The following is a 71,057-nucleotide window of genomic DNA, read 5'->3' as shown; positions in this document are numbered from 1 at the left end:
AATGATTGCCCAAACCTTTAATTTGTCTTCTATAAAATAGCTTAATGTAAAGGTGCTGACCTGACTAGGTGGCTGATTTTTGTGTGTGAAGGCTAAACTAAACAGTTTCACTTACCCTTTCCAGGTGTTATAGGACAGCTGGGCTACCAGTGTTGCAATGGACTGTTTTAAAATTCTGCTTGCAAACTTTATTTTAACAAAGAATTGTCAGCATCTTTAAAACATGCAATGTCAGGACTCCTGCAAACTGGCCTTTGAGACAAACCTGATCCATTTGTGCCTCTTCTTGAGGTGCTGAATGTCTTCAGCGCAGGTTTGTGCTGATAACCCTGTTTAAAATGCCAGACTGATCCCTTGGCAGCACTGTGCTTGGCTCCACACTGGCTGTGTTGTCCTATGGCTGCTGGCAGAGTCTCTAAAATGCAAGCTGCAGACTGCTCCTTATCTCCCAGGAATTAAAATGCCAAGGAGACCGAGGGCAATTATGTCACAGACCTCTCATCTTGTGGGGGATTAAATGCCAAGTTCTACACTGGCAGGAGCAGTACCTGTCTGGGAAACATGGAGGGATGTGGCTTTCACCTTCAGCCTCCCCTGAGCCAGCATGCTACAGCAGCTCAAATGCTGTGCCTTGGGTGCTATCATATCTCTAGTTTAACCTGGTTTGATCTTTCAGTTTATACCCATAACCCCAACAGGCATAGGAACACCCAAAGGATGACACTGTGAGGTTATTTCCCTAAACCTACTTAGCAGGTGACCATTCAGGAGTTAGCATCAATTACCATGTAACACAAGTGAGATGCAGGCCTGGCATTGTCTTCTGAAATTCCCATGTTCTGTTTAAAAATATTTCTTTCTCTTAGATCTTATCACTATGAAGGCTGTGAGAACTCTTGTAATTACCACCCTGCAAGTCCTGCATGAGCCGGGAGGAGGGAAGGAAGTATCCAATCTCCTTTGCCTGGTTTTATACCTTACTGGCACTGTAGGCAAGCCTGTCAATACTTTCCTACATTAACCTGGCCTGTTGCTCTTCACTGTTTAACCTGGGACTCTGGCCCAAACCAAACTCAAATGCTTTGCCACTGAGGCTTACTGGAACTGCCTGGTTGGATGAGCAACACTCAATCACCCTAGAACTGTATTTTATAATGTTGGACAGCAGCAGATGTTTCAAAAGATAGTATGTGTGAGTTGTACTGAGCAAGTTTTAACAACATTCCTTTTGGGGAATTTTGTTCTTGCCCATTTAAATTAATTACTTGCATTACTATTATCATCATTAAAAATGGAAGTACAAATACTTGGTCCTCTAGGTGTTGTACAAACACTGTGCACTATCCTTTTTTCTTTTTTTTTTTCCCTAAAGTATAAGAGTTTATATCTCTAACTTTAATGTAACCAGCCTTCATCTTCCATATAAATGTTTAAATTTCTTGGTTTTAGTCCAACTAAGCTCTCAATCTCAGTATTTTCTGGCAATGAAAACCATTATAATTTTATTCTCCATAGCACATGATTTCTTTTTATGGTTCCTGAATTAATTGCCTTTTGTTTTCATTGAGTACCATCTGTCCTTGCGTTCTCAGCCACGAGAGGAAATAAGGGGCCTGGCTTTATATTCTCTGTTATGCATTATTCTAGAGATAGTTCCTTTTCTAAGACTGTGGCTTCTCTGTCTCTCTTCAACCCAGACTGTCTAGGTGTCTGATAACATGCTGACTATCTCTGTGTCTTCTCCTTCTGATGGATCTTTAAACTTTCGTAAACAACTGAATGCAATATGCCAGGGGAGGCTGTATCCCCTGCTGATTATTTGACTACAATTTTCTATAGCAGGGAATTCTGTAAGTGATTTCAGTGCTGTACACTGGAGCTAGTTTTAAACTTGCTAGTGTGGTCCTGGTGGCAGCCTTGCTACAGGGGGATGAAAACCCACTGAGGTTAGTTCCCCCTGTGTCTCAGGTAGGTGCACCAGTCCCACTGAGCTCACAGCAATTGCTGTAGGTCTGTCTGGGGAGCTCTGGGCAGGAAGCACCTGGAGAGCCGTGTAGAGCTCTGCCTGTGCTGACACATGTGAAGGGCTGAGACAATCCACCTTCACAGCATTAGTTCATTGGATAAGGCTAATGCATGTACACTGCTTCCAGGAGCTGAGAGCTCAGCTCGGTGGCTGCACTGTGCCAGGTAGATGCTCTGAGAGAACTTTCCATAGCAGAGTGGCACGTCATGGTTGTGTGAGAAAGGGAACATCCCTACGACTGGCTAGGAGCATTCACAGCAGTAGAGACATGGCTATGGTAAGCATCTAAGGAGCAGCTCTTAGTGCTGCAGGTATCCCTCTTTGAGAGAATGCCCCAGTGCTCCAAAAGCTGCCCCTGTACTGGGGTCTTCCTGACCTGCAGTGGTACTATATTGAACCTCTCCACACTTTGGCCAGCTGAAGCTGAATTAAAGATTTATCACTTTCTTGTGGCTGAACCCTGTTCTGATGATTTCTATGAATTATGTTCTAGGCTATAATTAATCAGGCAGCTGTTAATTAACCTGGACAGGATGTCGATCATCCTTATAATCCCTGTAAACTTGTAGCAGAAAATAACAGATCTGTTTCTCAAAGGTATTAATGGAGGTAAGGAACCAGGAAAGTGGGTATTTGCTATGTCGGGGTAACAGAGGTAGGTCTGCCTTTTGTCTGTCTTCCTTTTTTCCTGAAGCCTATATGCTGAAGTGTCTTCACCCCAAAAGAGCTGCAGTGATCCATCGACCACTTGAAGACAGATTTTTATGTGTATATTCAGCAATCAGATGAAAGCTTTTGAGAGATGAACTACACTGTGGTATTTAACACTATCTTGATAGACTCACTGGGAGTTTCTTGCAGCTAGAGGGAACAGAATCTGGTGGTAACCAAGTTGGGACTGCTCCTTGCAGAACAAGGCACTGTGAGCTGGACCAATGCACATCTCCCGGGCTGCATTTTTACTTGTTTGGAAAAATACTTAATTTTCCACATCAAAAACTTGTTTGTGTAGTAGCCTACCCAAGTCCTATTAAAATCCCTTTCTACTAAGGGCTGAGTACCTCTGAAATCAGTCAAGTGCCAAAGCTGTCGTGTCCCCTGGATCAACACCAATGGCTCACAAGGTATGTTAATAAACGGATTATACTGTGACTGTGTGGGGCTCTGTCTTATTTTTAATAACGGAATCTGTTCCAAGGGCAGATTTTAGGATTTTTTTCAGCACTGAGTTAAGTTAATTAAATTTCTCTATTAATGTTATTTTTAGAGACGCTTCAACATGCTAAAGCGTGTTGCAAAGTTGGCATCATGTTAGCTACCGTTACAATGAAAGGCAACAGTTCTTCAAATGCCACACTTTTTGCCATTTGGAACAAGCAAAGAGCAGGTCAGCTCATTGCATTTAAAAGTTAAGAGGCTTTAATACATCAGCTTTCTAATTTGTTGTTAAAGGTGATCTTTCTATACAAATTTTGTTCGGCATGACTTAGTCTCCTTTTAGTCTCCGATTCATGTGTCATCACTCTTACGAGTCAAAGCCTCTGGAAAAGTGGAAGTGGGATAAGAGAAATGCAGTTTGAATGAGCCATTGGTTCAAGAACACTGTTATACTCCACCCATGCTGCCCCACTGCTGAAACCTGAACTTCTCTAAGAAAAGTCTGTCTTAAAACATAGTCCAGCTCCTTGCAAGATCTGCACTTTTTCCAAGTCTTTAGGATTAGACTGATGGTGTAGCTGATGCCTGCAGACTCCAAGAATTATAGTGTGTAAGTTTTTGCATGTACTGACTCCAGCCTGCTGTTGGGAACCAACATGCACTCACTGAAGAAAGGACTGCTTGTGGTTAACAGTTTCCTCGCTTCATGTCAGCCTTTGGGGTTTTCTGCATCTACCTGCATTTCCCTTCTTGCTTGTGCAAAACTGGGAAGCAGAGTTCGGGCATTTTATCTGGCCTTCCATGGGTCAGCAGGCACCGTTTCATCCCATCAGTTCTGCAGTGCTCTTCTGTAGTCACTATCTGGAAAAGAAACAGTTGAAGCTGTGGTTAATGCTACAAGTCTGTCAAATATTGTTTTGTATTAAAGCACTTGATTGCTGCCTTTTTGTGGTGAAAAGGCTTGGGAGGAGTGTATGGCATGAGCTTATTTGTTTCAGATTGCCTGCTGTAAGATAGCTTTGGATTTTGAAACTGAAATATGAATGAGGAAAAAAACCTGAGCTTTCTTCATGTGATTTTCTAACTAGGATAGCTACCATATTCATTGGGAGAGAGGAAGAAGGGCACTCAGGTATCAGCACTGACATTAAAAAAATTCTTACTTGGGCACAATTTCCTCTTTCTAGTGGAAGAAGACGGGATACTGCTCAAATTGCCTCGGTTTGCTGGGCTGGGTCCCATGCTACTCTTAAACTGGCCTGTCTAGAAGGGGTTCCAAGCATTGGTAGGAGGTTTCTATGGAATTCTGTTCATGTGCAAAAGTGAAAAGAGGAAGTAGAGCCAGCAAAATGGATCTTTAAGTATGTGGAGGGTCCACCTGGAGTAATTTATGTTTAGAAAAACCTTTGGATTTAAGATGTGCTGATGGAGGACAGGCATAGGACAGACAAATTGGTGAGACCCCAGTGCACCACTTGATCTTCTCCTCCCTGCTTTTCAAATCCCACACATTCTGCCAGAAATAAAAGGCACTGTTCTCTTTGCAGATTTTCAAAACTAGTCTGTCACCTGAAAGGAAGAACCAACTTCCTTGGCTCAGCTTTACTAATAAGAAGCTGTGTTGCTCTGTCAGCTAAGCAGAAGGCCTTGTTTCTCCTATCCCTTTATATCTGCAGTGGCCTTCATGCATGCATCAGGGCAGCTGCAGCTCTAAGGGGTGAGCTGGGAACAGGTGGAAGTCAGGGCTGGGCTCATGTTTTGGCAGGAATTAAAATTTCAGCAAGTTATTCCTGTTGGGAAGTGTTTGCTGAGCGTGTTTTGATTGCCAGCCCCTGGCAGCGCTGGGGCTCAGGAGCCAGCAGCAGGTAGCTGCCAAGGGTTTCCATGAGGAGAGACAGGTCGTGCAGCAGCGTTGCTGTCCTGTTTGCCCATGTGCCAGCCTGGACAGCACGCCCTCCTCACTGCAGAGACTGGGAGTGTGGCAATGTAAGTGGACAATTCAGCTGAAACCACTGCAAAAATTTATTCTTTTCTATTACTCTCTTCTTGGAAACAGGACAAAACCACTTCAAACCTTGGCTTTGCAGTTTAACTAATCTGCTCTGCTTAAACCAAACCTGTATGAAAAGAAGATAATGTGCTTCTAAAGGTTCGTTCCTTACTCTTTTCCCCCCTCCCCACTCACACGTACAGACTTGCTGGAGGTAAAGCAGGATTATAACCTCTGATTGTGGGATTCTAGAACCAGTAACCAAACATACCAGAGGAAAGCTCCTTTGCTTCAGGTTTACCATTTTGCTACCTCTTGCAAGACTAAGAAGCAGATTCTGTTATTCAGCACAATTATGCTGAAGTCTCAACAGAAACCCTTTTAACTCTCCACATGTTTAAGCCACAGCTACGTTGATTTACACTTGAGAAATCTTTATTTTCCTGCAAGGCTTGTCTTCGCAGTTACATGGGTTTAACAATTTGGTTAAACTGATGCAACTCCATGGTTGACATTTAGGGGTGATGCATCTATTTGATTCTATTTGAATCAGATGCCACTGTTTAGAAGAGTCAGGAGTGTCCACACACAAGATTCCTGAATAAATAAGCAAAGAACGTGCCACTACTCACTAAACTCCTACTACTATTACATTTAACCATCCTAAATAAATATAGTTTGCTAGATTTACCACTAAATGTGATGATAGAATTACACAAATCTAGTTACCTTCCCCCAAGAAGACATGTGAAATATCTTAGGAAATGCATTAAGGTTTTGGATAGTGAGTTTTATAGGATCTTGTCACAGCATTTTGCAGGAATATGGCTGAAAATGAAGATCTGACTAAAAAAGCTGGTAGCCTTTGAGGCAGTGCACAAAACAACCAGCTGTCAGTACCTGCTAAGGGTTGGTCACCTGCCTAGAGAAGAGAGATGAAAATAGAAGCAACTGATTTAATCTGGAAATCCCTAAGTCATGTAAAGGAGCTTGTCTCCTGAATACACCAGAGATATGGGATCTGCAGGTGAAATAGGTGAACACTTGTTACCAATAAGCATTCAGATAACTTTAAGTCTTGACTGGTTTGTTTTACAGAGCACTCTGCAATAAATCCTACTTGCTCAAGTCAGTAGGTCTAGGGAATTTTTTTTTTCCCCTCACTTATTACAGAAAAAGAAAAGTGACTGAACTGTTATCTCTGTATCTAGCAGTCCAGGTAATTTTCAGTCATCATGAAATGCATAATATCTTTGTTAGCGTCTCCTCTTTCTTACACAAGAGGCCAGTTAAACATGTAACTGGAACAGCACTGACCCTTACCCACACTCACGAGCACAAAACTTGTCAAGGTGTGTTTTCTTAAATGGAACATTGCTGCATGGTTGTAGCAACCATACTATTTGTAAGAGAGAACCTTATGTTGGATTGACAGCTTAATTGACGATTGAACTTCCCATTCGGATCTGATGAGAGGTAGCATGAATTCAATTTTTAAAATAAAGCCCTTCATATCCCTAACTCCATGGTTAGATTATTTTTCTAGGGAAAGGCTGTGGAGAATACATACCATTTTACTGTCCATAATATGGTACACTGTTGTTCTTGCATTTTAGAATCACCTTTTCTTAGTAATCTTTTATCCCTATATTTAAGTACTAATGTACCTGTTACTTATATTTGGAAAGACTTTACTGCTAAGAAGCAGCTATAGTGCAAATTTTGCTATGGCCAGTTTCATCTGAAGGAGCAGGTTCAATAGCATGGGGAAGGCTTTGGCTCCTGAAGATGTGAGAAGCATGTAAATACAGCAGAGCATTACTTCAGTTAGCCAGGATCTGCTTGTCTATGTTGCAGAGCAGTGTATGTTGGCCTTGACATGAACAAGTGGGCCTCCTATATTCCCTAACAGTTATCCTTTACTTACCAGCTAACTGTACCTCCAAAAACAAATACAGAAGCCTGTCTTCTGCAGAAAAGGTGTGTTAAGGGTCAGCAGCACTTGTTATTTTTAATTACCATTTTTGATTTCTAAAACTGTAGATTGCTAGAGAAGGAATGTCACATTTAGCAATTTTCCTTGATTATTGTTTGGTGAACTGAAAATGAGCCAAGGAACCTATGTTTTGCCTGCATCAAAAGAGGCTTCTTGGTTGTACTTAGGAAGGACAAGGAACAAGTGTATAACATTGCTAGTTAGGGCAATACACTCTCTAGACAAACTGAGTTATCAATCGCTGAGTTTACATAAATGATGTATCTGACCTGCTCTCTAGACAAAGGAGAAAGATATTACACTGCCTTCACAATCTTTTCACATAGCTGAGGAAATGTCCAAATGTGATATTGACTGCAAAAAAAGAGAACTTGCAGTGTAACAATTGTTTTCTTTCCCCTCTGCAAAATGGAGAACATTTCAGTTCCCTTTAGCTTGGTGCTCTTATCTGTGAATGTATAGTGCACATTAGACCCTGCCAGACTGTCAGCTTTGGTAATGGCAGAAGAAAGTGTGAAAAAAAACCAAAAAACAAATGCTCCCGCAGGTTAGTGTGAAAGGAAGAGGAAAATATACTTGTATCCTGTGAAATACAAAATGCCAGACAACATATGCTCAGTAATCCTTGCAGGCAATATTATCTGTAAATGCCATCTTATCTTTCTGAAGAGTAGCAGTTATGTTCATACATGAGGTCTTAGCCATAACTGTTGTCTCCTGCTGTATAACAGTAATTTTAACAGCTGTTGCAAAATGTTCCCCTACTGACTCTATTTTCCATGTATGTATGTACGTACCAGTCACTTATCTCACAAATGGTGAATTCAGTTTTGAATACGGCTTTAATCAGGCACATGTTCATATTCTTTAAGATCCCAGAGACAGAACCTTGGACAACATAATTTCAAAGTCTTCTGTGGAAAGGATTAGTCAAACACCGGAAAATGCTTGATCCAAATGGGGGAAATTTAGCTTGTGATTCCTCAGGACAGCTCTGCTTTCAGCTTCCTAGTATGCATTGTCTGGAAAAGCTCTATGCATCTTGCACAGCCATTCGCCTAGTAAGAAGAGGAGCAAGGAGCAATGAGCTGTGTGCTGTCCCTTTTGTGCTAAAGCAGTTCTTTGCTCCATCTCTTGTACAGGCCTAGTGTTCTGAAATAAATAATGGTGGCTGGTTGTTATGTCTGTGTAGATATTTAATATCTGTTATTAATTATTACTAGTTATTAATTAAGTGATCAGTATAGCATGAAACAGTGATCATCTAGGAGGAATGGGAACATTTGGCAGTCTGCCATAATGCCATAGTTCCAGAGCACAAGAAACTATTATTCTGCACATCCAATATATTACTTAGACACAAAGCCATATGTGTACTTTAAAGAATTTGCCTTTGCTTGTCATTTCTGAGTGCATTATCGCATGCAAAGAGACAATGAAATCTTTGTTGAGTCAGAATGGAGCTGAACAGCTGGGTCCCACTGCACTAGCAGTGAAAATCCCCAGAGTGCTGTATTTTGTTATTGAGTCTGTATTAGATTCAAGCCATAGCAAGGATGTGTTTTACTTTCCACGCAATCAGAAATAAAAACCATGCTGGATATGACTTGTAGAGTAGCACATGACTCACCAGTGAAAAGCAGACACTTCTGGGGTGCAGTGCAGACTCTCACTGATTTTTAGTCCCCAGTGAGATCTTAAGACAGGAAACGAATGTAAATGTTGCAATTCTGCTTTAGGGTATGTGTGTGCACTCATATGTGTCTCTCTCATATGGAATGCTGCATTCTTAAAATTGTCTACAACGGAGGCAGAGGAATTCTGAACAGCAATTTCCTTTTTCTGAAATAAGAGAGAAAGGAAAAGAAAAGTACATCCCTGTAAGCAAGAAAACATCTTATTGGCAACCTTGTAGTTTCTGCAGGATTTCTTACTGAATTTCTTTCTTCCTAGCAGAACACTGCTGAAATTGTCAGATATTATTTTTTACAGTCCCTAGTTTTTGTCTGTTGGAAGATCCACAAGGGAAAATACATGCCTGCCTCATGCAATAAGCCGGCTGGAAAAAAAACGGATGAGTGTTTATGAACTTGTGTGCCTTTCCAAGCCATGAGGACAAGGAGAAGTGAAGCACTCACACCTGGCACTCCCTCATGTTGGCCAAGGCAACAACACACCCAGGCCTGGTCTGCACAAGCCAGAAGACACATTTTTACAGTGTCTTGAAATGCACTTTAAGATAAAAGTGCAAATGTGCACTCTGTTTTGCTTGCCTCATTCTTTTCATCACCTCTTCCATGCTTTCAGCCTGTGATGTTTAAGAAAGGGAAAGCAAGATTTCTTTGGAAATCTCCATAACTTGTGGTATCCCAAACCTGGAAGAAGGAGGAAAGGGAGTGAGGATTGTTACAATTTAATGGAATCAAACATAATGTACTGAAGCCCCCTTATAATTAGGACTGTCTAATATTCCTCCTCTCCTCTACCCTTTTTGATGTAATGTGTATTCTCTACTGGATTTAGGTAAAATCTAACAGTGCTGTGTTGCACATAATGTTGTCAAAAGATATTGGTGAGCAGCACCAGCCTTATGGCATCACCATGTTTCCCTGCCCACTTCTGTCATTTCAAGTGCGACAATCTGAGTCAGGGTGCTGAATTTCACCTGGTACCTCTTCACTCCTCAGACACAACACATTTATTTTTTTTTTTTTTTTTAATAATCTCCTTTTCCCCATCAAAATGCTCTCCAAAATTTCAGCTGTATATTTTCATCTTTGAAATTCCTACAATCTTCTAAATACCTTTTTCTCACAAGGGAAACACCTTTCCTAAGGTGAAATCCTTCTTTAATGCAACACTGCACAAAGTATTGCAATGCCTTTGCATATCTTTGCTTTCTCACGTGGCAGGGATTCTCTGCAATGCCCTTGACTGAGAGTGCTATTGATGTAACCCACCAGAGCTCCCATTATCAGGCAGGTGTGTCTCTCTCCCGAATTACTGCTGGTGTGGTGCACTAACAGGTTATTTGGCAGTACAGATTTGATCGGGTCAGGCATCAGCACAAGACAACTTTTGGGTAGGATTAGGCAGCACATGAGCCAGAACTTGGCAGGCTGTGCTGCAGCACATTGCCTTGTAGCTGGCTTGCCCGGTGTCTTGCCTCCCTGCCCGTGCACCTGTGGGATGTCTGGCTTGGTAGCACTGAAGGATCTGACATTTCAACAAGTAACCATAGCTTTTATAGCTGATGAATGCTGCAGTAATGCACCTTCGTGTTCAAAATCTTAAACGGGGAAGCATTACCTTTGTAAGGACAAACCATGTAGGAAGTTTCCTTTAAGATCCAAGGTGCATCACTTAGGACCCTCTATGAGGACTCACCAATTAATAGAATTTTTTTGGATCAAGGACTATAGTATGACGAGGGAGATAGTGAGTGTTCCCAGATGCATTTCAGATTCTCTCAGCTCTACATTTACCATTTCTTAGTATGTCATTCTTTTTTCCCCAGCTTTTTTCCCCTCCCCGTCATCTACTTTTCCTCTCTGTACAAACACGGGGAGGGAGGTGTAGGTCCAGCTGTTTGGCTGACGTACTCAGCTTAAAGAGAGAACTTACTCTTTGGTATTTTACTACTCAACTCTCACAATGAAGCAATGAACTAGATCGCCAAGAAAGAGAATTACAGAAAAAAAAAAAAAAAAAAAAAAAAAAAAAGAACCTCACATCTGCTGCTTTTAGAGTGGGCAGGATAGGAAGACCTTACCTAACCTATGCAATTCCTCATGGACCTGGCACGTGAGTTATTTCCTCTCTTTGAATTTTGGGGTTGTTCAGACGCGAGCAGCTCCTCAGACCCCTCCTTCCCTTCGGCCCCTGTTGAGAGAGCGAGGGGATTTCTCGGCCGGAGGAAAGTAGTCCCTGCACTTGAACAGGACTTATCGAGCCGCGGTCCCCTCACTTCACTTCCTTTTCCCCCCTCGGTCTCCTTTCCTGCTGTTTGTTTTTCTTCTAATAGAAAATGTTACTGAGAACTCAAATATTTTTTTCATTTCCAATCAGATGATCACAGCTGAGTGATTTCTACCTCATGCAACTCATCTTCGGCGCGTTCCGGGGTAACCCCCGGATTTTAGCACAGCTAGCGCTCTCCCGCTGCCTTTGGCGGTGCGGGCGGGCACAATACACAGACTTTTGTTTTATTACAGGCGCTCCAAGCGAGCCGCTGGGTGTGCAGCGGCAGGCAGGCGCCAGCCGAGCTCGGCGGCCCATCCCTGGGGACACCGGGGCTCCTTCTCCCGCACTCCCGGTGCCGGGCTGGGACCGGCAGCCCCGCCCGGCATGCCCCGCGCGGCGGAAGCCGGAAGCGCGGCGGCGGAAGCGGCGCTCAGCTGGCGGGGGGTGTCGCAGGTGAAGCTGGGAAGCGCGGAGCCATCTTGGTGCCCGCGCCGGGCAGGGACGGGACCCGCCGGGGCCGCGAACCGCCGGGGCCGCGCCGGGCTCGGGGGCGTTCAGCGGGGCCCGCCGGTCATGGGCTCATAGAGACACCGCGGGGCCACCGCGACCGGAGCGGCGACGGGCTGCCCCCGCTCTGCCCGCCTGACCAGCGCCGGGCGCTCCCCGCCGGCCGCCGCCCGCGCCCCCGTGAGGCCGGAGCCGCCGCCTGCCTGCCCACCCGCGCCGCTGCTAGTGCCGGTGCCCGTGACGAGCAGCCGGGAGGTCGCGCCGCCCCTCCGCTGGCCCTCCGGCCTCACCGGGCCGTTTTTAAGCCCCCGCGAGCGGGAGGGAAGTTGTTCCTCCCCAGCCCCCGCCGGTGCCCCTGCCCGCTCTCCCCTCGGTTCCTGCGCCGGGAGTGAGACAAGCACAACCTCAGGGAGACCCGGCCCTGCGCACAGACACCGGCGGTCCCCCCGCGGGAGCCCCGGTGGAGGAAGCCGGCCCCTTCCCTCGTCCTGCAGTGCCGGGAGCCTTCGGACCCTCCGTGTGCCCGGCAGGCACCTGTCCCGCCTGGAGGCAGCTCTCATGGACTAACCGGCCCCCTCCGCCTCAAGTACATTCTGTGGACATAAGCATTTTTTAACTTTTTAAAGAACTTTTTTTTTCCCCCCATGGAATTTTTACGAGCTGCCCCTTAGTTATTTCCTGCTTCTCCCACCTCAGGCAGCGCTGACTTTGTTTTTTCCTGGTACTGTAGTATGGGGATCAAATCAAACCCGAGATTTTAAGTATTGCAAGAGCCCTCAAGTCCATTCGCCTGTTAAAAGTGAGCAGTGCTGTTCCTGTCTTTCTTCTTTTCCCCCACGTCGCCTGTCGGATGTGATGGAACTCATGTTCGCAGAGTGGGAGGACGGGGAGAGGTTTTCATTTGAAGACTCCGATCGCTTTGAAGAAGACTCTCTTTGTTCCTTCATCTCGGAGGCAGAGAGCCTTTGCCAGAACTGGAGAGGATGGAGGAAGCAATCGGCTGGACCCAATTCCCCCACTGTCAAAATGAAAGGTGAGGTCACCCGGTTTCGTTGGGATGCTCTTTGGATTCGTGGAAGTTGTGGGGCAAGGGGGATGGTAGGTGAGGAGGTCTGCAGAGGGAAAGTCAGAGCAGCAGAGAGAATTCCTATGTAGGCTTCATTGTCGGGATAATGTTTGACCAAAGATTGAAACTGTAAGTTCACTGGCGTTCTTAAGACAGAGCTGTCTTTCAGGTGAGTTTTCATCTGCATGCACTCGTGGTATTGTGGTGCTGCTCTTCCGAGTAGATTTTGTGGGATTGCTCTTGGAAATCTGAAAACCGTTTTCTATAAACAAACTGCAGACTTGGCTGGGAATAACTGTATAGGTTCCCCACATGCTGTGATCGAAGTACACTAAGATTTCATAGAGGTTTTTGTAACTTCTATAAAGCTACTCGTGTAAAGCCATGTAAGCCGTCATTGTATAGAGCAGTCCATTTTCCTTGTCTGATTCTTGGCATTTTTCGTTTTTCTTTTAAATTAGCTCTTTCTTTTGGAATAGTGTAGCAAGAGGGCCTTAACACTGTCACAAAGAAGTCGGCTAACAACAGTGTGCCTGCTTCAAGAGTTGTTTTATTTCCTTTCTGCTGATAGTAATTTCTGTTTGTAATTAACATATACTTATTAGCTCTTTGCTTGATTTTTTTTTTTTTCTTTTTAACAAAACTTGATATTCTACTGCATTGTGAACCTGGAATTCAGGTGATGTTTGCACTAAGCAGAGCCAGATACATAGTTAACAGAAATTACACAAGCTCTTTCTACTTTTCCTTTTATCACCTGTTTCTTCAGACCAGTGTCAGTACTTTTCCTGTTATTGCTGATCTTTGTAACCATCACCTGCCTCATTGATATCTCCCTACCTGGAACTGCAAAACTTTATTTTCTTCTGAATATTGGCCTTACATGATCAGAGAATGCAATTTATATTGAATTGAGTTGGAATCTGGCCATGTTGTGCTATGGACAAGTGTTCAGTTTTCACTGGTTTAGTACCAGAAAGTACACTTTGCATTAACCATAGGCTTTCCAGAGCAGATGAAGTTTTAAATTCTGCTACTGTAAAGAAGGGGAACTGTGTTGGCATTTTTAAAAGCTGTGAATCCTGAAATGTAGAAATAAGCATTGTGCATAGGGCAAAGCGTATATACACATATACATATATATATATATATATGTAGTATTTTGTTTACATACTGGTGTGGAAATAAAGACATCTCTAGTTCGGCAAAGGTGTATGGGATTGGTTTGTATGGCTCTGCAAGTCAGACTGATGTTTGCAGAGGTGATTCTTTTTTTCAATTTTGAGATGCTTTTAGCCAACTTTTCTCCACTGGTTCAGTGTATGAGTGCATGTTCTTCTGGGTCTTGACCTAGTTCCTTGAGCTCTCCTGACCGAATTAAATCAAGCAGCAGTTGCTCTCTCTGCTGTCATCCACTTGTTGCATTAAAAGGAAAAGCTACTTCAGTAGATTGTGTGTATTTGCAATCTTCAGGCTCTTTTCTGATGTGTAAAACAGAGCTAACATATCACAACAATAGCTAACATTTTTGTGATAATTGTAATTATTTATGCCATAGTGAGATGCTGTTCTGGGTTCTGCAGACTTGCATAGGCAAGGCTTTTATTGCTTGGCCTTGGTTCATATATTTCAGGCTTTATTTGTAGAGACACCTCATTCCTTTGTATGAGAGTCTTACTTAAAACAGGAGGGACATTTTGAAAGGATACTGTTGCCTCCTTTAAGGCCCTTGCTGGAAATTCCCAGGCTCTGGTCAGAGTTATTTTGAGAAGAATGTGAATGTGGATTTGTGGCCTAAATAATTATTTATTCACACTATGAAATCATATGATACTACCATTATGGAACACTTGCAGGTACTTTACTGTACACAGTGTGTTGCCAGTAAGTCTGGTCTGATTGAGATCTGTCATTGTCTCAAATCTCCTTGGATTTCAGAACTCCTGTACCAATTTTATTATTTTTAATACCTCTTCTTGACAGTGTTTTTAAGTCAGAAAACACAGTTTGTATTCAGAACTTGCTGGGTCCTGAGGTGGTAGCTTGTAGTGTGTAATTTCAAATGTGGTAATTCAAAATTGAGCTGTGTGTTTTTATTCCCACAGTTTGCCATTTTGTTGTGTCCTGTTGCCTGTGCAAACAAAAAATGAGGTTAGACACTAGGTTCTTCTGTTAAGTGCTAAGAGAAAACAAGAGGTACTATATTCTGTTAGTCTTTTCCTCCAGTTTGAAGCTCAGCCTGTGTTTTGGTGTGGAATTAGCCAGACAAGTTATGTAATAGAAAGAATTTCTAGCTTTTTCAATTGTTTTCAATTTGGCCTTCTAAGTGTCTAGTTCTTCATTAGTTGGTTCAAAGAGAATCCCCCTGAGACTGATGGAAGTGCTGTTCTCTGGCTCTTAAACAAACAAACAACCTGCACACACACCAGTTACGGCTTTCTTACTTTTTGCAAGTTTTTATTTTCTTCTTGGGTATTTTTAATATTACTGTCATGCTTACTGGAAATTTAACAATAAGGCTTGGGACAGCTTGTTGCAAATACACAGAGTATTCACTGCAGAGGATTGCCAAAAAGACGAGTTATTCACTTGTTTGTGAACCACCCCATTGGTTTGCTAAAAAAATGATGGAAGAGGGAGAGAAATGTTTGAGTTTCTCTAATATAATCATTGGAACTGATTTCTTTATAAAACCAGGTATCTTGAGTAGCTACATCAGAAAAATAGAATTGTAATTGCTATTTTTTTTCTCTCGTTTAATTTCTGTTGTGGTAAAGTCTTCTTATAGTCTTCCTATATTACACTCTAGAAAGGAATTTTCTCCTTAAACATAGAATTGTTAATGTGAAGAAGGAATGCATTGTGTCCACTTCATAGATGCCCTTAGATTTTGAAACTGCTCTCCCATCTCCACTGAGTCACCTGCACTGAAATCCTGGAGGAAACATGTCAGTTTTGGGAGTACCGGGAGTCCTGTCATGATTTGGAATGTTTGTTTTAGGAATGCCTTGTTCTCTTGTTAGACTGCCTTGATTGCTTGCTTTACCCCTTGTGTTTTTAATTTTGAGTGGTGTAATGCTTCTAACTGGTATTTGGCCATTCATTACCTGTATACATCATTGATTAGAGGCTTTCAGTGCTCAAGCAGAGGATTCTGCTCTGAAGTTAAGGTGAATGGATGTTTTGAAATACAGTGTCCTTGCAGTGTGTTCAGAACTATCTGGTTCTTAGAGTTGGTTTATAACTCCAACTCTTTTTCTTGCATATCACATTACAGTCCACCACTTTGTTACCCATCTACTAACGAATGCACCCACTTGCTTTTTCTCTGCTTTTCTGGGCAGTCTTTTTTTTTCCCAGGAACCATTATGATCCTCTCATGCCCTTCTCGTTTTTTAAAGCAGTTGTGTTTTTCATTGGTAATTGGAGTAAGTGTAGTCTCTCTGCAAACGTTTTATTATCTGTTATCTTCACATAAGTATTTTTGTGATAGAATTTTAAAGAATAAATGTTAAAGTACACTCATTATCTCTTCAAACCCACTGTGGCTTTGTTTCTTCCTGAAAGCTGCTGAGCTCTTTCCCACCCTTAGTTCTTTGTTTTGCAGTTTCTGAAGCATAAATATTTACCAAACACATAAGAAGCTGCCATTAATACTGTAGGATTGTTAAGTAATGCTTTCACAATATATTTATTCATTTTATATTTATTCATTCACAGTGGATTTGGTTGGAAGTGTGCTGATGAGTTGTGTTGAATCTGTTTTCAGTAGGCAGCTAGTGGGCAAACTTGACTTTTTTTCTTTCCTTTACTGTAAGCTTGAACTATTGTATACTGTATTGCAAAACCCCGTCAGACCTGACTAAGAATTGATGCAGGTAGTGCCCTCTTAGAAAATATTCTTATTATTCAGCCCCAGACAGTTTTTATTCTTTCAAATAAAGTTTCAAATTCTTTCACCCACAATGTGAAGTTTTGGGCACAGTGTCTCAAAAGTATGAGCTGTATAGAGAAAATCATTGGCAGAGAATATGCAGAGCCTGAGGTGAAGATATGATCAGTTTAGAGATCAAAGCCTGAGCATTGTCTATACTGGTAAAATGACAGTGACTGATTTTCATTAATTTATACAGGAAAAGAATAAATGGCATAGAGAGCACTGCTTCTTCCTCAGGAATGCTAGTAACTAAGAAATTAAAGTTAACCCTTGTTCAAACAGTAACTTGAGAAAACAGCAGGAGGAATATTTAGTCTCTTTTAAATTAACACTGTGCTCTTCAGACTCTTGGTCTTTTCAGAGAAGAATGCTGGTATCATCCCAGAGTGTGTCCACTCTTTGAGCCTAGTGAAGCTGGAGATGGAGACTGTAGTTTGCTGCTGTTTTGTTACCAGCCATTACTGTGTATTATGACTGATTTTTTTCTTTTCCTACTTTATTTGTGCCTCTGCTATTAAGGGGAAGATTATGTAGTAAACTCACACTTCTGGGAGGTACAGGTGTAGTATGTCTTGTTTGTTGTGTTCTCTAATTTAATACAACACATGACAAATCTGTTCTAGCTCAAATATATCTGTTATATTATATCCAACTTCATTAGTAAAATGCTAAAACAGTAACTGGTGAGCAAAGGCATTATATGGCTCCCTAGTGAGTTTCTTTATAGAAGCAACAGAATTCTAAAGATATAAATGTTGATGAGAAGATACAAATGGTTGTGAAATAAGCAGGGATCAGCTTTCCAAAGAATAAAGGTAACGTGAAAGTTAGGGCTTAGGTGCTAGCAGAAGATAGGTTTCTCTGTATTTTCTCACCTTAGTAAATGAATTTCACCTGGTTTTGTACTCTAATCCATAGCTGGTGATGATGTTGACTTGCTATGGAGCAGAAGCAAAACTTCAGGTTGAGGAAGGGACTTACTGTCTTGTAATAAATACAAGGTATAAAGGGGACATGGGTTCAGAGAAGCTTCATAGATGGTGGTTTGTCAAGACTGATGGGCATGATTAAGTGCACAGTTCCAGGCCTGGGATGCAGACTTCAGAAGCTGTCTGTAAGTTTTCCTAAACAAAAAGGTGGTTTCACAATGCATTAATACCTCTGTCTTTTGGAAGAAGGACAAACTGATTATGATCCTCACTCATAGATCTCTTCATTTGCATTTTCCTGTGCCTTTCTGAGATAATCGAATGTGTGTATCCCTCTCTTCAGAAAAGAGTACTGAAGAAACCACATAAAGAAGCTATCAGGAAAAGATACTTCTTTACTACTGAGATTTTAATTTGCCACTCCAGTTTTATCTCTCCTATGGTTTTTTGGCCTTTTCCTTTAGTTTTCTTTTCCCCTCCCAAAAAGTCTTTCACATTCTTTGCCTGTTTTAATGTCTTGCCTTTCTATGGGGAAATGTTTCATTTTCTTTTGTCTCATCTTTCTACTCATCTTTCTTCCTGGCTTCCATGGATTTTTCTTTTTGTGTTTATTTTCTCTTTCTGTTCACCTTGTGGAGATCCCCGTGTTGCTGAATGACCAGAGATCACAGAGGCTCTGTTTGCAGTGCAGGCTTACTGAAGCTTCTGGGGTTATTCTTTTCAATGGCATGTTTACCTCTGGGGGAGCAAGGATAAGGGTTCAGATTTGATCCTAGGCTCTGAATTGTGCTCTGCCTTTGTTTCCTATCCCTTTCTTTATCTCCCCATCTCCCTGTTAGGGATTCTTTTTCCCTGAGTTGCTGAGTTCACAAAGTGATGGGAAGTTTCAAGAAGCCAGGGAGGCATGTTCAATAGGTGGAGGTGTACTCCTGGCTTCATGAATTGTGGTGGGCTCTTGTACAATCTGTGCTCCTCTTGCTCTGGTTTGGTGTTGCTTCTAGTCATGGTGCAGTGAAGTGATGTGTATGTTTGAAGACCCACCAGTTAAGTGTGATTTAATATGCAAGTCTACAATTTTGGAGTTCCACTTCAGTTTGAGGAACAGCAACCAATCCATAGCATAACCTATATGCAGAAAAATAGCACCTTTTGTACAGTCTATATTTCTATAATGAGAAAGGAAGAAATGAGAAGTCAACTGATCAAACTTATGAAAGTCTGTTTAGAGGTATTAATATACCCAAAGTAAAAATCATTCAGCATATGAGTTGTGGGAGTAAAACTCACGTGTTGACTTGTGGCCAGGCCTCTTTTTTCCCCTCTCTGAAGTCAATCTCTGTTTTGCAGTCTCTTGAACAAACACACAAAACCCTCTTCTCTTCCTTCCCCAGCAATACCTTTGAGGGAACAGAAAAGGACATCAGTGATTTGAAGAGTGTCTCTTATGCCAGTTATAAACCGGGAGCAAAGAGCATCTCCTCTTAAATATTTTGTGTCCTAGGTAATATACAGTACTTTGTTCCAGAGGAAAAAAAGGAATGTACCGTTTCAAAAGATGTTTGCATACTTTAATGAACTTCTGGAGTAAATATTTGTCTATTTAGACTATCGATAATTGATTTGCAAGCTTTTGTTTGTTTAGTAAGAAACATTTACGAAAGTCAAAACCTATTTATTCTTTAGTTCTTAAAGTTGAATAATGTCTTTAAAATTTCATTGCTTTTAGACCAACAACTTTATGTATCAGCTATCTAAGTGTAAGACTGTAAAGTAGTTAAAAGACTAATATAAAATAGTGTCACAGCTATAAGTTTTTTCAACTTTATTTTAATGTACTTTATCTGTATTAAGCCCTTTCCTTCCTCCTTCTGTTTTGTAACATCCTTCTAAACCCTCCAAATGTAAAATTCAAAGCACATATGTGTCAGCTAGCTAAAATATTACATTTAGAATTTTATTTTTTTTAACATTAAAGAGCAGTGGTGTGTAATGAGCAAAATACTTGAAATACTGATTCAAATTTCAAAATACTATATCACACATTTCTAAATTGCCTCCTTTGAAGCTGTGTAGTCTCAAGCAGTAAGTGTAAGGTTACCAATCAGACGATTCTCATTCTTCTCATAGTTTGTGTGTTCTTTGATGCATCTTTTCTTCTTTGTTTCTTTATTTCTGGCAAGGCTGTGGGTAGTTGTGTAGCATTTTTAACAGAAAGGACTTAAAGTGATGTCTTTGAGCACATTTCTTCACGTGCTTTAAGCATTATCAGCAAGATTTGTGGAAACTTTGCTGTTTTGATTATTTTTAGTTCATCTATATTTGCTTCCATACAGCTGGAAACATACTGTTTTTGAAAAGAGTGAGACAAAGGAGCTCTCTCAGGTTGCAATATACCTATTAATTAAATTCTTCTGGAATTGTGTATTTTGAGAAAAGTGATGCTGTGAAAAGTACCTGGTTTTAATAAAAAATGCCTTCTGTGATGAATCACTATTAGTGTTTCTAGATTGCTGGAACAAAAAAAAATTAAGAAAAATGAAGGTGTCAGTATTTACCAGTATCAATTAGACAGAAGCTGAACGTGTTTAAGCTGGAAAAAGCTGTGTGTTGATTTTTCTATATTTACCTAAATCTCTGCTGGTGTGAGGAAAAAAATTGGAAGGTAAGACATTCTCTTTCTATAGGAGGAAGCCTGAAAAGATTGCAGGAGTAGTGTCTTTAATCAAAATCTTAACATTCTCATTCAGCTGCTGCAAGCAGGGCGACCTGAGTATTACTTCTTGATGTCTAAGTGACTTTTTTTGCCTTTCTTTTGTCTGCTAGGTTTATCTTGTGATTGTGAGACATATAGTAGGGCTTTCAAGCTTCTTTTTCTTTTTCTGGGATAAAAATTGTCATGTAAAACAAATGGAAAGGATAAATTGATAAGATGGAGTGAGGAAGAAGAATATCTGTGCTCAGAAGAAATCCTGCCCCTTTGTGGGAGAAAAGCTGGGTGCTGGAAGGGAGAATATAGTTGAGAAAATGAACAAAAGGGACATCAGAGACCAAAAACAATGTAAAAAAAGAAGTCCACCTTTTTTTACAAAAATAGAAATAGGTAGCATGATAAAAGAAATATTACCCAGAATTTGCCTGCAAGCAGTGAGTCTTTACAGGGAGGCATCCAGGGGTACTTTTTTCTCCCAAATTAAGACATTTACGTGGTGACTTATTGCAGCAGTGGGCAGGTGAACACCTGGGCCACTGATTCTGGCTTCTTCCTCTGTTCAAAGATGAAAAATTTAAGCAGATGATTATCACTCTTTGCTATGCAGAAATACTGGTAAGCATGAATAATTCATTGATGGACACCTGAACGTGAAAACACCAATGCAATTTTAAAATGCAATTAATATTGTTCCTCCCCCCCAATGCCCCTGCAGATAAACTATTGGAAAAAGTTAATTGTGGCTTTTCTGTTCGTTAGACTTGAGATCTCTAAAGATGCTGCTTTGAGCATGTCTCCCCAGTCAGAACGAAAGAAAAAGTGAGTCAACCTTAAAATAAAAGTAGTCAAGATACCATCTAGACTGTTTCTTAGAGATATTCATTAAAATAATGCCTATGTGCATTAGAGCCATTCTTGATGGCATCTTGTCAATGTGTGTGACAAAACAAGATTCTTTGTTGAAGTACAGAGAAATTTCTGAACCTGTGAATATTGGGTATTTTATGGCCTTATGGAACCTGTCCATGTCTTGTTTCAGGTTTACTGTTCTCCATATATGCTCGTATTTGCCTGACTTTGTGTATCACCAGTTGTGATTCTTGAGACTTATTCTTTAGTATTTTTATTTTCTTTTTAGTATCTCTATACTGGTATTCTTATGTGGTAAAATCACATCTGTCTCATCCTTTGGAGAGTGTACCAACATGAAGTCTTGTTAATCCGTGTTAGAGGCTAATTAAATAGCTTGATCATGGCTTGAATGCCCAAGTTCCATGCTTTTAGGGAATGATTGCTGATGTAAAAATACTTGGTAAGGGTTTGACATTTAAGCTTCATGGTAGTCCTGCAGGTAATATGTAATTAGTAGGTGTACAAATGAAATCACCATTTTTTCTGAGAAGCTAGTTCATTTGTGAAGTCTATAGGGCATAATTTAGTAATTCTCCTGAGCTCTTCACAGTTCCTGTTGCATATTGCATGTAATTCCATTTCTTACCTCATATTTAGGTCAGCAAATGCTGAGATGGGAGGGAAAAAGAAATATAGCTGGTAAATTTGTTTACCAGAGCTCCAGGTGAAAATATTTGTAACTTAGGCCTTTTATGCATGTCTTGCAGAGAAGGTGTAGTTGTATTTGACCCAGAATGTCTAAAAGTTTCATTGAATACTTGCTTGCATTTAAAGCAGTGGTGCATGGGGTCAGCTAAGCTGCTTATCATTCCCAAGGACAGGGAGTTAGTTTTGCCTGTCCAGTAGTGAACAGGAACTGTGTTCTGTGGACATTTTCAGAAGATGGTTGACTTTGCTTCAGTCTTGTGATGTTGGAGAAATCTTGGGAGATATTATTCATTTGCCTATTCAAATTCGTGCAATGGGCTGCAGTTAATCAGTGCTTCACAGTTTTCCAGGGATGCTTTTGGTATTATTTTTGTGCACTGAAAATAATAGACATTCTTGTAACTAACCCCTCCTCTGTAAACATTCTGCAGATGCCTGCTTGCTTCATATGTGCCTTTGTACCCAGTTTTGTTTTGCCCATTTTGTTCTCCCTGCAGGTAATGTGAGGAAAATGGAAAGGAGTTTATCTCGTTAGAAGAGGGACTTTCTTCAGCTGTAGGTTATTAACAAATGATCAGATGGATGCTTTACCTTGAGTAAGAGAAAATGTAATTACTGGGGGCTGAGAGCTTAAGGCAGGCTAGGTACTGCCACCTTTGGAAGTCTGTGTTTGGTAGTGGGGTTCAGGCTAGCTGGGGACTGCTCTGCTGCACGTGTGGTGAGAGAACCTGGAATTGAAGGATGTTGCTGACTGAGCTGTGTAACTTTCCATAAAGCCATAGACCTGAGGTTAGATTTGGGGAGATTTTTACAGAACCAGAGGAGAGAGAAAGGAGTCAGGTAAGATTTTTTTAAAAAGCGTTTAGGTATCTAACTTCTTTTGACTTGCGTTTATGAAATATTTAAACCTCTAATGGTTTCCAGTTGGTGATATTAAGAGGTGATACCTTCTTTTAGTTCCTGATAGATGTTTAATTTTTTTTTTTTAACTCTAGAGGTGAGACTGCCCTGCCTGATCCTTTATCTATTCCTTTCAGACAATAACTTTCCCATCAGCCTGCCAAACATTGGCCTCATGTCATGCTGATACATTCAGTAAGTGCAGCTCTTCAGTGTTTGCCAGTGCATTTGTTTGGAGGCCAAGTAATACTGTTCTGGGATTTATTTAGACACACGAGAAAAACTGGTTAGAGATTAATTTTGCGTGTTATACTTAAGGATGGTTACTAATGGTAGAGAGCAGCACAAGAAATAGTAAAGTTGCGTGGTGTTTTATATGACTTCCTTTTGTGTCTGAAAACATATCGATGCTTCTTGATAGAGATTGATTCTCAGCTGTGGTAAAGTCAGACTTTTGATTTATTTGTGTTCCATCATCTACATTCAGAAAAATATTTGGTCCCTGTTGGTCTTTGTTGCTTTTTTTTGTCATAGGCCACTGGAGATAATTTTGAATTCTGAGCTTTTAAAACAGCTTGTGTGGGGCAGGAGTGGGAATAACTGGTAATACTGAGCCTTGCATTCAGGAGGCAGGAGCTGTTTGATGTCTGTTCTGAATGCACAATCCTGGTTGTGCAGAATGCTTTCTGCATGGGGTGAGAGAGCAAGGAGTAACAGTGCAGGGGAAATGACTTGCCTGAAGCTAATCTGCTTCATCAGCTGTAGAGTTATTTTGAATGCAAGCTGCCCTATTTGTCATGAAACCTTGGCCAGCACTGGCATGAATGCAGTATTTTGTAGCACTGTCTGTCTTGCTTTACAAAAATCTGCTGTTTATTTTAGGATTTCTAACAGCTGTCGGTTGCTTGCCCAGGCTGCTCTTTTTATGAAATGAATTAATTTTTTTTTAGGGAAGGAAATGGAAAGGTTTGAATTAAGAATTTTCTTGTCTGGATTTCCAGAGGAGGTTGTCAAGTTTTGAATGCTGCATTACCTGACTAATACTGGTATCACAGTTTTGGGATCTCAAGTCACGTTAGAGGAGGTGAGAGTTGAAAAAAAAGCCACAGAATATTCCAGTTTCATCAACACAGCCTTGTGCAGATTTTCACAGTTATTGCATAGGATTAGCAATGGAGTTAAATGGAAAAAAACTCCTTTCTGATCTAGATTTGAGTTGTGTTTGAAGAGGTCCTTACATTTTCTCAGAGCAGATGTTTTCTGTGCGTGCGTTGTACGCATGTGCAACAAGATCTTGAACCATTAGGCAGAACATAGGTGAGTAGGATCTTAGGACTTCAAGGTAGTGATGGAGGAATGTGCTGGTGTTTCTGTCCTGAAGTCACGAAACCAAATAATGGATTTTTCCCCTCCCTCATCAAACATATTCTTTGTTAGCAAATGTAACTTGTAGCTTTCTACATTTTCCTTGAACTGTTGTTCTGAAGATGTTTTTGAAGTGTTTTTCTTTGTAGAGATCTGGTTTCTAATACAGTCTGAATGTTGTAGCTATGATGCTTTAAGGACATAAGGAAGAGAGCTCTTGTAAGAGAAGAAGGGAAATCTGTTCTTCAGCCAGCTGACCTTCAGAGTGCAGAAAAAGTTTTCAGATGTGCACCTCTTTAAATTCTTAATGTGCTAGAAATCTTGGACATTAAACACACATCGTGCATCATCTGAGTTTTAGTTCTCTGGTCAGTTATCGCTTACCGTTATAAAACCTCACCAGCTTTCTTTTTTTAGCGCTTCTTTCGTCTCATGAAAGTGTTAGGAGTTGGCATGACAATGGAACGCTTAAAGATGTAACTTTAAAAATAATAAGATAAAGGTAAAATAATTTAAACTCAGTCTAATATTGAAACAGCAGGAGTTGTGCTGAGTGTGGGATTCTTTCTGTGTTAGGTGCTCAGGTTCATTAGCAAAAACTGTTTTGAGGTGCAGTCTCTATGATTGATGATAGCACAGTGGTGATGCCATTTCTCCACAGGAGAGCGAAGTTAAGTCAGTTGGTTTTCAGCTGTGGGGTTTTTTTAGCTCTGTAGGAATCCAGAGAGTGAATGTAGAAAACCGTCATGAAATGGGTTTGTCAGAAATGTGCAGAAAGGGAACTGCAAGCCTTAACAGGTTTAAAACTACTGACACTTGAAAAAACCCCCCACCCACTCACCCCTTCTAAATCTGCAGTCAGTTGTATTCTGCAATTCTACAGGGCTTGTGTGCAAATAAAATACAAGTGTTGTTTTTCTGATATTTTAATGTATATTAAGGCCTGCCTTATAGAAGGAACTAATTATAGCTTCCTAAACTATCTTATTCTTGGAGGAAGTCATTATGCCAGGAGATACGTATATGCCATCAGCCAAATAATACACTTCTCTTATTTTGAAGGAAAATCAAAATCCAGCAGCCAAAAGATAATTTGAGCCGTGAAATATTTAGACTTACACATATGAGCTGTTTGTGATGTAGTGTTAAGCAGTTTTCAGAAATTGAATTCAGATGAAATTTGCTATGGCTTTTGCTGCAGGTGGCACAGACTTTGTTGGTGAATTGGACACCCTCCTGTGATAAAATGACCCTTTTTGCATTAGGTTAAAAAGAAGTGCCATTCTTAAAATGTTGTGATGGCTGTAATGGAATTTGTGTAGTAATAGTTGCTGCAGTTTGTCAGTTAAGTGTGAAGTTTCCAACTCTGGACTGTAATCTGCCCATCTGGGATCTGTATTTTTAATGGTTTGTGGCTATGAATCTCATCAGTCTTATCCAGTAAATGCTAATGAAAAAATTATGTTGCTTATTCATCTTTTCAACTGCTTTGTACATAAAAATGTCATTGTGTGGCTTAGGACTGATGCAGGCCTCCTCCAAATTCTTTTTTGCTTTCAGTTTGGTCTTGTATCTCTGCATTTGCAACTCATTGGCATAATTTTCAGTGTCATTTCACTGCTGCAAAATGTTTATGTGATCAGATAGAGTTGCATAACTCTCGCTGAGGAAATAAGAGGTATGAGAATGTCTTGTAAACACAGATCCCATTAGGGTTTTAGTACTGTTAGTAAGCTTACGGGGGTAGTAGCAATGGAGAAGGAGGAAGATAAAAGCAAATAAGAGTAGCAGATTTGTTCCTAAATTTAAAAAAAACCCCAAATTTTTACTTGGGGGTTCTGCACTATTTACAGGCAGTAAGAAGTGTAATGTGCAAATTTAATGAGTGAATTGCATGGATAGAAAAATAAAACCAAATAATCCTGATAGTGGTTTCGTTGGTTTGGGGTTTTTTTGTGGTTTGTTGTTGGGTTTTTTTTGGTGGAGTTTGGTTTTGTTTTGATTTTTTTTTTTTTTTTTGAGTTTGTTTTCGGGGGTTTTTTTGTGAACAAATTAATGTATCTGTGATTCAAACTGAATCCTACTTTGTTCTCTGGAACATTTTGCTAATTTGTTGATCACTTAGTTCTCTCTAGGAATATGTTTTTGGTTATTAAAAAAAGTGTGTGTATGTGTGTATAAATACTTTCATTCCATGATGAGAATATCATCCTGCCGTACATGCCTCTTGGAGAAAACTGTATTTTTAGAGTTTTTCCTGTGGCTAATTGCCTGAAATACTTGAGAGTTGCATTACAGTGTCCTGTCCTTGCTGCTTTTGCTAGATCATTTGTTTAGTTGAGCTTGCTTGTCATGAGTATGTGAATATTTTAAAAGTACAGAAACATTCAGAGAAAACAAAACCAAGGGAGCCCTCAGGTCAGAACATTCCCTCTAGTCTGTGTTCTGAGCAAACTTGATTAACAGTAAATCAGCACCGTTTGTAGCATCCTATCTCCATCACTTGATCCCTATTCTTGTCTTGTCTAACCCTCTTGATCTGTCACAGTGTGTGAAAAACTCACACAGATGAGTACCACCAAAGGCTGTTGTTCTCCATTTGTTGTTGCAGCTGGCTTTGTGAATGCTGTCCTGTTTTGCAGGGAATTGGAGTGGATAATATCTGAGAAACAAATAGCTGAAACTTTATTATAACTTGGTACAACAAGTATTTCAGTTAAAGGAGTCACTTTTCTTAAGATTGATGATGCTCAAATAGTTGGGGAATCAGGAACCTGTAACTTCACATTAGTTTGCTTAACCTGTAAAAGAAAAACTTCTATTTTTTAGCAATACTGTGGTTTGCTTGGGTTTTTTTACGAGGAACGTTGTGGGTTTTTCCCTTTGTATAAAATGGCATGGAATTATTAATCTGAAGCAGGGGAATTGAAGACAGCTAATTGAAGACAGCTGTCAGTATTTGAATATTGCATCGTGTCATCTGGTTTTCAGATGCTTCACTCTGCATATGGTCAAGCTAGACTGTGACTGGGTGCAGATGCAGCTCCTGGTGTCCATTCAACTGCCAGGTTCTGATGTAGGAGGGTCTTGGTTCAGCTTCAGGGTCTTCCCCCCTCGGCTTGCCTGTTGGTTTTCTTCCCTTGTGTGGTATTTGGGGCAAGAAAGTGGTGCCTGTTCTTGGTGTCTGCTCAGTTCTTGTGTCTGCTGGACTGCCATAAGAACACCCAGGAGCTCCAGTTGAGCTGAAGCAGTCTGTGATGTGTGCATCTGTTCACTTGAATGCCACTGAGACCAGCTGTGTGATTTGAAGAGATCATCTGCAACTGAGAGATTGATGATCTTTTGAAGGGAAATTAATCCCTAATTGTAAGTACCTGAATACAGGCCTGAAAGAGGGCATCTTGAGTGAGGTTCTTCTTTTATCTAATGTGCATTAGTGGATGGTCTACTCTCAGCATATGTGTCGTTAATCTTTCTTTTGCTGTAGGATGGACCTTCAGAGCTGCTCCAGAAGTTCATCTGTGAGCCTTTGCAATGGAAGTTTCTCATGCTGTTCAATTTAGTTGCGCTCTTTTATTCCAAATCCTCTCTCCCCTACCTTTGACCCATTTTGGTATGGATGTTTAAAGGTAAATACTTCAATTGTTTTAAGTGCTTGTGTGTTGCCTCTCTTTCTTTTGTATGTTTAAATTTATGTTAGCTATTTCAGTTGCGTTTTTATGTTAAGTATTTAGTTTTCTTCTAGAGCTTGGTGGTTGTGGTCCAGTACTTCATATGTTCCAAGTCTTACAGGCACAGAGTAGCTGAGAAATCTCTTCCACTTAGGTGGAGAACTTTTCCTGTACCTCTTTGAAACGATTGCTATCCTGTTTGTGACTGGACCATGAAGCTTAATTTAGTTGTACTTAGTCTGATTTAGATTTACTTCCAAGATTGTAATCCCAAGACTGTTCAAAGATGCTCTTAATATTCCATCATCTCTATGTATTATGTACTAGTGCATTCTAGACGGGCTCTGTTTTTTATAATGTTGCCTGAAATTTGGGAAATTGTAAAGTAAAGGTTCACTACTCATCTCACAAGTCTGTGCTTGAAAGCCGCAGAGCGGCAAGCAGACACAAATGTGTCTTGTGACCCTTACTGCTTACGTAGGCTGCAAGGATATTAGTTCAACACTTCTGATGGTCCCTTTTTGTTGACTTTGTAGGGCTGGGACTTATCCGGGCAAAATGTTAGTGTCATAGAAAACCAGCTGATGGTGGTGTATCTGTGAGCCATAGAATCAGTTCTGCTCTTAATTAACACCTCTTTGAACAGGGAACTAAAATTCATGTGCCTTGTGGATGGAGCTTTGCATGAGAAATACTTTTAAAGGAAGAGAAAGTATCTTGTTTTCAGACTTTTGCAAAATGCTTCTGTTACATACCACGTGTCTTATCCTCAGTTTAGAGATGGATTTTGTTTATTTTTAATAGACATGTTTCTTTTTATAAGATATTGATTACATGGTAAAATGGAAGAAGAAGTATGAGCAATGGCCTAAATGCCTTGAATATAATTTATTTGAAATAACAAGTACATTTTTGATTAAAAGGGTTGTGTTTAATTTTGCAGTGTTCACTTAGGGAAACTTTTTTTAAAGTATGTTCACAGCATTCACATTCAACTATTACAGTGTTCAAGACAAAGGTGAAGTTTTCTGATATTTCTTGCCAAGTTTGAGCTCTGAAGGACTATATTTCTCTGGGACATACTTCTTAAAGACATCAACTCTGAGAATAAATTTCTAGAAAGAAAAAAAAGAACAAGAGAATAAACTAAAACTAACAGCAGAATTTTAGAAGGAAATGTACAGAAAACAGTAAGAAAACAAATATTTTTAAAGAGTTGATTTAGGTATGTTATGATTAAATGCAATACTTCCTCTGCTTGCCTGTTTGAGAATTCTCAGCACATTTTGGTTTTAAGGGATATCAGAGAGACAATGTATCACTGACTTAAGCCAAGGGGTATTTAAATAAAGGGGCACTTAAATAAAACAAGCAAAAATGCTGTAAGTGCATTCTACAGTAACAGTTTTGTCTTTCTACATCCCGTAAAAAGCACTGTATTATTTACTATTTTTAAAATGAGATTTGCAAAACAGGTTTTGTAACACCCCCCACCTACCTCCCTCACTGGTCAAGACTGAATCCTGCATATTTCCTCTTAGTTTTACTGTTCTTGCACTTTAGCTTTTGATATCCGAGGTGATTCACTTAATTTTCTTTATCTTCTTGTTCTGTTTGTAGTTGTATTACTTTGTTACTCTTTGTTACATTTATGACTGAAGCCAGTGGGAAAGGTGAGGGGAACAGTGGGTTGGGGACCAGGGATTGCTATAAAATCAAAGCTGTAGACTCAGATCTAAAAAGATAATGCAGCCTAACATGCCATTTTTCTAAAGGTATATATAGGAAAAGCAATGTCTCCTATCTTTGCACTGTGTCTTATCTCTTGCTGTGAGTTTTGTTCACTTGAATTTGTATTCATTCACTTGTATGTATAGTTCATTTTTAGAGATGTGTGTCAAATGAAAGTAACTCAGTGGAAATACCCTCATAACAGATATATTCAGTGTTTAGCCCAGTTGTTTTTTCTCTGTTGTGTTTAATAGCTCTTTGGTATTCTCATGATCCCTATTCTGCTGATTGTTCAAGCCGTTTCTTCTCTTTTTTTTGGTTACTGTGCTGAAGGAATACTGCTAGCTCATTTTGAGCATGATCTGTTTTTATGAGTTATTGTTGGCTGCAACTTATTACAGCCTACCCTCTAACAGGAAAGGTGAAGCAGCTGCTACATGTTCATCTCTGTGTCGTAAGTCCTTCTGGCACAGATGTTGTTCTGCTGGTGAAAATGCAGGTTTGTGTGCACAGCTTGTGTTGGCTGTTGTGGGGTCAGGTGTTTTGTTGTTGTTGTTCCAGCAGGAATAATTACATCTATTCTGAAGTTTTAGCTATTACAAAATGGCTATAAAAATCAAACCTGTAATTCACATAAAACGATAGCAAAAAGGGCAGGATAGTCCTCATCAAAGCTGCATGTTCTGTGTGGCAGTAAGTAGATGAGGTGTGATTTAGTCAGAATGGTTTAGATATGCTCAATCTTGCATTTTAGGTAGGAGATATAGATTAGACTGCTTCTCAAAATCCCTTCTGGACCTGGGTTTTTCAGTCATTTAACCTGTGAGAATTGTTTCAGGTTGCTTATGCTTTACTTGTGACTATTCTCCCAAGACTTGAAATGTGCTTTTTGTTCTGCTTGGGTCATCATGTCTGCGTCCCGAGAGCAAATAGTGATTCTTGCTAGTTTTGCTCCACAATTTAAAATTATCTTCTCCCTTGGATAGTTTTATCTCAAGAACTTTGACTTTACTGCTGTATAATTTTTTAAATATTAAATTTGCAATCTTCCTTCCTATACCTATCTTTGCTTTCTCAGCAGAAGCTGTGGTGCTTTCTCCTTTACTTTTTTAGCGACTTCCTTTTTTCTTCCTTGTTAAAAATATTTATTATAGAACCTGAGAGTACCTTTTGTCTGTTTTGTTGATAATACCTCTTGACATAAGTGGGTATGAACCTACCTACAAGTAGGTATAAATCCACCAACCCAGGATTTGTGTATCCAGAAATAAACCTTTTGAATAGATTTCTCGTTGTTTAGGACTCAGATGAGAGTATTTGTAGTCTAGTTTAAGCACCAAAGTAGGACTGTCCAGCTCACTTTTCAGGAGGTCTAATGGGAAAAGACTCTCTAATGTTCTGAGTCATATTGCAGGTAAGATTGTCTCACCTTGGCTACATGGGCAACTACCCCCTTGAAACTTAGGGCAGTTTAACTTCTTAATTTTAGCATTTACATGTATGCCAAGGTAGCTATTGCGAATTCACTCATCCTTGAAGTATGATTGACAAATTATTTTCTACTTTTCAGTTATTTTCTGCTATTTTTTCTGTGTCTCTTTTTCCTTATAGAAAATTCAGAATTTTAGAATGGTGCATGGTTTTATAAGTAAGATTATTGGTTTTTTCCCCACCAGGTTTTACTTTATTTCACCTTATTCTGAAGATGTTTCAGCTGTGAGCTCTGAGTTATGCCAGATAATTGGCCACCTGTCTTCTGCTGATTACTACTAACGCAGTACAGCTGATGAATCAGTTAATGGGTTCAGTGCAAAGTCAGCCTGTTACCTTACTTCACTGTGTACAGTTATTAAAATCAAGCTGGCTGACTTGTGCTAGACTTGTGCTGGAGCAGATGAGGAGGTCTCATGTTGTAGCATCTCTAATCTCACCTTCATAGCCAGCACCAGATCCTTGTAAAAAGGAATACCATCAAGGCTGCAGGCTTGCAGCTCTCAGAAAAATGTGCATGTCTTTGACTCAGTACTGAAGTATTTTTTTCAGCCTTTTACCTTTTGTAGAGGTTGTTTAGGTGTTACCTCTTTTCTAGTACTGTGTAATGAGATAACGGAATAGAGTACCTCTATAGAAGAAATGCATTTTAAACCATGAGAAATACCTCTCCTTTCATCACTCAGAGTAATTTCAAGTATGAAAGTGATTCAATTTGGACTTACTGTGGTATTTACTACTACTGTAGCAGTAGGATTGATATTAATTTGACTATGTTGCACTAATTAAAAACAGTACTAGGGAGTAATTAAAAGTAGTGTATTTTTTAGTGACTTGATAAAAGCTTTACACCTGTTCTGGTTGTCAAAAGTGTAAATGAAATGACTTTTCTGCTAAAAGCTTGTTTATCTGCTAGCTGTAGAGAAAGGGACACATCATTTTCCCTGTGTTGTTCATTTTATAATCTGCTTCTCCCACATTTGTGAATGGGATTATAGCACTGTAAAACAGAGACTAGATCTATAACAGAATAAAAGTCACTGGTGATGGAGAAACAACCCTGATAGTAAAAGGCTGACCCTGGGAGAAGGGAATAGTGGCTAATGAATCTAATTTCACTGCAGTAAAAAAATCATAAATGTGTGTTTTTTCCATATTTATGTAATCCTTTCATTTGTCAGGTCTGCTCAGTACTGGGGGAGATGTTGGCTGCTTTGCTGTGTGCATGCACTTTGAAAGCCCTCTCCTAATCCTATCTTTCCCAGCTGTTGGGACTGGAGGGTGTCTCTAGGCAGAGGGTGAGAAAGTGCTTACTGACATCAGGGCTTAAGTTTTCCTTTGATATGTTGCCTGGAGGCCGGTGGAGAGGGAAAGCTGAGGGCCAGATTGATTTACACCCTGGCTTCCAGTGGTGTTTTAGAGGCTGGTGAGGGAGGCAAAGAGACATAACATCGAATATCTGAAACGGAATTAATGAGGGGTTTGGCAACAGGGTTTGGAAGATGGGGGAGCCAAGGCTGCTGTAGTGATGGGTCAGGAGGTGATCTCAGTAAAGCAGGGATGTACTTGCAGATAAGACAAGTTTGTCATTTTGTATAAAGTATAATCTAGGTCAGAGCAAAGCAGAAACTTAAGGGTTTTATAGCCTTAGATATAGATAGATGTTAAGAAATCTTCATCTGCAGTTAAAAATGTAAGAAGTGGAGTTAGTTTGGTACAAAGGTGATGGTTAAATGTATTTATATAAAGCTCTTACTGCCTTCAGTTAGGATCCTCATGAGCTCAGTGTAGTCAGCACTGCACTGACACATGAATTCCCAGTTGCTTCTCTGAAGAATTTAAAGTATAAAGACAGATATCATATGAAAGGTGATGGTGGAGGGAATAAACCAACAAATACTTATTGAAATTAAAACCTTGTAAATAGCTGAATACTGAGTGTTGTCAAAAAAAGTCAACACTAAGGTTCCTGGATAACCGTTCTATTCCTACTTGTGCATATATGTTGTAATAGTTCTTTGTGTAAACTACTGAAATTCACAGGATGTTGCTGCCACATCATAAAATAAATGTGTGAAAAATACTTGATTACCGTAAGTCTTGCTAAGTTTGAGTCTGCTAGGCTGATGCAGCTCTTTTGGCCAAGGACTGGTCTTTTTTGGGATGTGTGCCCATGCCCTGAGGGGCTGAAGACAAACACGGAGTTGAGAGACAACTCTTGAGAAGATTTCTGTGCTGACTTTTACTATCCATCAAAAATGGTCTTGAACGTGGTGAGATAAAAGAGAGAGTGGAAGAGCTCCCTGCTTTGACCTCCTTAGCCTCTCACAAGTTTTGTTCTTTGAATGGCTAATTGTCTCTTGTTTCTTATCTTGCTAGATGGGCTGGTGATCCCATTGGTGGAACTCTCTGCAAAACAGGTTGCATTTCACATTCCATTCGAGGTGGTGGAGAAAGTTTATCCTCCAGTGCCTGAGCAGCTGCAACTTCGAATCGCCTTCTGGAGTTTCCCAGAAAATGAGGAAGATATCAGGTAATAAATACTATTTTTCTTTCACTGATGCTTAAGAAAAGGTTCTGTTCATTTGAGGAGAATCGTTGTCCTTTTTATGTCCTATATTTGGTGCTTCTGTGGCTCTCAAGTGCCTTTTGTAGTAATATATGGATCGATTACTGTGTGATATGCTATGATATGGGGTTTTATTCTAGGGTGAGCTGCCTTAAATATGTGCCAGGAAAACCATATAGACGTCTAGGTTCTGTGTATAAAGCATAGCAAAATAAATGCACCCTTCAATTTGCCTAACAGTAGGCTAGCTTGTAGAGTTTTGTCCTTGTGTTAATCTTACGAAGTCATCTTTCCATTTTGAACATGTTGCTGGAGTCAGAGCTTTAACTGGGCTCAGAAATTGCCAAGGGGGGCTAGCTCAGTGTGCAGTGCAAGCCCTTTGTTGGTGTAAATAGGAGAACCAGAATTTGCTGAATAAATCAGTGATCAGAGTTGATATAGTCAGATGACTATATTTCTTATGTTTCCACATTAACTATGTGACTACATAGTCAAAGATTTTCTGCTTTTAGATCTATTTCTAAGCTTTGCTGAAGCTTTTATATTATAGGAGGTTTACCCATGTGCTTGTGCATTCAGAATTTTGTTGCAAAGTAGTGATACTACACTCTTTTAGAAAGAATCTTGCTGAAAGTTCTTGGATATGTTTGTCTAAGGTTCAGGTATCAGATGGGGGAGGTAATGTCAGAAGTGCTGATGTAAGATCACCGGTTGGTGAATAGAGCTAGCCAGCTGGTTGTATATGCTCGTTATTCTGATGAACACAGGTGTACAAAAACCTCACGAGTGCATGCAGATAATTAGTCTAGGAGGAGTTTTTATTGTGGCGTTGCTGGCATTAGACCTTGAATTATACTGTATATAAAGGCTTAATTTTAGGCGATGAATTAATTTGTATTTCAGAGCCTTAGGTTGAAATTCCTAAAAATGCCAGTGGCTATACACAAACCCAGTTAGCAAGACACTAATGATTTTTGTGGTTGAATTGTAATGTCAAAAGGGTGGGAGAAACCTGGACTTCCTATTCAAGATAGTAAGGATTTTTCAAAAGTCATGTCAGCAAAGAGGATAATCCTGTGAAGTTTCTCAAAACCAGACTGATTCTGACCTGTTCTGGTTATCTCTTGCAGGTTGTACTCGTGCTTGGCGAATGGCAGTGCAGATGAGTTCCAGCGAGGGGAGCAGCTCTTCCGGGTGAGGGCTGTCAAAGACCCTCTCCAGATAGGTAAGAACAGTGCAGTTCCACGTCTCTAGATACTTCAGAGTCCCAAAATCATATCTGCAGTGGGACAGCAGTGCTATGACCATGTCTCAAAACAAGCTTTTCTGGCATCCTAGCTGAAACTCCCTGCCAGATGTATTCTTTGCAATGTCTTGAGCTAAATGCTGCCTTTTATTTTGGCCTCAATCAGCTCAGCTGTGAAATGGACTGAAAGGTCAGAAATGTTCTGAATCTTAATCTGTCCTAGCATTTTGCAAAAACTGTAATAGGATATGTTTGTCTTCATAATGCTTAAATTCCTCATTGCTGAAGAGAACTTGAATTTCTACTTGTCTGATCAAATGAATGCCTTGCCTAAAGTGCCTGTATGGCACAGAGGAGGTTTGCAAGGTTTATTCTTGTAGCAAAAGAGTTGTATTAATAGTACAGTATTTTGGCAGAGAGAAATCCTTCTTGTTGGACAGTGGGTTTTATAGCTTCTCCTACTGTCTTGTTCTTTTTATGTTTTTTGGCTATAGAAACTAGTCTATACAAAGAATTGGACTCTGGATTTTTCATTAAATCCTTTGAAGCAAAAAAGAATATTGAGATAGCTTTTTCAGTGACAGCTGTTTGACCAGAAGGCATTATGTGAAATAAATAATAGTATGTCAAGGTGAGCCGTGTCAATCCCATGCAGATTTTTTTTCCTGCAAGTGTAAGCTTCAGAATCAGAATATTATTTGGCATGTGGGAACTTAGCCTGGTTGTAATAAGAAAAATGATAATATAAAAAACTGTATAATGTTAAGGAGGAAATTTAGGAAATTTCCTATATTTTCGTGTGATGAGGGATAGAGACTTATGTGGGTTTGTTTAGTTACTAGAACCAGTAATACTTAACTCTCAGTGATGAGTGAAATTAATAAATTTAGGTAAAGAGCCCTGAGAAAAGGAATAAAAGGGATGTGTACTATGAAGGTTTGGGGAGAACAAAAAGAAAAGGAGATAGCCTTTGAGATATGCAAACTGCAAGAGACTGGTGAACTGTTACCCAAAAATAGGATAAAGCTTCTGAAAGGATACTATCTAGTCTGGTGTCTACTGTAATACCAATAGCAGGCATTCTTGGGAATGGAAGTGAGGTGATTCCTCATACATAAGTCAGATTGAGTTAAAACTACCTTGCACAGTGTCAGTGTGTTGTCAGTGAGACCAAATAGTAATTTTGGAATGTCAACATTGATTTGGAAATTTTGCTAAATAGGATTAAACTGACTTTTGAGGGCATTCATAATCTCCCAATGTCATGACTGAAATGCTGAGAGAGGCCTCAAAGGAATCTGGTAAACTTCAGGAAGCCAAATGTTTGAGAGAGAGAAAATGAGTTAAAAAGCAGCTTGCTGAAATTCAGTAATTCCTGGGACTTTTACAGAGGAAAAGAGTAAAATATTTAATAGACAGTAAAAGACTGTGGTCAGCACTTGTTTCAGTAATACATTAAAAAGGGAAGGAAGTGTAAAGCAATGTACAGGAACAAAGGCTGGGAATATTAGGGCAAAACCTGCGCTTGGGGGAGAAGAGTAGGGAAAAAGAGGAGGTGGTGAGAAGTAAACTTCTCAAGTACACATAGAAGCAGCTGTGATTCTTGACAAAGGCTTGTGTGTGGAAGGGAAGGAAGAAACTTTGTTTAAATAGTAAGGTTGCCTTGTCCTTCATAGAGGAACTGTATCTAATGGTGGGATTTTTTTTTTCCTTGAATAGCAGCTCAGAAGCTGGGCAGCACAGGTGGGGTGAATGTATTTCCAGTTGTCTGCTCCAAATGATTTTAAGGTGGTGTGTAGTTGCACTATTGAGTTTCATACACTGACAAATGGGAGCATAAACACAGGAAATGAAGCAGCCCTTGAGCGGGGAATCCTAGAGGTCTTTTCCAATCTCAGAGATTCTGTGATTCTTTGATTTTTCCTGGTAAAAGAAACCATTAATTATAATCCAGATTTCTTTCCTCATATAGTTTCCTGTGCCATCCCACAAACAATTGTTCAGTACAGCAAGATTGGTGATGAAAAGAATTAACTGGGCAGTGCTGCTTGAATTAGCGTTGTCAGTGTCAGGCATGTTTGTCAATCTACAGATTGATTTGAAGCTTGTAATATATCATGTTAAACTCCTTAAATTTTGTCTCTTTTTGTATGTGTTCTTCCGTCATTGCATTATCAGTTAACTCTCTTCATATACAAAGAAGAATGTCATGGTAGGAGCTTGGTAAGAGCTTATAGCTGGGATCCAGTCTTCTCTAACACCTTTTTTGCAGTGAAACAGAATTGCTGCAATTCCAACTTGTGAAATGCCTAATTTGCTTATGTGAAAACCAGAGCATTATTCTGAGATGCTTTTAGTATAACAGAAGGACTAGCTGAACTGTTTGGGTTGTATTATCCAAATGTGAAACATAAATGACAACTGTATCTGGTAATAAGCAGTGCAGTAATTTTGTGTGAATGCCTTCTTTTGTTTTGATTCTGTTCCAATTGCTAAAATGGCTGAAGAATTTGGGTGGCATTATGTGTACTAATGAAAATAATCACATCAGGGAGAGGATTTGAATTGTGGTGAACAGGAGAAATAGAAAGGTTAAGCAAGGTAAGAGCAAATTTGTATTGGTATGGGGATTATATTTTGAGAAGGAAATTATGCACATTATTTTAAATGGAATTAATTTAGTAGGTCACGTGCACTCCTGAACACCATCATTTTTATGTTCCCACAATATCATAATAAAAACTTAGTAGTGTGGATTTATAATCTCCTTCCTTGCCCTCATTATGGAGAAACTATCATCTGTCCCAAGCCATGTTTTTTCACTTAAGGTAGACTGTTGGATTGAAGTTTGGTTATGACTTTGATGCCCTTGGTGCTTTCTGTGCTTCATTAAAACTGAATTCCAGATTAGCAGAAAAGTTCTGAGACTGCTACTCATTCCTGTAGAGGATGACTAACTGCTGATAGGCACCTTAAAGACGGGTAGAAGATTCATGGTCCTGGTGGCCTTACCCTGATTATACATGTCCCTCTGGATGAGTAATATCTCCAGAGGGACATATGCAGAGGAAGCTGCATTATGAGTACAACTCATATGCACTGTACATGAGTTTATGTGAAGCTAAGCCTTGTTAAAGTCCTTTGTCATAATTTATTTGTTTATGATCACTGATTAATGGGGCTGGATTCATTCAAATGTTATTTCGTAAATTTCTCCTTTCTATTGATTTTAGTCTAAGCAAGAGGGTTTTTTTTGTCTTCGGAGTTCATGATTTATAAAAAAGTAAAATTAACAAAATTGCTAGAAGGTGCATAATTTATGACAGATGGGTAGTTTCTGAAGCCACAAAGTGGAAGTAAGTGTTCAGGTTAAGTGCTGCCTTCTTTAGTTGACTGTGAAATTGTGAAAATTTATTGACTTGGAAATAATTCTGAACCAGTCACCTAGCCCGTTCTGCACTGTAGCCAGACTTAGCACAGAAGTTATGCCTAAAATGTGTATATATAGTCTAGCTTTGATCCTGTGAACAAAACCTGACACTTTTCAGGGATGACTTTATCCACTTTTGCTTTTCTCTGTTAAATAATGAGAGAAATTAATTAATTGACATATTAAAAGCTGGTATTTTGGAGTCTCTTGTAACATATTATGCTTCTCTGCTAATATTCAGGCATTTTCTTCCCATGGTTGGGAAGAAAAAAGTGCTGGAGATTCTAGATCCATGTCCATCCTTATATGAATGTTGTTGCCAGACATACTGTTTCAGTGTTTAAATGGCATATATGTGTATTTCTGTGCTGGCTGAATCTTTTTCCCAAATACCCAAAGAGTAACTTTGGACTTTCGAATTTGCACAGGTTTCCATCTGAGTGCCACTGTGGTGCCCCCACAGATGGTGCCCCCCAAGGGCGCGTACAACGTGGCGGTGATGTTTGACCGGTGCCGGATCACGTCGTGCAGCTGCACCTGCGGCGCCGGGGCCAAGTGGTGCGCTCACGTCGTGGCGCTCTGCCTCTTCCGCATCCACAATGTAGGCTCCAGCACAGCTCTGCTCTCCCCTGGGCACCAAGTCTCTCCTCAGTACAGCTCTATGCAGTGCACACTCTCTTTAGGAAATGGTTCTTGGCACTCCTTTTGGTTACAGATTGTGCACATGTGTGCTCACAGTTGCGGTCTACAGGCTGAATTGTCTGAGGGCCTAAACTGCAGACTGTCCTTTGGTAATGTGCAGATTGCTAAGGGTACATACTGAGTGCTTTTTGGCCTCTTCTGTTTCTCATTTAAATGCTAAAATCACTCATTATTTCTTTATCTCTGAAAAGAGTGAAAGGTCACCAATAGTTAGTCTTTTATTAAGTCTTTGCAAGTACAGGATTTGAAAGCTCACTCTTTCTGTTGTTTGCTCAGAGTGCAGAAGGAAAGTAATTTTGAACACTGTTGGCCTTTATGTTTACCAGTTCATTTTAATACTTACTGGGGCAGGTAACTGTGATTTTGACTTGCAGATTTCAAGCAGTTAAATTTATGTTTTTATTATACTGCTTTTATTCTATGTGGCCTTCTATAGAGCAAAAAGTAGGCATTTTATATCCTAACCAACTTCAGTTGAAAATGTGTAGAATCAAGAGGAATTACACCAGCTGAGGGTTTGGTCTTGCATACAGTTTAATTTCCTCTGCTTTGGGAAGCTGAGAAACACAGAGGATTAAGTTTTGATGATTGAAGGAAACAGAAGATTTTCTGCTGTCACAGAACATTATACAGCTAACATGCTTATGATCAACTCCAGATTCTTAAATAAGTGCTAATAACCTGATGAAGCTTGTTAGTATTTCACAATGGACAAGTGTAATTGGCTTAAATACATACTCTTGTGAAATAATCAGAATATTGGTCTACTTTCTGTACTTAGGACTGGAGACTTGGCAAAAAAGTGGGTTCTGCTTTGAATTCATAGTTCGAGTTCTAAAAGGTGGATGTGGAGAGTGAGGCTAGAAAACGAATTGTCCTGTATATTATTTACACTCAGAAAGTTTGGATGCTGTGTAAGATAAAAATTATTCTTTTGCCTCCAATCCTTTCTCAACCTGAAAAGTGATAGTGAAAGGATTTTTGTATTTGTATAAACTGACTTCTGGCACTAGCAAGTTACAAGCCAAGGTGTACTGCTCTATGTAGACAAGACAATATCTGAAGTATCTTTATTATCAAAGTGCTCTTGACTGTGTACCCCTTAAATTTTAAGTAGGACATTTTTGTTATGTGGGTGAAAAAGGTTAAGAAACTAGTGGTGACTTTTTATAATCTAATTTGTTCTAAGATATGGAAAGAGATTTTAAGACTGAATTAAGAAACTCTAATGAGATAAATGAGATGGTTGTGATTCTGTGAAACATGCCCCCACAGAGCTGGTTGGTTTGCCAGAAGCTTAAGGGATAATGTCCTATTTTAGAGGTTTGTTTGTGAAATCTGTGCCAGTATTTGTGCAATTGCTAGCAACAACAGATCTTAAGCACAGCTGTTAAAGCAGTTTCCTTGAAAAAAACTCTTGAAAACAGTTTTTATAAAGCCTAGACAGCTTATTTGCATCTTATCTGCAGCACACTACATAATTTCAGAGAAAAAAAAATTGGCCATCAAGACCAAGCATGATATGCATCAGCATAGTAAGTATTTGTGACACTTCATCCATTTGGTGGACACAGCTTTATTAATGGCAGTTTGTGTCTCCTTTTCTTTCTTCAGGCATCTGCAGTGTGCTTACGAGCACCTGTTTCTGAGTCTTTGTCTCGGTTACAAAGAGACCAGTTGCAAAAATTTGCTCAGTACCTAATCAGTGAACTTCCACAACAGGTAAGTGGGGACCATCATCTGACTGATGACTTGTTAAATTCAGTTATCTTTATTCTGGGTCAATTTATATGATGTCTTTTGTTGCAAGATAACCAGTTATCCCTATTCATTTGTGAGCTGCTGGGAAGGCATTCAGTTCTTGCTCTTTTCAGGTTTGTTCTTCTATTATTCAACAATTGTCTATTGCCAAGTAAAAGATTTGAAGTGTCTTAAAAGGAGAAAGAAGAGTGGTGGCTATTCATGTCAGCATGAATATATGCTGAGCTCGTGAAAGATCAAACACAGTAAATAAGTGCATGATTGTTGAAAACTTAGGTCAGCCCAAATCAGCTTGTTTCTTTTTTGTGTGTTTGGTTAGCTAAGTGGATAGAACTACCCAGGTAAAGTATTGTATGTGCCTTAAGTGGGCACTTTCTAATGCACCTAACTGGTAGCCTTTGGACTTCCCCCAGTGTAGCTCCTTGGGGATTCATAAGAATCATTTAAGGTAATAGACATGACATTTTTTTAGTCAAAGTCTGCTCTCTTATTCCTTAAATATCTATGTTGTTGAAGGTCAGGTCATTTATATCATCTGCCTAAAGTGTTTGCACAAAATACACAAGAATACCTAAGTGATTGTGAAATGACTGCTTTAAAAATACAAGTGCTTGGCAACTCTTTTATGCTGGTTCAGCTAAAGGAGATTAAGAAAAACTGACCTGCATGGGTATCTGTCAAATTTCAGCAGTGCATTTGTAATGCACTCCTCTTAAATAGGAGTTAGATTACTGGCAGCATGTGCCTAAAATTCATATTACAGTGCTTTGCTTGGGACACTAAGATATTTTATTGCTAAAATGTCCTTTAAATTTCCTACAGAAATACTAATCTTCTTATGAGGGGAAATAGAGGAATTCTACAATATGAAAGTGATATAAAAATACTGCTTTGTTGTTGCTGAGAGGTGAGCACCAGTAGTGTGTGCTTCTTGCTGCATTACATAACAGGCAAAGCTTTTTTCTCTCCTCAGACTGAGCTTTATGGCACAGTCTGGTACTTAGTAGGGGAGGGCTTTGAAAGGTCAGTAGTGGTGGTAGTTGTTTTCTGAATGGCATGTGAGTTGTTTGCTTTCAGATATTCTGTGTCTGCTCCTTTCTGCAGGGTTTATTTCTCCTTTGGTCACGTGTACCGTCTGTGCATCAGGAACATGTTTTGACAGATAATCTGATGATTGCTGCCCAACAGAAAAGTTTAGGGTTTATTGGGAGATATGTCTTAATCTATGTTGTGTAATTTTTTTGAAATAGGCAAGTCACACCCCAAACTCTTTCAACAGTCTTATTCCTGGTCTTCAAGATTTCTGGGTGGAGATAGATACTCTAATTCCTTGGGACCCCATATTTTGACTACATGATGTAGAATTAGAGCAGGCTGTATGCAATTCTATTTTATCTCTATTTTCAGTTTGTGAATGACAGGGTGCAGTAAATATAATGCTGGATTACTTTCAAGTGTAAGGGGATGATGGTCTATAGGAATGCAGTTAGATGTTTTTCAGAAACTCTGTAGGAAGTGTTTTCTATATTTATGAAAATGATGGAAAAGCAGCTGGAATTCGTTACCTAGTTCTTTGCCCAAGAGCTATTTCCCAAAATGAAGACAGTACTCCTATTCCAATTAAACACGAATATTTTAGCAAAAAAAGCCTAAAGGAGAGTCACCGCAGGTCTCTGGTACTTTACTTCAACCTTAAGGTGTGACACTGCCAAGACCTGTGACTTTTCTTAAAATATGTAGTAGTAGAAAAAAGGTACAAAATAGCCTAGTGCTGAATTTGTTTCTTCAGGTAATTGAAATGCAAAATATCCTTCTGAATCATTTTTTTCTTCCATCTGTTTGAGATGTATCTGTATTATTTGCAAATATAGGTGTCCTGAATGTGCCTTGCTTTACAGTAAGAGTGCTCTTTTGCTTCAGCTGTTGTACAGAGAGAGGTGAAGAATATCAGACATTCTGTTGCAAGTCATTTAAATCCTAATTATGTGGATTAACAATTTGCCTGTTCTGTGCATACTAAAGGCTAAATGGATCCACACTTTCAGCCCAGACTTAGTCTGGGGAAAAACTCTATCTACTGTGCAGTTTTCTTTCAAAAATAGTGCGTTAAGGATATATCTACATAGGATTTTACAGTTGAGCGTGAACCTTCTCTGTTTATGCTCTGAGGTGGTCCAGAAGATATGATTAGTTTAGTGCTGAAATTGCATTCATTTACTACTGAATCCCTTTGCTAACTGGATGGTAAATAATTTAAAGTCTGCCCCCAAAATTATGTGTAGATGTATTTTATAATTGGTCTCTTGCACCCATTTGCTTGGGTTTTAGAGAAATGATTTAGGAAGAAGAAGTAAAGATCTTTCAAAGTGCAGGAAAATCGTGACCTTGACAGCAGTGACTTCCCTGACTCTCAAAATTAGTTGCAGTATCACTCTCTGTGGGCTTCTATTCCTCAATAAATGAGAAGGGAGCTAATAAACTGATGCTTTTGTTTACTTCTTAGGGTGTGACTGCAGAAAGTGAGCCGTGTGTGGGCTGTGAGAGCAGAGGTGTGACAGCTTGTGGCCATTGGGTGATCTTTAGCACCCTCTGTCGTCCTTCTGAAAACGTAGCTCTGTGTATTCTGTACTGAAATTACCAGTGTTTCAGTCACGATCTTTTGCTGGGTATAGCAGGATAAGAAATACTGTGTATATTGAAAGTTTGCTTCATGTTTTCAGATTCTTCCAACAGCTCAGCGTTTGCTGGACGAGTTATTATCTTCTCAGTCTACTGCCATCAACACAGTGTGTGGAGCCCCAGGTAATTTTAATGTATCTTTTTTCAGTAATCTGTATCACAGATAGGAAGAGGATGTATTTCCATAGCTTCAGATTTCTTAACCTGTAGCATGGATTGCAGATAGAAATCAAGGAAAAGGGATGAGTATTGGCACTTAGGTGTATATATGGCAATAGGCACCTCAGAGTGCTTGCAGAAGAAGGGAGCATCAGTCACTTTCTAACAAAGTGTTTTTCTTTTTAATTTGGTATTAAATATAGACTGCTGGAAATGTTGATTGAAGGGGACCTCTCCCAAGTTCCTGCTTAAAACAGGACTATTGGTAACACTAGATTGGGTTAGCTGTGACTTGGGGTAGCTTACCTAAGTGTTGGTTACCAAAGATGTTAGAGCATTCCTATTTTAATACTCCATTACCCTTCTGGTCAAGAAGAAGCTGCTAGTTTAGTGTTGTCAGTGTTGAAGATAATGTTATGGTAGCATTTTAAGATAATTCTGAATAGGGTGTTCAATAATGGGTGAAATAACTTGGGTAGCACTGCCTGTGTACTCCTTATTAACTCTGTGGTTGGGCACATAGAGTAAAATATCTTCAAAGTTTGCAGACTGTAAATGTGTTTGTCTTTTGTAAGATCCCACTGCTGGACCCTCTGCATCAGATCAAAGCACCTGGTACTTAGATGAATCTACTCTCAGTGACAACATAAAGAAAACCCTTCATAAATTCTGTGGACCCTCTCCTGTTGTTTTCAGGTAAACTGTTTCCCATTGAAGGGAAAATGTGATGTTCATGTGATCTGGAAATTCATTCACCATATAGCCTGTATGCCTTGGATTGAAGGATGCTCAGTTTCATTGTCACTCTTCTGGACTGTATTTTTGCATAGGTTGTCCAGTGTTACTTCAGTGGAGCAGACTGTATTTGTACAATATTTTGTTTGTGTGGTGTTCTTGAGCTCATTATGCATCCTGTCTTTTAGGTTATTCATGTCTGCGCCACTGAAGGGCAAATATATTCCTGGATGTAGACTATACTCAGGATTTTGTATGACTGTGCTTGATTTAATTTTTTCTCATCCTTATTCTTCTGCTTTATATACAGTGATGTGAATTCAATGTATCTGTCTTCCACTGAGCCACCAGCTGCTGCTGAGTGGGCTTGTCTGCTGCGTCCACTGCGAGGGAGAGAACCTGAAGGAATCTGGAACTTGCTTTCCATTGTGCGGGAGATGTTTAAGAGGCGGGATAGCAACGCAGCTCCTTTGCTGGAGATTCTGACTGACCAGTGTCTCAACTATGAGCAGGTATCTCTTTGCTTGGAGTGGGGGGATGTTCTGGGGAACGAGGCAGAGCCAGTAACTGGTGCTTTGTGTCTATACAGTCCATGGCTGAATACAATCATTTTAGTAGCCTATGTGCGTTACGGGCATGTGCTTCTTCACACTAAAAGCATGTTAGAGTTTGCTCTTTTTCTTATTTAGTGATGTCCTGATAACACTATATTCCCCAAATGCCTCAGTTCTTCTAAAAAGAGTATTTAGAGTCTGATTTCTTTTGTTCAGCATACTTGATTTAATTTCTTCCCAATCAAGGTGATTTATTTTACTGTTATTTTGTTTCTATTTTTTTTTAAACAAAGCATGTCACATATGAGCTGTCATTTCAATAAAAACTAAATGTATATGTTGTGTGATAGAATCTCAGATTCTTTTGTTATCTTTATGGAAGATATCTTTTGGTGGATGGAAGTAGTACTTTTTTTATTTTGTTAAAATAATATGAGAAAAAAAGGTTTATTTTGACAGGTCAGAACTTTGACCTCAGTCTGTAATATAAATTGCAGTGTAAGTTTCCTTATTGCTCCATCCCATACCTTGACTTTGAGCTGGGGAAAAGAAATGCTTCATTTATCACATTTGTTCACTTTTTCTCTCCAAGAGTGAAGGCCTCTAGGAAGCGAACATCCTGTGAATATTTTGTTCTTTGGGCATGTGCCTTCAACCAGAGAAATTTTGAGAGGCCCTTAGTTCTCAAAAACTAATACTGCTTTAATGGTCATAGTTATTTTGGAGTCAAATGAAAACCTGGTATTAACTACAGATCCCATTTCCTTGGAATTGTGAGATGAAGTGAGAGCAGGGGGTTGAGATGTTGGCCACAACACAGCTCCATTGAACTTTTTCTTCTACAGATAACCGGCTGGTGGTACAGTGTGCGAACATCTGCATCACACAGCAGTGCTAGTGGGCACACAGGACGCAGCAATGGCCAGTCAGAAGTAGCTGCTCATGCCTGTGCAAGCATGTGTGATGAGATGGTGGTTCTTTGGAGGCTGGCTGTCCTCGACCCAACTATTAGTCCACAGAGGTGAGCCACAGAATTAGTTCCTGTCTCTTTAATTTCTGTGATACTGAACCACACTAAACACAAGATCTCTTGTGTTTGTATCATTACCTCATTACCTGTTCAACCATTAGTCCTTCTGGATTATGTGCTGTGTAAGATTCAAAGCACTATAATTACTTTAATTGCTGTTGCTGCTTACTTTTAGCAACATCAACTAGTGTGACTAATTTGTTTTCTGAGGGTCCTTTCTTACATATGGGTGTAATTCTGCGTGTTAGTGTCCCAGTGGAGAACATTTCTTTGAATGATAGCACCAGCTACCTATTAATTTGAAAGGTTTTTATATTTAACCATTCAGCACTTCAATCGAATTCTGTTTAGCCCAGTAATTCAGTATTGTGTATTTCAAGGTGAACCAGTTCTTACTTTCTGTGCTCTTAAGGAGTGTGTTCTCTGCAGTGTCTTGGTAAACATTGTCATCAGTGTATAATTTTCAGTCAGTGTTTTCAATTGTCTGAGAAAAAACTGTGTTGCTTCTGCAGATTTCTAAACCATATTGTGTGTTGGTAAATCACTGCCATCTTTATTTAGCACCATCTTTATTTAGCAGCAGTTGAGTAGCAGAGGAGGTACTGAGAGCTCCTGTTGAGATACTGTGGTTGACATCATAATAGTTTGTTTTGTACGTCTTGTCTACAAAGTGTGGTGTGTAAAATGTATTGGTTAAGTCTAATGTGCTGTAAATTCTCAGAAGTAGTTTCTCAGAACAAATGAAAACAGGATGGTATTTTCAGAACAATTACGCATTAACAGGATTTGCTTTCTCTGAATTGTTGTGTAACATTAATAAAATGCCCTATGTAAGGTACATCAGGGACACGAAAATGGATGCAGTTTCTGTCTTGTTCAGTTTACAATATGAAGTAGCTAAATATAGGAGTTGAAGACAAAAACTGTAGGAAACTGGGAATCAGGCTTAAAATAAACACAAACATCAATCAAATCACATAGAAAAAGCACAAAATATTTTGGCCATTAATAACATATGAAGTTGTGCTATATATATTCACATTTGAGTTATTTGATGCAGTTCAAATTTGCTCAGATCTCCTACTTGAGCTAGTGAATAATTGAAATGCTCCTGCTTGATTACCTATTCTCTTGTTGTTTGAAAAGTCTCCAAGGACCCTCTTCTACTCATACTTCCATTCTTTTCAATGAATCATAAGGAGACTTCACAGACTGTCACCCTTATATTACCCTTCCTGAGTAGCTTCTGCTCCTTTTTTCCTTCTGAAAATCTTCTCCTTGATTAAGCCCTACCAGTCTGCTTCCTTGTTAATTAATTTCTTGAGTGGACAAATAGAAATAGTCCATTTTGTTTAGTCCCTTTTGTCCTATTACCCTTTGCACCTAAATTGGGTCACCTCAATTATTATTTTGTTTTCTTGTTCTTTTACTTTTGATAGGGAATCTGGTAGAATTGAAGTGTACATCAGATATCTAAAATGTGTGGCAGAAAAAGGATGGCAGTTGATTGAGACATCTGGTGCAATTTCTAGAAATGTCTTTTTCTCTTGAATTAGATCACCATTTACATTATTTTGCTCATGTGCATAGGCCCTATGTGAGATTTGGAGCTGGGAAATACAGAACTGTTTTGTTCTTCCCATAATAATATGGGGCATGGGACTAATTGTGTAATATAAGTGTGTATAGCCCTGCCAGATTGCTGCTTCTTCAAAGTTATTTGAACATCAGTTGTTGCTGTCCCTATGGTTTACAACAGTTTATTCTCCTGAGGACAGCCTGCTAAAGCTTAAATTAAATTGCTGGCCTTTATATAGGCACATCAGGGTAAAGAGGTAAGTGCCTGGGAGGCACTTAAGTGGTTCTGTCTGTCATTGTGCTTCCCAGGGTAGGCCATTTAGGTTGTACTTGTGAATGTCTTAACTGGAGTTATTCACAGGGCTGTTTCACAGCTGCTGCATACTGTTTTATGAGTGTTTCCAAGGGCAGTTTCCCGTGGTACTCACTGGACTGAGACTGCTGAGACTCAAATCACTAACACCTTATTTAGGGCAGATAAGCAAACAGGGCAGACTGTTTCATTTTAAACCTCCGGTTTGTATTGTGCTTTGTATTGTTCACATTTTGTTTCTGTATCATGAACCTGTCTAGAACTTAGCTGTTAATATACCTGTTTGTTTTTTCAGCTTGTCTTCTTACTAATGCTGTCTATACTTAATTCAACAGATGATGTTGTTGGCCAAAGGAAGGAAGTGTTCTGTGGGTTAAGTGGAAATTTGTTGCAGGTGCTTTTTTTGTTTGCTTCCTAACCTGTTCTCTGTCTTCTCTTAGGCGCAGGGATCTTTGCTCACAGCTCAGACAGTGGCAGCTGAAAGTCATAGATAATGTTAAGAGGGGTCAGCACAAGAAATCACTGGAGAAGCTCTTCCAAGGTTTCAAGCCAGCTGTAGAAGCCTGTTACTTCAACTGGGAGGAAGCTTATCCCATTCCTGGGATTACATATAGCAGCACTGACAAGAAGAACTCGTTCTGTTGGGTAAAGGCCATCCAGCAGAGGAGCTGCCGGTTACAGTGTGTAGAAAGTGCCTGTGAGGCTGGTAGAACCCACGGCCAGGAGCCCGGGGGACCATGTCTGCAGCCCGGGGACAGGCTGCGGCCCTCTCCCCAGGAGCCAGCAGTGCGTCCGAAAGAACTTAGTGGAAAGCGGAAAGTTGTCTCTGAAACGCCACAGAGGGTTCTGAGACGGCTCTCAGCAGAAGGGGATAAAGCTGTGTATAAGACTGCAGTGGGCAAAGCAAAGTTGCCAGTGAGCAAAGGCTTGACCAGTAAACATAGTGGGAAACGCCGCATGAGCAGTGAGGACAGCTCTCTGGAGCCAGACTTGGCAGAGATGAGCCTGGATGACAGCAGCTTGGCATTGGGGGCAGAAGCCAGCAACACCTTTAGTTTTACAGAAAGTCCACTGAGCAGGAGCTACAGGGATGCCTTTGAGGAGGATGGTGGGGTGTACTTCTCTGAGGGACCTGAGCCCACTGTCAGGAGCAGTTCCATGGCCAAGAAATCCCCCAAGGATCCTGTGGGGGAGATGGGCAGTGGTGATGATGATCTGCCTTCTGCAGATGAGAACTCTGGTGGTGTGAGTCTGAAGCCAGAAGAAGTGGGAGAGAATGGTGCAGCAGGGGGAGGGGATGATGGAGAAGAGGAAGATGATTACCAGGTGTACTATCTGAATCCACAAGAGGTAGTGAAGGAAGATGATGACAAAGCTGAAGGGGGAATTGAAGAGGAGCAGGATGTATTTGCTGGTATAAAGCCTCTGGAACAGGAGAACCGGATGGAGGTGAGCTGAATCTAGTTCAAAATGCTGTTTTGCAGTTTTATGTATTGTATAAATCACAGCTCACCACCCTCATAGCTGTCACACTTAACCTAGGATGTTGTTAAATCAAGTGCTTAATTATAATGTTGTGATAACCAATTGTATCATGAGGTACCTACAAGCCTAATGTAGTGGTAGCATATGTCTGTTTCCCACAAGCTTGATTCCCTATTTTTGTGCTAACTGCAAGTGTGTCCCAGTTTTAGTTAATCCCATCTCTCACTCCAGGATTTACAAACATAGACAAAGCAGTGTGTGCTTTTCACCTCGTCTCACCCTTGGAAATGACAAAAATTATCTGAAACTAAAAATAAGTAAGACTGAGACACGCTCAGCAAGAAAAATTTAAATCCAACTATTTAAGCAGAAGTTCTTTGGAAAGGAGAGGCAATCTAAATTAACTGTGTCTTGTTCCTGTAATAACCCCAAAATGTGTTTAGAGCTTGCATCTGTGTAAGCAAGCAGCCAAATGGCAATGCATGAAAACAGTGGTAGTTTGGGGTTTAGGTTTTTTTGAGCTATTCTCTGATCTCTTATAGCACTTGGAGAGAGGATGGGACTTAATTACATAAGAAAAGGCTTTTTAGGGGAGTGCTTCAAAAGAGTGGTGGTGGAGGTCTAGGCAGGGAGGACTCTGAGAATACCTGCTGCTGAAGTTAGTCGTGAATTGTGTTTGCAGAGTCTTTGTGACAGGTGGTTTGAGCAGGCTGACTCTGGGCTGGGGTAGTGTGGTTTGAATATGACCATCTGTTCCTTCTTGCAGATCCTGTTTGCCTGTGCAGAGGCCCTGTATGCTCATGGATACAGTAGTGAGGCTTGCCGCTTGACTGTAGAGCTTGCCAGGGACCTACTGGCCAACCCTCCAGATCTCAAAGTGGAGCAGCCACCAACTAAGGTAGAGAGATGACAGCAACCATCAGTAGTCTTGATTGTAGGGCATCTCTGTGCAGGAGACCCTGTTTCTTGTGATTCTCTTCAAAACCTTAGTCTCCTATTTCATAGTGTACCTCGCTGGAAATGTTAGTAGTTTTGCTGTTTCAGGATAAAAGGGTTGGACAAGAAAGAAATAAGCGTAAACTTCTGGAAACTCACCTGTAGTGACACTAAGCAGTGTTTGTTGTATGGAAGGGTTCCCTTGGAAGGGACGGGCGTGCAACATCTGCCTGCACAGCATCAGTCCAATAGTGGACATGTGTCTTGTCCACAGGCCAGCTCTTCCACTGTGTTGTGCTGGGGTGACATAGGGGAAGCAATGATGTTCAATGGTAACCACTGAAATTTGAGATTCCTCTGCATAAGGAAAAAAATCTAAATTTAATCTAAATAAAATGTATTTTATTCTTTCTCCTGTGTATAACTACTGCAAAGGATTAGAAGACAAGCATAGAGTCATTTAGGATGTTTAGGAAAGCGTCCTGTGACAAATTCTTCCTCAAACAGGGCAAAAAGAACAAGGTATCAACCAGCAAGCAGACATGGATGGCAACCAACACCTTGTCTAAAGCTGCTTTCTTGCTGACTGTGTTGAGTGAGCGGCTGGAGTACCACAACCTGGCCTTCCGAATAGGAATGTTTGCTCTGGAGCTGCAGAGACCACCTGCCTCTACCAAGGCTCTGGAGGTATGAAATATCTCAAAAAGACAGTATCCATAAACAACATTACTCTGTTGGAATGTGTTTGCTCACATGGTTTAAATTTCAACACCTGAAGTTTGGTTATGCTTTTATATGTTTTCTTAAAATGAATTGCAGTGGAACTAAATTGAGTGCACATCCCATTAGCACATGTTGATCTGCCAGAAAAATGATTAGGAGTATCACCTCAGCTGTTGTTACCTTCATTAAAAGGAAGCTCAGACTTCATGGGCCAAAAGGTCTTTGATTTCACATGAAGCTATAGGCCTGAAAATATTTAGATGAGTACAAAATCTTTTATGAATGTATTATTTTGATTAGAATAGCCTACTTCTTATCTTAAATATGTTTTCAGTTTGCTTCTCTAATCTGGGGAAAATAAAGTCATTTGTAAATATCCATATTTGTTCATATTTGTATTGGTGAAATGATTGGAAGTTATTCCTTAGGGCAAATTGGTGTGATTATTGCATGTTTGAAAATTGTTGCCTTTGCTGATACCTCATTCATTGGCAGGCAAGCATATGCCCTGTGTGAGCATATTATTTTGGACACACCTTGATTATTATTAGGATTCCTATTCTGAAAAAGAATAGTAAAGTAAAGACCTTGTCTGTGTGGTTTACAGCCACCTTGCTTTTTTACTGCAGGGTTGTTCAGTCCCTCAGAGTGCGTATTGTTGCTAGATATCCACCAACTACAATTTTTACGCTAATTATTTGTACTTCTTGTGGTCTGATTAGAAGATTGTGAGATTGGTTGTCACTTGCTACCTAAAAGCAAACTACTGCTTTCACGTGTTAAGAATGGAGAGAATACAGGCACATAGTAGTGAAATGTCTTCATCCTGATGGCATGTGTGCTTCTATGCTGTGCCCATTCTTCTGCTAATCAGTCTCTGATGTCTCAAATGGGTGTATCGATTAACATAGCATCCTTTCTTCCTACAATACAAGTAACCACCTTTTCCACTGGCCTATCCAGTCAGATACTTCTGCTGATGTTCTTATGAGAGCTTATGCATTTTTTCTGTATGCAGCTGAAGAGTGATCATTTGAGTAAGAAATTTTGTGTATAAATATGAAGCAAGACTGTTCTTAGATTTGAAAACCTGTTTTCATTGTGGAGAGAATGGCAAAGGTGGCTAGGCTGATAAGAGTTGCTATCATTTAATAAACCAATAAAAACTGTTGCTGTACTTTATGTAAAGGGGAAAATGGTCTGTTCCCCACAGGGGAACTGTGCTGTTGACAGCTTTTCTTCTGTTTCTTTGTGGATAATACCAGGTGAAGCTGGCTTATCAGGAATCTGAGATTGCAGCCCTCTTGAAGAAGATTCCCTTGGGCACCAATGAGATGAACACTATTCGAGGAAGAGCTGAAGAACTGCGAGAAGGGACATTGTGTGATTACCGTCCTGTCCTGCCTCTGATGTTGGCAAGCTTTATATTTGATGTCCTGTGCACTCCAGGTACTGACTGCATTGGCCTGAGTGTGTGCAGGGCATATTCTGAGATGCCAGGTCTTGAGGGATTTTCAAAATGAAACTGTCTTCTGTATGAGAACAACCAGAGTTTTATTCTTCATGCGCTGTTGCTTGCACTTGCCTCTATGTTGCTTTAAAGATATTTTGTTCCTCAGTGGAACTGTTTCTCCTTCTGCCTACATTTGAAAACAACTGCACATTTAACACATTTCAGCACTCTGTGTGTGTTTGTAAAATGAACTACTGACTTTTCTGCTTTTGTGCTGGTTATATTCAGAGGAAGCTGATATAAATCTAGAATTTAAAAAGAACACAAAAACCTGGGATTAGAAGATTGACTTGGCAATATACTTGCCTGGTTTGGAGCCTCCTGAGCTTAGAGAGAGAAATGGGAAAAAAGCCCCACAAGGTGCTGTGGTCTTGAAACTGGTATGAGGCTAAGAACAGGACCACAGGAAGCTCTACAAATTCAGAAAGCTCTCAGAAATGTCTTTTGCTTTGAAGCCTTAGCTTTGAAAGCTGAACACTAATTCTGTTGTCTTCTTTCAGTGGTTTCTCCTACAGGCTCTAGACCCCCAAGCCGTAATTGGAATAATGAAATGCCTGGAGACGAAGAGCTTGGTTTTGAGGCAGCTGTTGCTGCCCTTGGTAAGAATCTTTTACAAGAAAAGTCTGCCTTCAACCATGTTCTGCAGCCTTTCCCATTTTGAATGGTGACAGTTAATAGTTCATTCCAGTTTGATGCAGAAATGGAAGTGTTTGCACGGTTTGACAGAACCAGATGCAGGATTCTACCTGCCAGGGTTGAGGTATCTTTGCAAAGCTGTGAAAAAATGGAAGAAGAATATGGGATGAGACCTCAATGTTTAAGTAGTAACATGCATTTTAGCATTCTGCTTGCTCTTTTGTCATAAAATATGTATTGCCTGGACTTCAATGGAGATGGACAGTTTCAGAGAACAAAAGACAATCATTTCAGAAGAGACTAGACAATGGTAGTGAAAGACTAGCAGAAGTACTCTCAAGCTTTATCATATAATTCAGGATCTTAGCATAATACTGAATTCTTGCCTCATTTGCTTCAGCAACAAAGCAGTGATTATATACATGTTATGACAATACTGTATGCCTGTTTTAAAGCAGTATGCAAAAAGGAATAAAAGGGATTAGACAAGGCCTGTTCTCTGTTGCCTCATCTCTGAAAGGAAGAAGATGAGGTTTTTATGGTGTTGGAATGCTGGCTTGTAATACCTGCAGAAACCAAAAGTTTTGATTCAAGATAGGGTTTTAGGCTTGCCTGGACTCTTCCTGTGGCCTTTTAATATATGGTTGTTCTGACAGTTGTAACGAACTTAGTATTCTAGGGACAGACAGCAGCTTCTGTTTATTCATGGCCTATTTCTGAAGTTAACAGAAAAATAGGAGGAAAAAAATCTTATTTTGCCTGTAACAGTGAGGGGAATAAAACAGTCTGAGGTATAGATAGTGCTCAGGATGTAGTGTAGTCCCATTAACTCACTTGTCTCTTCATCCTCTCTTTTATGGGCTGCAGGTATGAAAACAACTGTCAGTGAAGCAGAACATCCTCTGTTGTGTGAAGGCACACGAAGGGAGAAAGGGGATCTGGCACTAGCCCTGATGATTACTTACAAGGATGATCAGTCTAAGCTGAAGAAGGTGAGTTTCCTTTTGAAAGGGGAGAGGGAGATGGAAGGCAAACTATGTTTAGGTTTTGATGGATTTGATAGTTTTGCCAGTGAGTATAAGTTGCTGTGTCACATACTGATGTTTTACAAGCTATATTGTGGTATTTATATTCATCCACTGATCCCAAACCTGATTGTGCAGCGTGCATTCCCTGGGAGAGGCACTCCTTCCATAGGTTTCTTAAGGTCCATTCAGGAGAGGTGTTGTCACTGCTTTTATTGCTTTTGTTTACCTGCTAAGACAAGTTCTCTCCGAAGTGTTTTTTCAGTGTGTAGTCCGTGTGTGGTCTGGGGATTGCATATGTTTTGCTGCAGGGATATTGGCTTGCAGAATAGTATACCTAGCAAAGCCTCTGTTTCTTAACCTCTCACCTCTTTGATATATTAGTTCAGTACACCTGTGTCTTAATTTCCTATGCAAGAGAGAGAGTAAAACTCTGGCTCTCCACCCCAGAGGAAGAAAAAAATACTGAAAACTGCTGAAGCTTCAGAAAGGGTTTTATTAATCTTTTATATTCCAAAGTCCTCCTACACAGCAAGTACATTATTAGTGTCTTTTTGTCTCCTGAAAGAGAAGCACTTTTGCTATACTCTTCTCCAGAGATGCTGTGGTATCAATCATCTGCACATAAATGGTCCGTCAGACTTGTGGTGTTGATTAAATCTGGAGAACAAACAGTAGAAGTGGACAAACCCTTAAAATGTGGTGATGCATTGTTCCCCACTTACATAATAAATTAAGACAACAAAGCATTACTGTAGGCCAGTGTAAGGCAGTTTTCTCTAGTGGCTTTGCCAGTTTCTCAATAATGTGTGAAAGGATTTTCTGAATGGTGAGCATGGAATTTTTGTAACTTAAACAACAACATCTGGCAGTGCTAAATTTAGAATCCTCCATTCTGTCCTTGATATACCAGAGCTACTACTTTTTTGTGAGTTTTGGGTGCTTTTCAGGTGTTGGAACCAAAGAGCAGGGCATGTTTCTCTGCCTGTCCTGAATTCCCCCAGGAAAACACTGTTTTTAACCTTTGTCCATGGAGAAGGCTGCCAAAGCTTTGGGATGAATTAGAATCTACAAGAGAGTGAGTTAGGTGGTGGTATAATATGTAGTTTGTTTAAGGGTGAAAAATTTAGAGTTTTTAGGTTTATTAGTATGGTAAGTAGATGAAGGCAAGATGGAGGATCCCTGTGGTTTTTCAGGTCTCTTCCTTCTTCACCTACTCCATTTTCTGCAGTGTTGGTAGCACAGAATGATTGGTTAGGAAATGCTGCAGTACAGGGCTACGTGAATGGATAGTTCATTAGGCGTTGGTAAAAAAGTAAAAATAATGTATGTATTTAGTAACTACTGGGTAGTTTACCTTTAAAAGGCCTTGAGTTTTCCTGCATTTGCCTTTTGGTACTTGCTCTGCTTCATGCTATGTTGGTGGCATGTAAATTACTGATAAGATATAATAAACAATCTGAAGACCGAGAAGATCCAAAAGTCCCGTTCGTCTCTTATTCCTGGCAAGGACTTTCTCCCCCCTCGGGGGAGGACATGTGGGGGTTGAGAACTGCCACATTCAAGTAAAGTCAGTGGGTGTTTCAAGTGAAAATGAGTTATTACTGAGTCTTTGCTTCCTCAAGTAACACAGACCACATGGCTCTTAAGTGTGCATTGCACTACTGTTTAGTGCAGGAAGATGATGCCTATTTTCTAGAGAACAAGCATTTTCTTTTTTGCCCCAGCAAATTAAATTTGTTGTCCACCAGGAAGTTTATTTGATATTTTCCCTCTTAGTGTAATGCCTGGTCTCTTACCCTTCTGCTGAGTGCCTTTTTTTTTCTTCCCCTTGTTGTTAAAGATTTTAGACAAACTCCTGGACAGAGAGAGTCAAACTCACAAACCACAGACACTGAGTTCCTTCTACTCATCCAGCAAGCCTACAGTTGCAAATCAAAAATCTCCTTCCAAACATGCTGCCCAGTCTGCTGCAGCTATCCAGCAGCTTCCAGGGACTTCTGTCACTCAGCAAGCTGCTGTAAGCACTGCAGTCCAGAGCAGTCCTGAGAACTTTGTGGAGAAGAGTGCACAGGGTGAGAAGTGCTTTGTACCAGCTATGCTAAAATTTTCCATAGTTGCAGCCTATTTTCCAAATCTTGGCTTAAATGTTCTTGGCCTAGTGTCAGATGATGTGCTTAATAACTGAAAGAAAACTGAGATAATCCTGCTCATAAATACTATTCATTTTATAAAAATTCTTTACCTTTTGTTATTTATATCTTTTAAATGGCCATGTCTGGTTTTAGAGATACAGAAACAAGATGATGTTTATTGTGTCCTGTTTATGCAGAGAGCTCTCAGAGGTCTCCCTGTGAGCCAGCTGCTGAGGCCACTGTTTTGAAACAAGAAGGAAAGGTCCCCAGTCGTCTGGCCCTTGGAAACCGAGGTGGATACAATGGGAGATGCTGGGGTTCACCTGTCAGGCAGAAGAAGAAACACACAGGTGGGAATGGACTAGTTCATACAGCATCTAGTGCTCTGTTAGGCAGTCTGCTGGGGTTTACCCCTTGTTCGCACAAGAGAGCCAGAGAGGAACTTTTTACAAGGACATGTAGTGATATGACAAAGGATAACAGCTTTAAACTGAAAGAGGAGAGATTTAGATTAGACATTAGGAAGAAGTTCTTTATTGTGAGGGTTGTGAGGCTCTGAACAGGTTGCACAGAGATACCCCATCCCTGGGAGTGTTCAAGACCTGGTTGGATGGGGCTTTGAGCAACCTGTTCTATGACTCTGTGATTTTACTTGTCAGCCTTTCCTGTACAACAGAAGCAGCTGAGTGTCTCTGAGATGTTTGACATGGACAAATAAGATTTGCTCCATAAATTTCCTGCCCCTTTCTGTATGGCAAGTTAATATGCCATTCTTGCACCAGTTACGTTCTGTGTGATGGATTAGATACCTGGAGCTGAATGATTGCTGACTCTGGAAGTGCAGCACTGTGCTCCTGGATTCAGAAACAAATTCAGAGAAGCCGCTGCCTCTCTACACTTCTCTTGGAAAGGGTGTAAGTTAGAGGCAGAGGATGTGAAGGTTGTGCAGCATATATCTAAGGGGTTTTCTTCTTATTCGTATAATCTGTGGAACTTGACTTTGTATGTATATTTGCTTCTTGTTGTTATACTCTGCCACAAAGCTTGGCAGGTGGATTGAGGGGCTGTGATGGTGTGAAGGGGAAAAAATATACCTTGTTCTTGGACTCTTCTGCATTTTAATGCAAGAACTACAAAATGACACTGATGTCTGTGGCCAAATTGATTTGATTTAATCTCTCTTATTTTACAATGAATGCCTGCTAGCCGTAAGGCAGTTGCTGACATAACTGATCTTAGTTGGTACTGCAGGTAATATGATTAGGAGTTTACCTACCTGCATTACATTTACCAACCCTGGTGATGTTTCTGTGTTGGTTCTGGTGTTGTAGGCATGGCTAGTATTGACAGCAGTGCTCCTGAAACCACCTCTGACAGTTCTCCAACACTCAGTCGGCGTCCCCTACGTGGGGGCTGGGCAACAACATCCTGGGGCAGAGGACAGGACAGTGACAGCATCAGCAGTTCTTCAAGTGATTCACTGGGATCTTCCTCTTCCAGTGGCAGTAGGAGAGCCAGTGGGGGAGCCCGTGCAAAGACTGTGGAAGTTGGCAGGTAATGAATGCAGAGAGGCAACCTCTAAGCCTGATGTTGGGGACTTGGCACGTGTGCATCAAGAAACAGTTTATGGGGAAAATTTGCTTTGTTTCCTCTGGACCCCAAAGACAGGAGCTCCAGCTGGCAAACTTGGGGTACTTGTTGTCTGAAAGATTCCTCTTTCTTCTAGGTATAAAGGGAGGCGGCTGGAGAGCCATGCTCCTCATGTCCCAAACCAGCCCTCAGAGGCAGCTGCTCACTTCTACTTTGAATTGGCCAAGACAGTCCTTATCAAAGCAGGTGGAAACAGCAGTACCTCTATCTTCACCCACCCTTCCTCCAGCGGTGGGCACCAGGGACCACACCGCAACCTTCACCTCTGCGCCTTTGAGATTGGGCTGTACGCACTAGGGCTGCACAACTTCGTGTCTCCCAACTGGCTCTCTCGAACTTACTCGTCCCATGTCTCTTGGATCACAGGTTACAGCAAAACTTTATTGGGATGCTTACTTCTGGGCAGGAAAGGGGGGTAGGGAAGCAAGCTTGTTCTTGAAAATGGTGATGCTGATGTGCTGTAGGAGCCGTGTAAGCAGCTCACACAGCTGCAGTAGTTGCTGATCAGCAGTGATTTACACAGTGGTGCTTATTTTGGCCTGGAAAGTTCTTGTGACCTCTTTCTTCTTGTTGGTACTGCAGCATGCTTCAGTCTAAAAAGCCCACTTCTCATACAGAGACGGTCTTTACCTCTCCTTCAGAGGTATGCTGAAGAGACAGGCATTTGTCAAGTCTGAACATGCTCTTTTGGCTGTGTTCAGTTTTCACGTTCCTCCTCCTTCTGATTGCACCCATACCTACTACCTATCCATATGGCTTCTAGAGGCCTAAAAAAATACACTTTTGAAAATTCATGTTTTCCTGACATGATGAAATAGACTGATAGTCCAGACTGCTTTGTGGGTACTAAAATCAGCTATAGCAAGTACTTTTTGCTATTTCCAATGCATTTTAGCTTAACTTAGGTAATGGTGTCCTCACTCACCACTTGCTCATTGAGGGCTCTTGTTTGTCCTGTGTTTTGGGAGGAAGCACCTAAATTTCATGCGACCCCTAAGGGAAGCAACTGGGCTCTGTCACTGCTCGAAGGAAGTGAAGAGTGCACCTGCTGTTGAGAGAAAGCTGACTGTAACTGGGCTGGGCGTACAGTGGTGCGAGAGTCTCTCTCACTCTTCCTCTTAGGGCAGGCCATGGAGATTGGTAGCGCAGCCTTGAACATCTTGGTGGAGTGTTGGGACGGACATCTAACTCCTCCAGAAGTGGCATCGTTGGCAGACAGAGCTTCACGGGCCAGAGACTCCAACATGGTGCGGGCAGCTGCTGAACTGGCACTCAGCTGCCTGCCTCATGCCCATGCCCTGAACCCAAATGAGATCCAGAGGGCTCTGGTGCAGTGTAAGGAACAGGTAAGCATCACATGGCAGTTGCTAGTGGAGGCTGATTTTGATGCCATGATGATTTTTTGCCTTTTCTTTTATACCCCTGTTATACCTTTTTACAACTTCTGTATTCTTAGTGCTTTTTGCCTACATTCTTGGACTTGTTTGTTCAGCTGAGAGATGAAACATTTTAGAAGCTTCGTAGGTAGGGGTTAGTGTGCCCCAGACCCCAAGGTCCTCTCCAGAACCCATTCTGTAAACTAAGATAGAACCATCCAGGGGAAGGTTCCTGGGGGGGAGGGGGGCCCTCATTCAAGCCTTTCACTGGGGAATTTTGGATAGATATGCTAATTAGTAAGACCTGTAATGTTATACCAGATCTTTTGGGGGCGCATTGCAGTGTGCGTTTCAGTGCATTCAACCTGGACGTAGTGCACCTAAGGATCCTTAAAATAAATACCAAGGTAAAACCCCTTTTTCCCTTCTAAGAGTGTTTGACTCTTGATTTTAAGACCAGGAAAAGGCATCAATTTCTAGCATCAAGGATGTGCTGCTGTTACCTGGGGGGTTGGCTCCTTTGCTACTGCACAGCCTTAATCCTGGTTCTCTGGATTTCTTATGTTTCATGAATAACACTGGTTATTCTGCTGCATAGCATCTGGCTGGTCCCCATAGTGTTAGTTGTTTTAGAGTGCCTTATACTTTTCCCCTCTTGTAGTTTTTCCTTCTTGTGTTTCTTGTTTTACATTCTTGACTTCTTTTGTTTCACTGCTCCCAGGACAACCTGATGCTGGAAAAGGCCTGCATGGCCGTAGAAGAGGCAGCCAAAGGAGGTGGTGTGTACCCAGAAGTCCTCTTTGAAGTAGCTCATCAGTGGTACTGGCTTTATGAACAGACTGTTGGTGGGACCCCAGCCCAGAGAGAAGGTGCCACTGGCTGCAGCGCCGGTGGCGCACGGGCTGCGTCTGAAGCAGCGCGTGGCTTGGCAGACAGCCGGGTGACCTCAGAGCCGACCACGGTGACAGTGGCAGCTGCAGTAACTGCTGCAGCAACCGTCATGCCAGTGATCTCTGTGGGGTCAACCATGTACCAGCAGCACACAGTGGCAGGGCCAGCAATGGCACATACACACACACAGGGTCTCCACCCTTACACCACCCTTCAGACTCACATCCCCTGTAATCCCCAGTATATTGGACACACTATCCAGCACATGCCACGCCCAGCTGTCTTCCCGGTCCCTGGCTCGGCGTATCCACAGGTGAGTTTTGGCTGTGCACTGTGACCTTGTGTGTGTGCTTCTGGGGGAGTATGTTGGACTGGGGAGAGCATGGGCCTCAGACCTGTCATGACTTGAGATCCAGCTTCTGCTCTCACTTGCCAATTGATGACACTTACTTTGGCCCTCCAGCTCAGCATTTGCACAATAAGGAGCCTTCTATGGCTGCATTTAAAGTCTCAAGAGAATATAAAATATAATACATCAGTAGTTTTTAATTTCTCTTGCTCTGAAGTTTCTCAGAAGGCACTGAACAGAAAGCTTGTTGTCTTGAGAGCTTGCAGGCTAAATAGAGACTATGGTGGGAAAACCAAATAAAGGTTATTTTAACCTTTGCCTATTTGTGATGGTCTTGGAGTGGTTTTCTGCAAACTGACTAGATTTTTAAAAGGAGGAAGAACAAGCAGATGTAATGCTCTTGCGGTGCAAGGTTGTTCCTTTGCTTTGTTTTCCTGTCAGACTGGGCCTTTGAACCTCTGGGGCTTGTGCGGGGACACGATGTTGTGAAGTACTTCTAAATGGTCAGGCAAAATAGACATTACTTGACATTGTAATGTACCTTCTGTTTTAGGGTGTCCATCCAGCATTCATAGGGGCGCAGTACCCTTACTCAGTAACCACACCGTCACTGGCAGCTACAGCAGTGTCCTTCCCTGGCGTGCCCGTCCCCTCCATGACGCAGATTGCGGTGCATCCCTATCCCAGTGAGACGGGACTGTCGCTGTCTTCCAATGTAGCGCGTAAGTTACAGCTCTGGGCTGTGTAGCAGAGGTTTCTTTACTGTGTCTCTTAGCTGTTCCCCAGTGAGGGCCTGTTCCTTATTGATTACAGGTGGAATGAGGGTTCTTGCACTGAAAAGTTCTGGCTAAATGCACGCCGTTCTAAAGGTGTGCATGCTCAGGGGTACTGGGATTTCCAAGGGGCCTGATACAGCTAGCAGAGATAAATTTCTGTTTAGCTAAATTTCCAGTCTGAGATTATTTAGGCCTCAAGACTAAAACATGTTTGGAGCCCTCCTGGCCCATCTGACTTCTAACCTGTAAAAACTTTATTCCCGCTCTCCTTGGGGCAAGGTGAGCATAGACGATCTTGAGCAGAATCATGTGATTCCTTTTGGTCAGATGAACAGAGTGCAGGAAGCAGGCAGACTTCTGCTACAGAAGCATTACTAAATGTCTTTCCCTGCCTGAAAGGATTGGAGGCAGCCAGTGCCCAAACTGTGGAACATGCACAGAGACGACGGATGTCTTGTCAGAGTCATGTCAATGGCATTTGGAATGGTTGCTCATGTGTTGTGCTGGGGCTCGAGTGATGGTGAAAACCCATCAAGTAGTGTCTGGCACTGGGACAACAGATGTTGACTGAATTGGGGGACATGCTGTCATTGCCATGGAGTTTTGCATCAGTGGGTCATGCTTGACCCCAATCTCTGTTAACTCCTCATTGGAGAGGCTGTAATACTTGCCTGTTTTTACAGTGTTTTGCAACTCAGCAGGTGCTGGAAGACTGGTATGTGCAAAAATACTTGAGAGTTGTGTTGGCCTCCGTCATATTCAGAGTATCAGGAGAATGTTTTCAGTTATTTTTTTATCCTGTATTTTGATGCTAAAAAGCCACCACAAAAGCAAATAGAACAGTCCTGAAGGCTTTAGGATCTGACAGCTGCCAGCCCTAGTTGTAGTCTGATGCTGTGACTTTTCATTGTGAGAAACCATTTCTGTACTCCTCCAAAGAGTTATGAGTCTTTCAGAAGTGTGAATTCATCCTAGAACACTCAAAATACTGAAAAGAGAAAACAACCCCACCCTTTCCAGTTGCCATTGTTTATGGCTTCCATAAACTTGTTTTCAGTTCTTGCAGTACTGTTTCACTGTTCCTGAAGTACGTAATTATGTGGTGATGCCTGAGTTCTGGCAGTAATTTAGCTCATTCTTATGGGTCATTCTCCTTGGCCAGACTTGAAACGTAGTATGAATTTTGCCCCACTTTGTGGGTTGTTTGGCACTCTGTCTCCTTGGCTGAGGAGGTCAGACAGATCTTTCCTTGGAGACACATTGTTCTCAGGTATTCAACTATTCAGTAGCAAACATGGAAGGAAAAAGAAAAGGAACTTAGAGCATTGCTCAAGCCAGTGTAGTAGCACCACAGAGAAGCCATGAAACAAGGGTAACAATGTGCACACACCTAATGGCATTTCTGCTCTGAAGTTCTCAAGCAAACCTTGGTTTTTACTCTTTGTACTTTTCTTGAGAGGGACAGATAAATTTGGGTCTGTTGTCAGAGTGCAGCTTAGTGACTCTGTTAACTGCTATTGGTACAAGTTTAGGTGGTACAGTGCAATGGATTTGCACTTGAAACCTGTCATTTCCCTTGATTTTGCTCATACTAGTTAAGTGTCTGAAGGTGACAACTTCTCAAGTCTCCTTGCTGTTTTTACATGCTGCCAGTGTGTGCAGTGACTGTTCTTTCCAAGGATGGATTGGAGGTCAGCCTCCAGTAACAGTCTTCCTGAACAGAATGACAGCTGTTGTACAGCTGAAGTGGAAGAACCTTGCATTGTTGGACTTGATCTTTGAGTGACTTAATACTGTTCCTGCTCAGTAATTTTCCTAGCAGTTTCTCATCAGGTGTAGACATACACATGACTGTTTCCTTGGACAAGAAATCAGAACCAAACATTTTATTTAATAATAGGAAAGGCCTTTGAATCAACACATACATGTAAACCATGGATTTTGTGCATGTTCACAAGATACTGCAGAAGAGATGGACATATGTAACTGACCCCGTCAGGCCCAGCTTGCAAACAAAATAGAGCTATTCCTGGCCCATTGTATTTCAGTTGTAAGCCTGTGGGTTTTGTTTGCTGTATTGTTCTGTTTAGGGGAATATAACCCTACATTGGCAGGGGGCAGTCAGGTGAAGGAGATGATGTCCCAAGTAAACCTTCTTTTAGACTGGTGCTGGGTCCTAATGCTGCTGTTTTGCTCTCTTCAGTAGGCAGTGTCCATGCAGGATCAACGTTCCCAGCGATTCAGGGTGCTTCCTTGACAACTCTGTCCTCACAGCCCAACTCCCTTGTTACAGGGGGTTTTCCTGCCGAGGATGAGCAGCACAGTCAGCCTGTGAGCCCCCAGGGTCTGCACTACCTCCACTCTGCATACCGAGTTGGTAAGGATGGCCAAGTGGGTTTCTGTAGCCCCCTTGAGAGGGATTCAGGGCAAGGCTGCAGGTTTTCACTATCTTTGGCAGTTTTGTACTGCACCTCTTGGGGGTGAATGCACCTGAGGGACATGGGAAAAGCAAGTTGGTGATCATATGTGGAGTCTAAAAATGAAGGCAAAGCATTGCAAGATTGAACAATTGCTTTTCAGGACCGTCAGAGCAGAAAAGAAAGCTAAGTGGGTTAGAGCTGGGAAGAGTCTTGCCTTTCAGCAGATGCACATAAAGGAGTCTGCATAGGGCTCCAAGGATGCGACTGTGCAAATTGTGACTAAATGATAAAATGGTATTTGGCTCCTGCTGCTCATGGATGGGGCAGGCACACCTCTAGTTTAATACCAGCTTAGTCTTCAGAGGCACAAAGGGAAGTGCCCTGTGCCTCTCCAGTTAATTTGTTGAAGACAGATGCAGAGGGAACTTCTATTTAGTGAAGAGTGGGTGTGTAATTAGAATTCCTTTCCCAGTCATACTGGTTATGAGGAAATAGAGTCTCTGCCTCAATTGCCATTGGCAGAAGGGTGTCAGTCATAGGGTTTGTGATTAAGCTTAGATTGCAGTAAGCTACTGTAGTAGTAAGTAGTAAGTTACTTGTACATACTTGTGGTCCAATCCAGTGGATACTTGGTGTAGGAGAAGGAAGCCTCTAAAATAAGTGAAGGAAGAGAAACAGCAAGAAAATGGAAGGAAAGCTTGACTTTTTTTGTTGAAAGCTGGAGTAGAAAGTACTTGTTAGCTAGAAAGGGGTGCAGATGTCATTTAAAATATCACAGTGGTACATGGCAAGCCATGAAGGGTGTTTAATAGCCTGAGTAAGAGAGAGGCACAGGCAGGGAAGATGGTCTGGAAGATCAAGGAATGGCACACATTGGGATTCGAGTATTCTTTAAATGGGTGGATTTCTCTGAAGAACTGTAATGGCATAAGTGAAATGTTTGCAGATTGGCAATACTGCAGCTCAGTGTTGGCCTGTTGTCTTTGCAGCAGAGCAGAGTAGGTTGGTTTGGGGTAGCTTCTCTGTTGCAAAATTTAGATCAAAAAGCTTTGCTTTCAGGACACCTCTTGTAGTGCAGCCTTTGGGGCTCTCTGCTTGACGCTGCCTGGGTGCTTGAGTGTCTCTTTGTAGATCTGTGAGGGTGATGGCTGAGGAGGTTTCCCAGTCTGGAGCAGCAGATCCAGATGTTCTTGCAGATGGTTCCTGTGCTGGTAGGCTCCAAGACTGGCCTTTTGTTTCTTTCTGGACTCTTCGCAGCTGTGGAATTTTCTATTGGTGAAGGGCAGGCCAGTCAGGTTGTGTTGCAGTGAGTGAAATGCTAGGCTAAGCCTTACTGGGCAGGAGTGCTGCTTGACTGTGGCTGCCCCTTTCTCACAGGGATGCTGGCTCTGGAGATGCTTGGCCGAAGAGCTCACAACGACCATCCCAACAACTTCTCCCGCAGCCCGCCCTACACTGAGGATGTAAAATGGCTCCTTGGGTTAGCTGCAAAGTTAGGTAAGGCTCAGAGCAGTACTTAACAGAAATCCACTTGCTGGGATTTGGGCCATGGTGGGAAAAAGCTCTTGAAAGAGTGAAATTTCAAAGATTGGGCGAGCCTGCTATCGATCCCATTTCTGAGAGTTTCAGAAGATCCCTACTGCTCTTTCATCCACTCATTTGTCCCATTTTTGGGTTCTGTAGGCATGCTGTTGAATTTTGAGGCACTGGATGAAGTACATGAAATTGGACAGGGTTCAGAGCTTGTATCTCTTCCGTTCTATAATATCGATTCTTTCTTTTCTATTTCCACTGTATTGTAGGTATTCCTCTTTCTTATGTATATTTATACCTTCTGTGAAGACCTTTTATAGCAATAGGTGCTCAAACCACCTACGTTTTGGGGAGCTGTTTGTTTTTACTTCCATTTTGCTCTTGGATCTTTTTTGTCAGATCATTTTTTAAATTCTTCCATAAGCAGTAAGAACTAAAAAAACCTTTACAAACAGCCTGTTTAGTGGCACAACTTCCGCTGCTCCTGCTGTTAGAGCTCCACTATAGGAAGTGGTGTGGGGAAGCTTGACTTATGTCTACAGCCTCCTTAAAGCCTGAGTGCTGAGGTATCTAGGTGCCTCCTTGATGGGCAGTCAGGAAACAATACAGAAGGTGCACTGTTATCCTTGTCTCTCTAGTTACCATGCCACGTTAGTTTTCTTTCACATCCCCTTTAAAGAAAGGTGAATTTGGCAACACCAGTGACTGAGGTGGTACCTGGTTTCTCCTCAGACCTGATGGATATAGCAGAATGTTCTCTGTCCCCATGAGTTTGCTAGACTGTCTTGCCCAAGCCTTCTGCAGGATGCATTACATTGAGAAGAAGGTGCTCCAGATCCAGGTTCTTGCTGTGAAGTGTGATTTCTTGTGTGTCTGTTATCTTAACACTGTTGTTCTGGCTTCTTCCTGTGCAGGTGTAAACTACGTGCATCAATTTTGCGTTGGTGCAGCCAAGGGGGTGCTGAGCCCTTTTGTGCTCCAGGAGATCATCATGGAAGCTCTACAGAGGCTCAACCCTGCCCATGTGCACAACCACCTGCGCACCCCAGCCTTCCACCAGCTGGTGCAGAGGTGCCAGCAGGCCTATATGCAGGTAAAGTGTGCCTTATCTTCCTGCCTGTCAGAGCTGCCAGGCCATTTGCATGCCTTGCAGGTGCTGCCTGTGTCTGCATGTACTGAGGGAAGGGGCCTTGGGCACTGGGAGCTGAAGTGGTCCATTTCCTGATGCATCCCCTCCCTCAGCAGGGACTGTAACAGGTATCACCTGCCTGTGTGGAGGCTGCATGCAAAGGAACTTACAGTACTGCTTCTGCCTTCTGCCTCCCGTGCTCTTCCAGAGGCTGGAGTGGTTTTGTGTCTTCCTCACTTCAAATGCTACCTGTACCTTTTAACTCCTGAACTTTTTCTTGGCTATATTTTCAAGCCCCCTGTCCACCCCTGTCCCTAGCCCATCTTTTTTTCTTGCCTTGTTAGTAGTAGCCTGTTTTCCTTGGTCGGCTACCATGTCCCAGGCTTTATTGAAACCAGGACAAGTATGTTTCAATGAGCCAGCTGGAATACCAAAGCTGCCTGTTCCTTAGAACAGTGCAATCGGGACACTTCACATATACTGCTTCTCCTGAATAAATGACCTAAGGGGTGATTCTGTAGCCATATTGTCCAGATTGGATTAGCTCTCCTATCACCCCAGGTGGTATTTTTGAGACACAACAGCTTCTTCATTTGGCCTCAAAAGCTGAACCTGCCAGTTTGGGGCCTTATTTGAGAAGCTGATAGAAGTGACAGTGTTAAGCCTAGAGATACTTTGTAGCTACTTAGTGTAAACTTTACTTTGCCTATGCCCCTTAGCAAAGGAGATCTGCAGTGACCAGGCTGGGTGTAACCTGCAGAATGAAAGGTTGTGAGGGTTGGATTCTGGTGGGGTAGGCTGTTACCCGCCCCTCTAGTGCTGGACTACAGCCCAATGCAGTGCTCATGACAGAGAGGGTACTTGCTATGTGCTGCCATTTTGGTGCTCTGAGGGAGCACTGCCCTTGGCTGTGCTGGGGTGTAGGATACAGCACTCCTGCTTTTGAGATACTCTTCTCTGTCTGAGCCACGAGTCTTGGGACTGCTGGTGGGTAACAGCATCATGTGACCTATTGCCCTGGGAGCTCAGTCCTCTTCTGAGTTTCACCAGCAGGAGGGTGGTGAGCAAATGCCTTAAGGCTCTTTCCCTGTTTCCATCCAGTACATCCATCATCGGCTGATCCATCTCACTCCAGCTGACTACGATGACTTTGTGAATGCCATCCGCAGCGCCAGAAGCGCCTTCTGCCTGACTCCCATGGGCATGATGCAGTTTAATGATATTCTCCAGAACCTAAAGCGCAGCAAGCAGACAAAGGAGCTGTGGCAAAGGGTCTCTCTGGAAATGACCACCTTCTCACCATGACATCGGGTGGAGAGCCACGGACACACAACCCTTTGCCCAACATAGTTGTAGTTCCATTTACACCATCCTTCCTTCTGGTGTCTTTTTTATTTTAGTTTTAACTTGTTGGAAACCACTGATCTGATGTATTTATACCATTACATTCCTCTCCAGCACTGTTGCGTGTTGGCGCTCTGCTTTGCTCGCTCTTCCTCCTCCTTCTCAGTGGGCTGCAGGCTTCAGAAGCATCAGGAAATGAGAAGGAAGTTGAGCTGGCTGCCCTGTGGTGTAGTCACCGCTTTTTTCCCTGAGCCCCGGGAGGCTGTCCTGCGAGCAGTTTGCAGTGTGATTGCGCACGTGTTAGAGGGGTTGGGGATTCTGTCTTAAATATTTATTTTTGGCATTTATAAATATGTAAACTTTTTTTTTTTGTATGGGCTTCTCTCACTCCACACACCATCTCCTGTTGGGAGTGGCTGGAACTGCTGTGCACAGTGAGTGCTCCCTCCATCCCTTTCAGCAACTCCTGGTGAGAGAAGCTGAGACTGGAATACCAGGGCCAGGGCCACCGCTGCAGCTTTCAGCAGCAGCTGAGGGCAGAGGCTGGAGCTTGGGCAGTCAGTCCTTGACTGCACTGAGCTACCTGGAGACTGCCAGAAGTGCTTGGGCTCTTTCTCAGGAGTGTCCCTCACTGAGCACTGCTGGTTCATAGAATGTTTTGATCCTGGTTGTTACAAGTTGTACAATCCTGTTTCTTTTGGCTGGGATATTACTCTCCTGTAATCAGTTTCTTATCCCTTGTCTCTTCTCGTTTCCTGATTAAACACTCGTTTTCTTAGACTGACTCTTTCTTCTCTCTGCTATGATGTTGGCAGTCTGAAGGAGCTGGCCAGCTGTGTGTCAGTGGGAGCTCCTGTGAGCCCTGGTAGGTGGCTGTTGTGCTTTGGGGAGCAGCAATCCAGCACAAGCTGGGGCCTGAAGGTTTCTTGCCTGGTACTGCCCTGAGAATGACATGCCTCTGCAGAGGCTGAGGTACGTGTTTGATGGGAGTTGGGAGAGTTGGTGGTAAGCCTGGGATGTTCTGCCTACCGTTCTGTCAGTCACTGGGTTCCTTTTCTAGTCTTGATACTGTGTCATAATGCAGAGCCTTGTATTTTCCAAGTACTGTGCAGAACAGCAGCTTCTCCCATGTACTTAGAGAGGTATTTGGTGGACTATGAAAGATATCCAGTAGGGACAGCATTGCAGAAAATTAGGTTTAGATAGCTTAAGTGTATAAGCACATAAATTTCAGGGCTTTTAAAAGGGGAAGTTAGATGACTCATGGACGTTAAGAATCCAGTTTCTCAGTAGTAATGAATTTGCTTCTTACTTGGGTTTAGCCAATGCGTTTTAGTTTCTGCAAGTTAGAAATATGTGCCTGTTTGGTATTTTCAGTGATACTCTTAAAAAATAAAGTAACTGATAGGCACAGGGCAAAACAGATGGACAGGCTCTTTTGGTTCGACTCTGTGTACTGTACAGGCCAGAGAGTATGACTGAGGTTCCTCTACTTCTGATTGTGCAACAGTAACTATTTAAAGATCTCCTTATAGCTCCTTGTATTCCTCCATAAGGTGTCTAGTTACATGTTAACTAGAAATGCAGATGGTCGTAATAATGGGTTAAATTCTGTGGTTTTTAAAGTCAAGTCTGTGTTGATTATGAGCTGCCTGTTATTGGGCAAGACTTCTGGATTTGCCTGGAGAACACAGCCTGATGATGTGTGGAAAGTTTGGGTTCCTGGAACACTTTCTGTGCTCTGCTTCTTGCATGTTCAGAACTGTGAAAGGAGCTTAGAGAAAAATGAGTTGTCTAATAAAGTCTAATCTTTTCCTTTCTAATGCTATAGGAGAAAATCTGTGGAAGAGAAGGGAGCATGTTTTAGAAGGAAAGAAGCAGAAGGGAAATGGGTAAAAGAGCTGAATGTTAAATATCAGGAGCAGAAGTGGCTTATAGCATTAAGGATTTGGATTGAATAGGGAAATGTCAGAGCCTCGTTATATTGATTAGAAAAATACACTTAGACCCTGAGCAGACAGGTTTTCAGACCATTGTGTCTGTTAATTTCTTGTTCCTGAACCATGTTCCATGAAATGTATCTGAGCAAGGACAGAAGAAAGTGAGGAAGGAGGTGATGATGGGTTTTTTGCCATGTGTCTGTGGGGTTATTGAGGTATTTTTCTTTTATAGGAGATGGGATGAGCCCTGATGGCCCCAGAAGCATTAATCTCTTGTTAGAACAATTATTACCCACTGCAGTCTTGTTAGTTTGGCCACTATTCCAGGAGTGGGAAAAAAGTATAGGCTTTAGAAATTCTGAAAAGACAGCAGAAAACCTGTAACAGAGGTTGGCAGGCAACTCAAATTTCCTTTGACTTTCAGTTAACCCATGTGTTTTTTCACTTGGAGTAAATGTTCTCCAGGACCTTCCCAGCAACACATGAAGTGTCTCCCTTTCTGGACATGTTCACCTATTACCATCTTTCTTGCCTGTGAAAATTTTCTTTTGGAGGCACTTTCCAGGAATCCGAGTTAACATAACAGTATTTGCCTTTGGACTTCAGTGTCTTTACAGCCCATGAACAAGGTGAGTTGGAGCTGTCCTGTAATGAAATGACATGCCTGGCACCAGGCATGGCTGGAATTAGCTGAAAAGCCTGCTTCTGTCTGGTTTTGTTTACAGTCCTTACTATTTATTTGGGATTTGTATTTTGGAGAGCCTATTCAGAATTAGCCTTTTGGAGAGTTGTTGAAACTAAAGTTTTTAAATTTTTTGCTTGGGTTTGGTTTTTATCAAGCCTGGAACTGGTATTTTGGAGAATACAGCTTTTATTTTCCCACCTTATTTAGCACCAGCTTGGCTATTGCTACACAGTGCTGGAGTGCTCTCAACAGCCTTGCAAACCCCAGTCAGTGGAAATGGAGTAAAGCACTGAAGTACCCATGAAATTCTTTACCACCTCTTGGTCAAAGTTGTCAGCTGTAACAACATGGCATAAATTTAAATTAGTTTTCTGTAAGAGGTGGGAAAATTGTAGTTTTCTTACCTAGATGTTAAGAGATGGGCAGGATATAAAAATGAATTTTCAGGATGTAACTGGGAAGAGAATGTGCCAAAAGCGATGAGAGTTCTCACAGTCTGTTACCACTGACTTTTTTTTTTTTTAAACTAAGGTGCAAAAAATAAAAGGGCAAGTTCTTAGCATTTGCTCACCGTGAGTGTTCTATGACTTGCTTTTAAATCCTACTTTGCTTTTAAGCCCTTTTAAGCCATAGACCAAATGGCTCTCAGCTACAGTTTGTTTAAAATATTTTGTTTTTCTGTGCCTGAATTTAAGTGCAATTGACATGATTATGGTGAAGGCAGGGTCTTTTGGGTGGTTGTTTTTTTTTAAACT

At 41.2% G+C, this 71,057-nt stretch overlaps 2 protein-coding genes across 5 annotated transcripts in view; both read left to right on the top strand.

The window, feature by feature from the left end:
- The window catches only part of LOC121659944 (neurotrypsin-like), a 19,895-nt gene extending 16,717 nt beyond the window's left edge, over positions 1-3,178 (top strand). For all 3 annotated transcript variants that reach the window (XM_042018676.1, XM_042018677.1, XM_042018675.1), the window contains one exon: positions 1-3,178. This exon is cut by the window's left edge and continues 2,085 nt beyond it. The gene's annotated coding sequence lies outside the window, so the exon portion shown is untranslated.
- Positions 3,179-11,635: 8,457 nt separating this feature from the next.
- ZSWIM8 (zinc finger SWIM-type containing 8) lies at positions 11,636-68,461 on the top strand. 2 transcript variants are annotated; one of them, XM_042018667.1, is made up of 26 exons: positions 11,638-12,673; positions 33,380-33,533; positions 34,700-34,794; positions 38,674-38,846; positions 40,562-40,669; positions 43,429-43,510; positions 44,122-44,242; positions 44,592-44,793; positions 45,681-45,856; positions 48,197-49,205; positions 50,008-50,139; positions 50,685-50,864; positions 52,166-52,349; positions 52,914-53,012; positions 53,917-54,041; positions 55,918-56,149; positions 56,407-56,559; positions 57,541-57,763; positions 57,936-58,225; positions 58,982-59,205; positions 59,957-60,439; positions 61,029-61,197; positions 63,455-63,628; positions 65,049-65,168; positions 66,119-66,297; positions 67,435-68,461. In XM_042018667.1, the coding sequence occupies exons 1-26, from the start codon at positions 12,496-12,498 to the stop codon at positions 67,636-67,638; spliced, it is 5,469 nt and encodes a 1,822-aa protein (XP_041874601.1). In that variant the 5' UTR covers positions 11,638-12,495; the 3' UTR covers positions 67,639-68,461. The 2 variants fall into 2 exon arrangements, with proteins under 2 accessions (XP_041874602.1, XP_041874601.1); XM_042018668.1 differs by lacking the exons at positions 63,455-63,628; positions 65,049-65,168 and having other exon boundaries at positions 11,636-12,673.
- The last annotated feature ends 2,596 nt before the right edge of the window (positions 68,462-71,057 follow it).

The sequence above is a fragment of the Corvus kubaryi genome, unplaced genomic scaffold (genome assembly GCF_017639235.1).
Source record: "Corvus kubaryi isolate FWS band 111438036 unplaced genomic scaffold, C.kubaryi_AGA036_p1.0 138, whole genome shotgun sequence".
NCBI lineage: Eukaryota > Metazoa > Chordata > Aves > Passeriformes > Corvidae > Corvus > Corvus kubaryi.
Note: the sequence above shows the minus strand (reverse complement) of the source record. Positions and strands in the feature narration are given on the sequence as shown.

Excerpts from the sequence above, each read along its gene's own strand:
- ZSWIM8 (XM_042018667.1), top strand. The coding sequence starts at position 12,496 with ATGGAACTCATGTTCGCAGAGTGGGAGGACGGGGAGAGGTTTTCATTT. Across the intron at positions 56,150-56,406 it reads TGTGGAGAAGAGTGCACAGG|AGAGCTCTCAGAGGTCTCCC; the intron begins GTGAGAAGTGCT and ends CTGTTTATGCAG. Across the intron at positions 56,560-57,540 it reads GCAGAAGAAGAAACACACAG|GCATGGCTAGTATTGACAGC; the intron begins GTGGGAATGGAC and ends CTGGTGTTGTAG.